The sequence below is a fragment of the Calonectris borealis genome, chromosome 29 (assembly GCF_964195595.1).
Source record: "Calonectris borealis chromosome 29, bCalBor7.hap1.2, whole genome shotgun sequence".
In the NCBI taxonomy this organism is placed as follows: Eukaryota; Metazoa; Chordata; class Aves; order Procellariiformes; family Procellariidae; genus Calonectris; species Calonectris borealis.
The window spans coordinates 1548267-1615121 of record NC_134340.1 but is presented as its reverse complement, the minus strand read 5'-3'; the positions used below and the strand labels follow the sequence as shown (position 1 = coordinate 1615121).

General features: G+C 62.2%; 4 protein-coding genes across 5 annotated transcripts; 2 read left to right on the top strand and 2 right to left on the bottom strand.

Annotated features, from left to right (window-relative positions):
• Positions 1 to 21160: 21160 nt before the first annotated feature.
• On the bottom strand, positions 21161 to 25853 carry RHBG (Rh family B glycoprotein). The gene is made up of 10 exons (XM_075176047.1): positions 25658 to 25853; positions 24108 to 24294; positions 23590 to 23740; positions 23306 to 23453; positions 22839 to 23005; positions 22489 to 22626; positions 22178 to 22311; positions 21853 to 21974; positions 21442 to 21515; positions 21161 to 21237 (listed from the first exon to the last, which is right to left on the bottom strand). Exons 1-10 carry the CDS (start codon positions 25836 to 25838, stop codon positions 21172 to 21174), a joined length of 1368 nt encoding a protein of 455 aa, XP_075032148.1. The 5' UTR covers positions 25839 to 25853; the 3' UTR covers positions 21161 to 21171.
• A 2104-nt stretch (positions 25854 to 27957) lies between these two features.
• HAPLN2 (hyaluronan and proteoglycan link protein 2) lies at positions 27958 to 30813 on the top strand. The gene is made up of 6 exons (XM_075176068.1): positions 27958 to 28289; positions 28530 to 28643; positions 28904 to 29254; positions 29474 to 29590; positions 29700 to 29885; positions 30026 to 30813. Exons 2-6 carry the CDS (start codon positions 28556 to 28558, stop codon positions 30307 to 30309), a joined length of 1026 nt encoding a protein of 341 aa, XP_075032169.1. The 5' UTR covers positions 27958 to 28289; positions 28530 to 28555; the 3' UTR covers positions 30310 to 30813.
• A 486-nt stretch (positions 30814 to 31299) lies between these two features.
• BCAN (brevican) lies at positions 31300 to 48944 on the bottom strand. 2 transcript variants are annotated; one of them, XM_075176067.1, is made up of 15 exons: positions 48727 to 48944; positions 42798 to 42890; positions 42279 to 42671; positions 41344 to 41518; positions 41120 to 41247; positions 39778 to 40071; positions 37987 to 38244; positions 37134 to 37241; positions 36420 to 36881; positions 34261 to 34368; positions 33904 to 34062; positions 32832 to 32914; positions 32327 to 32471; positions 31953 to 32135; positions 31300 to 31870 (listed from the first exon to the last, which is right to left on the bottom strand). In XM_075176067.1, the coding sequence occupies exons 2-15, from the start codon at positions 42880 to 42882 to the stop codon at positions 31845 to 31847; spliced, it is 2607 nt and encodes an 868-aa protein (XP_075032168.1). In that variant the 5' UTR covers positions 42883 to 42890; positions 48727 to 48944; the 3' UTR covers positions 31300 to 31844. The 2 variants fall into 2 exon arrangements, with proteins under 2 accessions (XP_075032168.1, XP_075032167.1); XM_075176066.1 differs by having other exon boundaries at positions 37053 to 37241; positions 48727 to 48934.
• A 4358-nt stretch (positions 48945 to 53302) lies between these two features.
• Positions 53303 to 60376, top strand: NES (nestin). Its single transcript, XM_075176139.1, has 4 exons — positions 53303 to 54115; positions 55045 to 55169; positions 55933 to 56006; positions 56628 to 60376. Exons 1-4 carry the CDS (start codon positions 53303 to 53305, stop codon positions 60374 to 60376), a joined length of 4761 nt encoding a protein of 1586 aa, XP_075032240.1.
• The last annotated feature ends 6479 nt before the right edge of the window (positions 60377 to 66855 follow it).

The window sequence follows — 66855 nt, the reverse complement described above, 5'->3', positions numbered from 1 at the left end:
AGCAAGGGTTGGGCACAAGGGCGGAGGGGGCAAAAACCTCTTGCAGGGCTCCTGGATAGCCGGGTCGCACCAGCTGGCAGTGCCGAGGGGTTGTTCCGTGGCAGCGATGCCCACGCGGCAGCGTGCCCGGCCAGCACGGGGGGTGCAAGGAGCAAGGTCTGTGCGAGGGCACCTCTTATCGCTTCTTGGAGTGGAGGTTTCTGGGGGCAAATCTTCTCTTTTTCGCTGTTTGCAAAAGAAGAGTGAGAACAGGAGGGTCCTGGTTCTTGCCTGTGGCTCCTGGGGAAGCAGCAGCAATAATAAACAGCAATTTATATATTTATGAAGATATTTTCCATCCTGGAACACCTTGATTTTTGGTTAAAACTCGGAAAGTGAAAAAGTTGTCCAAGCTTGGCAAACGGCATGAGTCTGGGACAAATACAAAATACTGTAACACCATCTGTGCATGCGTGTGAGTGTGCGTGAGCATATATGTACACATCCACGAGGCAAACACAACTGCATTACCTGCAACGATGGTTTTATGTCGTGGAGGAATAACTTTTCATCAAAATTAAAAATTATTTATATGACATAATATGTGCTCGTTTGTGCCCTGTTTACAATGAACGTAATCAAATAGTGACTGAATATTTCAGGAGGTAAAAAGGAGAAATCTAAAGTTTAAAAAAAAAAAATCTAGTTGCGGTGCTTTCTAACAGAACTGTGCTGTAAAGTAAAAAAATACAATATTTAATCTCTATGGCTATAAAAATAGGAGCTGTGTTTAGGTATGTAAAAAAAAAAAATCATTAAAACCAATGAAATTAATATTAGAGGATCAAGCGGAAAGCTTAAACAACACAAATCACCTATTTTGCAGGATTTCCAGTACTTTTGTACTGCTATAGCTTGACAAACTGATGGCGCATTCACAAGATGAATGCATTTTATTTTGACTCCAAGTTTTTCAGGGGGCTGCAAGTGTCAGGATATCTGGGGGCTGCGGTTTGGACTCAGCTTCCGTGGGTGTGGATGGACAGAGAGCAGAAAGGACCAAGCGCCGCGCTCGCTCCTGCGGGACCCCTCTGCATCGCGCAGGCTTTGCTGGCAGCAGAGTCCAGCCCTGGGGTCTCCCAGGTTTTAGGGCACTTTTTAAGCTGCTGTTGCTCCTGCACTGCGGGTCCCTTTTGCAGTCTTTTCTGTGGAGCTATGTAATCGGCTAAAATCAGTGGCTTTGTTTTTTTTATTAAAAAAAATTAGTCGTTTTTCATCTCCCAGCCATTCAAACCTCTCTTTTGTTCTGTGGTTTGGGGTTTTTTTTTGCTGTTTTTTCCCCCCCATCACTTCTGGCGAGAGAAGTGATGGGGAAGGCAGACTAGAAGGGGGGGAGCCCAGCTCGGGGCAGGGAAGGGGGGACCCGTGGGGCGAGCGAGCCCTTGGCAGAGGGGGCCCCGATGGGACCCTCCACGCAGGGATCTCGCCGCTCTTTGCAAAGAGGTGCCCCCAAAGCAGCCCCTTCCCCGGTAAAGCACAATGCAAACTGAACAAAAAAACCCCCCATGTTCGCTTTGGATATTTGCAATTTATTTACGATTAGCCCCAAATTTAACAAAGATGACAGATTGAAGGGGGGAAAGCAATTCAATTAATTTCTAATCTTACATTTCATTAGAAAATGCAAGAATAATGATCACATCCAGCAGGCTGGGGGGGGGGGGGAAGGGAAAAATCATAAACGGAGATTTCCCCCTCCCAAATCAGATTATAAAATAAGCTTTTTTTAATTAAATTAGTTGATGCGCAGTTGATCAGAGTAACCCCAGATTATGAGCGAAGTAAACAGAGCTAACAAACAAATAGAAATAACAAAGGACACGAAGTTAACTCCTCTCCCCTTTGTTTTTTTCGGTGCAGCCTCCGGGGCCGCCGGGGGGGGGTCCCGAAGGGGGGCAGGGGTGCGGGGGGGGGGCAAATAATTCGTTTGCAAACAGGGTTCTGCCGGCAGCTGAAAGGTCCGTGCTGAACTCGCAGGGGCTGAGTTGTTTTAACCCGGGTTAAAGCCCAAAATCTGCAGAAAAGGGTCATTTTGGGGGGGGGCAGGGCGCCGAAATGCCTCCCCCGGTTTTAGCACCCCGGGCTAAAAGCGCAGAGCCCGGGTCGCGCCGGCTCCTCCCGCTGTTCCTCGTTTTAAAATATTCATCGGCATTTCTTTTCTCTCCCTTTTTTTAGTGTGGTTTTTTTTTTCCCCACCCCGTTTCGTCCCGGGTGGGTTTTGCTCCCCTCACGGCTGGACAGGGGTGAGCGCTGCCGCTCCGCGGGTGGGGGCGTGGGAAAGTCCCAAATACCCCCGAATTCCCCCCATTCCTTCCCCGCCAAACTTCAGCTTCGTTTTTCTAGCATTTTTCCATCCCAGCAAATCGGCAAAAAAATCTCTTTAAATTGACTCAGTTGTTTTTTTTCTTTCCTCTAAAAATCGTTGAAGTCGAATTATCTCCTTCAAACCCAGGAGGGGGAAGTTTGGGGTAATATCGTGTGTTTCTGGGTCTGGTCTCGGCTCTGTGCGGGAGGAAGTGTGAAATCTCGCCTGCCACACGTTCAGACAAAGCCGTCTTGTTACCCGGGATTTGTCGGGTCAAGCAGGATCCCGTTTTAAGCCAGTTACTAAATGTAATTCTCCCACTTTGCCTCTCAATTTAGCAAACGAAAAAATACTTTTCTGCCGGGGGCATAAATCGTAGTGATCATTTGCCCCCGGAAAGTTTAAAAAAAAAAGGGTATTTTAGCTATGTTACTGCCATGTTACTAATGTTTGTTCATTTGTAGAATGAACAATATTTGAGAAATGTTTGGACACACTAAAACGTCAGCATTTGATTAGAAATTATTCTGATAAAATATTGTTTTTGTAATTACAATTTAAAATGTTCCCATTAAAAAAAAAAAAATCTTAACAAGGCTTTTACAGGGTCCTGAGCTGGTGGGAACCAATTTAGCTCCATTGTGTAGCATCATCCCAGGGTATTTCCTATTATTCTTAGGAATTTGGATTGATTCTTTATTGTGAACTAAACATTTTCTTAGTGCTCTCTTTTTTCTCTTGCAAAAAAACCCCTTTAAAAATATTAAAAACCCTAAAGGAAAATGTATCAAAAATAAGAGTGTGTGTTTTCAGGCTTATTCAATGCATACACAGAAATATGAAATCCCAGGTGTGTGGCTGAACAAGAGCTTTTAAACTTGGGGGTCAATCCTGCTCAAAACTAGTTTTGATTGAAAAACAATCCTTGAGACTACCCTGTACAAAAGCTTAACCAGTTACAAAGCTGGCTGAAATTTTCAGAATATGATTAAAGCAAAAGAATAACAAGTGTGATGAGTTTTCACTTTTTAAAGCTAAATAAGTGTCTTTTCACCCTCCCTGCTTGGAGGCATTCAGAGCCAGGGCGGCTTGTGCAGCAAAGCAATTGCTGCTCCAGGACTTCCCTGTCGCAGTGGAGCCGTTTAAATCGCAAACACTTTTGTTTCTCCTTAAGATGCGGGTGAGGAAAAAAAAAAAAAAGAAAAAAAAAAACCCAAACCAAATGTGTTTTGAGAAAGCTGCTTAGAAAAATGCAAGTATTCCTGGGGATTCAGCTGAGTCCTTGCTCCAGCCGGAATTAGCTGACTAGAACAAGAAAAATACATGGTTTTTATCACACACCCCAGCACCTTGGGGTGCCTTTCGAAGGGACGGGTGCCGGGCAGGGCAAGGTGATGGTTTTGGATGCTGCAGCCCCCTGCAGGGTTGAGCTCAGCTGCCCCCAGCTCTACAGGTATTTCAACCAAATTTCAGGCCACTCTCCCGGTGTTTCACAGCTTGTTGAGTTTTTACCATTGCGAAGGGTTGTAAAAGCTTCAGCGGGCTTTGCGCAAAGGATGGTGGCTTCCAGTTGTCTCACCTGGCACAGAGGGTCCCCGCGGCGGCTGCGGCCGTGGGACAGCAGCAAAACCGTTATTGCCAGCGCTGAGGATGGAGATGCTTGTTAAAAATCTCTCTGGCTAGGTGCAAACGCCTCCGCTTCGCACAAAAGCGAGGCTGAAGGATCGTTAATGTTTTGGTTTTTTTTTTTTAAAAAATGTGGAAGGCAGAGGTGTCCTTAAAAGCCACCCCGCTCCCCCCGCCTCCCTCGATTCCCCCACCCTTGCGCGTGGTACCGGCGACCAGCATTGTGCTCCGCTCTCCAGCCCCGCTTGGCCTTTTGTCAGCCCCCTTTTCTGTGTCAATCAGATGGCTTTTGTCAGGTCCCAGACATGTTGTGTCCACACGCACACAAATATCCCCGCACAGAGCGCGGGGAACGCGGCGCACATTCAGATCATGCGCTGCACCCTCCCGTGCACGAACACACGCACGCTAAACAGCCGCCATGTCCTCCCCGGGGCGCTGGGGATGGGGGTTTGGGGGTGGCTGGAGCGGGAAGCGGTGAGGGTGCCCGTTCTCCAGCGATGCGGTGGGTGTCCGTGCGTCCTCGGGGGCTGTCTGTCCCGCTGGATGGAGCTGGGGGGGGGCTGCTGGCACCTTTCTCCCTTGCCTTGAGTTTTTTCCCCTGTTGCTTTTCTCCATCAGGTGCCTTAAGCCGTTTTTCTTTGGTTTTTCCCCGTGTTTCTCAAGCATGGGGTGACGTTTGAGTCCTCAAGTTGTTGCTAGAAAATATCTATTTCACAGTGATGGTTTTGTGAATTCTTGTGTAATTAATGGTGCCAGGAGAAACCACCACTTAGGTTCAGGGTGGGGGGACACCCTGAACGCCCATCCCATGTCTCTTCCCCCCCCCCCAGGCTCCTCTCCGTCCTCAGCTGCCCAAGCCCTCAGCCTCGCGGTAGCCGGCGGGACCCCAGCTTGCTGCAGCTCAGAGGGCGACTTTGGGCTAAAACCCATCCCTTTGGGGACTCTGACAGCCTCTGCAGGGCAGGACTGGGGACCCACACAGAGGGGTGGCAGCTCTGTTCCTCGGCTGCTGAGATGGGGCCATTTTCCAGCTGGCCCCTCATAGCGTGGTCCCTGCTAGCTCCTCAGCTGAGAGGAGGCTTTTCCCCTGTCCCCATGGTGCTGCCATAACCCCAGGCTGGACTAGGCCTGGTACAGCCATAACCCCAGGCCAGACTAGGCCTGGCCAGGCTGCTCGGTCTCCTAGCAACCGCTCAGGCCTTCATGGCACCCGCAGGCCTTGGTAGCACCTGCAGGCCCTGATGGCCCCACAGGCCTGGCAGGGGGAGCGAGGGATGGCGAGGAGGCAGGAGGACGGCGCGGCTACAGGCTCTACGTGTGGAAGAGCCCGCCAGCAGCAGCCGCCCTCCCCGGCCATCAACAAAATGGCGGCAGGGGCTCCCAAATGGCGGCGCCCGTCCTTGCGGGGCCCAGCGGGGAAGGCGCCGGCGCGGTGCCAGGGCTGCTCCGGAGGGCACAATGACTGGCACATAACGGCCCCTCGCCGTGGCCGCCCCTCCGCCGCGGCGGTGCCAGCTGTAGCCCCCCTCCCTCCGCCTTGGCACGGGCAGGCGGCCCCGCCATGGCCGCCTCTGAGGAGGATTAAGGCCGCAGTTGTGTCTCCCTCTTTCATTCCCCCTCAGTGGCTGAGAACAGGAAACGTGAACCTATCTGAGACTAATTGACTTGCAAATTAATCGTTTGTCCCTGTGCCTGATAATTAGTGCTAACGATTTTTACACCCCCCCCTTTTGCTCTCTCCTCCTCCTCTTTATTTTAAAGGGGGCTGTTTTCCCTTTCTTTTGCTTCCCCCTCTCCTTTTTTTATCCACCCCCCGCCTCAGTTCTTCCCTAAGCCTCCCCAGCTGCCCCCCGCCATGGAGTGGGGATGGCACCGGGTTTGGGGGCGAAGGGGCCTGGCATGGCGGCTGCCCCGCTCCGGCACCCACAGCTGCTTGTTTGCTTCCCACGACTCGGTGCCAACCTCCTCGTCTGCCCGTGAAGGACAATAAACGGGGCTGGGAGAAGGGGGTCAGGAGTTTGGGGGGCTGCGGAGGGGCTGGGAGACGGGGAAGCTGGGCTGCCTGGGGACGTGGCATCACTTCGGAGGTGACCGCAGCCAAACCTGCGCTTCCGAACTTCCCAAATACCTGCGAAACGGGTTTAAAAAAAAAAAAAAAAAAAATTTAAAAAATCAGTTCAAAAGGAAGCAAATGTTGGGGGTTGTTTTCTCCAGCCTTCCCTCTTCCTCTGTCTTTATTTCAGGGATGCATCTCGTTTTTACAAGTCGGAAGAGAGGTTTCTCCTAAAGGGTGGATATTTGAGGCTGGTGATTGAAATCGCTAGCGTTGGCTGTTGTGGCTTTGTCCAAAACCTTCACCTGAAACCAGGGTGCTGCAGGGGATGGACGATGCTGCTGCTGGAGGTTAACGGGGGGAAAAGTGGGGTTTTGCGGTCATTTTTGTGGCCTGGGGCCTCTGGGCACAGCCCGATGGGGCTCGTTTGTGCCTGAGCCTGGGGGCAGCTCAAGGGCTGACGGGAGAGGAGGTGTTCGGTTCGTTGGCGATATGTCAGTGGGAAAATGCAGTTTTGTTGAAATCGACACATTTTACAGGAATATTTCCCTGTCAGCAGCAGAACAACCCTGCTAATAGATTATTCTGGTGCTTTTATTGAGGGGTGGTAACACAAAACACCATAAAGTGCCTTTACTTCGGGGGTTTCATTTCCTTAAACTTTTGCTGTGTATAGTATCTCTGGTGAGACTGTGCTATGTAAATAATTGAAAATTCTGCATGTAATTGTCATGTTTCGATGCAATTCAAACCCAAATGCTTTGATGCTCCTACACGGGAATTCTTGAGAAATTCCACACGGCAAATTTAATTTTTTTTCTTCTTCCCTGTTTGTTAGGAGGAAAAGATGTCATTTGGGGGATGCATTGGGGTGGAGGGGGACCCTTTGTGGTGTTGAGCTCCCCTTTTCCCCCTGGCTGGATCCAGTGCCAGGTGAGGCGGGAGGTAAAACAGCCCCTCTGTACCCACGCCCAGGACCCCGACCAGCCCTCGGCCCGTGGCAGAGCCAGGATTTGTCCACGTCCCAATTCCTGACCACGAGCCAGGCTGCGGGTGGGACCCCGCTCCCCTCCAGCCACGAGGTGCTTCTTCCTCTGGTGCCCAACCCTTGATAATTAAAGAGATCCTTTTCTTTGCAGCTCTCCTCCCCAAATGCTCCTGGTGCCTGACGCAATTTGTCGGCTGTACCCCTGCTGTAATCCTATTTTTGCCCCCCTCCTTGCCCTGCTCTGTGTCCAGGGCTCTCTTCGCTTCTCGTTTTGCGGCTCCTGCTGCTCAGGCGTTGCCGGTCCCCCTTCCCTCGGAGCTGGGAGTCTATAAACCCTGACGATGCTCTTAGACTCCACGCTCATGAACTCAGTCTGTTTGGTTTGACCAGAGTTAATTGCACACAAACTCCGGCCCGTCGGCACACAGGGGCTCTTTGTTCCCGCAAGAATCACTTGCCCTTCGGGGTCGCTGCGGCCGCGACCTGCCGTCCCCGAGGGTCTCCCCGCCGACATGCACTGTCAATTTGATCCCTGCGCCGTGGCGGAGGGTGGGACGGTGCAGGTTGCTGTGGGGAGAAAGCCGAAACGGGGAGCAGGACGGTCGGGGAGGAGGCATTGGTGGGGTCTTTTGGGTCAGGCTCATTGAAGTAACGTGATGATTAGCAATGATTGTTGAGCTTTACGGCTGGGGAGGGGGAGAGAGAGTGAAAGAGATGTTAGGGGTGGATTAACCCCCGTCAGACCTGTACAAGAGGTTTCCCAGATTAAATAAAGGTTCAGTGGTCTGTAAACGTTCCCCTTTCGCCGGGGTGCTTTGCCGGAGCAGCTCTGGAGTTAATGAAAGCCCTGCAGCTTGCATTCAAGGACCAGACTTTCACGGCACCTCAATTCCTGCTCGTGCTCGCCAGGCCCCCGTCCTTTCAAAGGGAGGTCAGGCTTAGCTCCCCTGAATTAACACCCCTGTGTCTTTAGAGAGCTGAGCCCCCAGGTGCCGGATTAACTTGGGCTCCTGTTAGCTTTCCAAGCTGCTCAGGAGCATCCAGGGAATTTTATTGGGCTCGTGGTCCCTCCAAAAGGCTTTGGGTGGTTGTCCCATCTGTAACGGCGCTGGCACCGGCTGCACCGAACATTGCGGTAATGTGCCTGGCGCTCCACGGCAGCAGAGGCTGCGGGTGAAATTTGGTGCTGCTCAGAGCCAAGTAAATCAGTCGGGGACAAGTCGCTTTGCTCTCCTGCCCGCTCAGCTTTGCCGAGGGGCAAGGGTGTCTGTGACGGTGGGTGCTGGCAGGTACCAGTGCAAGGAGCACTGATGCTGGTGGAGGGCTGGAGACAGCATTGAGGGCTCGGTGGCCCCTGGACCTGCGTCAAGACCCTTCCTGACCTGCTCCCCCACCCAGCCATATCCTTCTCTGCTGCTGTTGGGGAAGGCAATCCCTTTCCTCCTCAGCGTCTTTCAGGCTCCGTCTAAGTGAGACCAAGAGATGAGTTACAACGCGTTTCAGAGGGTGAAGGGGCTGAGAGCTGGCAGCAGCGGTGGGAACGATGCCCTTCAAAGCTCTCCCGGGTGGCAGAGGGCCCTGGGCGCTCGGCAGTGCTGGAGGGGATGTTCCCACCGACCATCTCATGCCCGGGTCCAGCCTGCGGCTCGGGCAGGTGGGAACCGTCCTGGAGGTGGCCGGCCCCGTGCAGACCCCTCTGTGCTGAGCAGGGTGGGCTGGCGAGATGCTGCCTCGAGGCGGTTTCCCAATCCTGCGCACCTGGTACTCTGTCAATGCAGCCACTTGGCTAAATGTGGGTCATTGTAGGAGGGTGCAGCCACTCAAGCAAACAAGCCTCAATTGCCCACTGATTGGGGTGGCTGAGAGCACCATCACTGAAATTTCTGAGGGAGGAGGCATTAATAATCCCCATTCTGTCTCTGCAGCCCTTGGCCCCTTGTTATTTCCCTCTTTGTGTCTTAATTTGGCCCATTATTATTATTTTATAAAAGGGCCTTTTCTCCACCCCCTCCCTCTTGAAGACACTCCTTAGACCGATGGGAAAATGGCAAGGAATAATTATGAAAAACATCAGTGGAGAGAGGGCCATCTGAGAGGGATTAAAGGATTACAATTAAAACTCATTTTAGGGAGGTGATGTGACATTAGCGTTTTCATTCTTCCCCCCCCCCTTACCCCCCTTCCCCAAACACCCTCCAGGCTATCTGGGTCTAAGTTGATTAAATGACAAACTCCAGCTCAGAGGGAAACAACAACAAATTAAAAATAGAGTAAAATGAAAAACAACAACCCAAAAATGATTTGCAAAATTGAGTGAAAATGAGGTCACTGAGAATTACTGGAAGTCTAGCAGCAGCTGGAAATGGGGTGGACAAAGCACCTGCTGCTAATAGCAGGTTTCTGATGGTGGGAGCATCTCCCCTCTGCCTGGCCCAGCAGGCAGGTGAAGATGTCCGAGGTCTCTCCTCCGGGATATGACTTGAGTTATAGTTGGACTGTGGAAATGTCTGCTTTTGGCAGATTGCGTTGCAGGCTTGGTGCTCACCATCGCATTTGTCAGCCCTCTGCTCCGCCGAAGCGACCGCAGGGCTTTGCTTTGGGAGCCCAGAGCAGACCCGGTGCTTGCTACGCTCTTCCTCCAACGCCCAAAAGCGGATTTGCAGCAGGAGAGCACAACCTCGGAGGTGCACCCATGCAAAACCGGTCCTGGAGCAGCAGCGCCGCGCTAGCCCTCGTTTCTGCCTCGGCGCATCCCTTTCTGGCGTGGCTCTGTGGCCCATTTTCTCAGCTCTTTGCTGCTTAGACTCACACTTTTCAGCTCCTACTAGTGGCTGGAGCCAACCAGACCCTGTCTTGCCGCTCGGACGGGCTTCGTGCTGGCTGCAGCACGATTCCCAGGGCTGGAGGTGTGCTCCGACTCTCCCTGAATAAAGCAAAGCAGAGGGTGATGCCTGTGGCATGGAGACCTTCCCTCTCTCCTCCTCCTCAGGACTCACAAAGGTTCTGCCAGTTCCTCCTCCGGCGCTGAGGATCGTGATGGGGCTCCCGAGGATGGGAGCTGCTTATCGCGGCGTTAAAATTCAGTGCCGTCGTAAATCAGGGGCGGTGGGAAAGGCAGTGTGCTCGGAGCGGGCTGCTGTGGGGAGCTGACATTTCCAAATGGAAATGCACACTGAGCTGGGACTTTATTTTGGGAAGGAAAACAAATTCTAGGATGATTGCTGGCCGTTTCAGCTAATGGTTATGAAGCCTGGGACGGGAGATTTCCCTTTATAAAACAAAAAATGTCTGTAAATCAAATGATTCTGATGATGTGGACACCTAAACCCATGCTGACAGCATCATTTGAAGGCGGGGGGTGAAAGGGTGGAGGCAGAGATGTGCGGCTCAGACTCTGCAATTCACGGTGCTTAGGAAGTTTTGGCTGCTGGTATCTGATCTATAGGGGCCCCAATAGCAGCAGTGGGACTGAGTCCACGTCCTGCCCTGAAAGCACAGATCTTACCGCATAAACTAAACCACAAAATCCTGCAAGTGCACGGCCTGGGAATGCTTTTCCCGCAATGCGTGCGTTTCGGCAGTGCACGCAGCTTTGGGCGTGCGGGTCAGGAGCAGAGAGGAGCTTCTTTCTTCTGCATCCTCCTATTTCTCCGGCCAAAGGGGTCGGGCTGCAAACCCAGCCTCTCCCCTTTCGCCTTCATCCCGCAGCCTGGCATAGCTGGGCATCTCATCACGTGGCGGCGCACGTGGGCGCGAGCGCTCGTCATGTGAGATGCCATATAGTGTCTCATATTGGGAGGCAGGGAGAGCTGCAAAAAGCTTAACGGAAGGGAAACTCCCCCTCCTCCCGCCCCCCCGCCCCAGATCCAGCCTATTTTCTTTCCTCTCCTTTTGTTTCTGATTTCCGGAACTATGCGGCAAAGCAAAGCGTGGGGAGAAGAAAGAGGCTGAAGAGAGCTGGCATCTGGCAGGGAAAAGAACAAAATAGCAGAGCAGGGCTTTGCTAGGCAGGAGCGGCGAAGACGGACGGTTCGCAGGGCCCTCTGCTTCGTCGGCAGCGACCTGGGCAAGCCCCAGGATAATTCAGGGTCTAAACACGGGGCAGGCTCCCTGGCAGGTTATAAACTGGCACAGAGCTTGCTGGTTAACTGCAGCGGGGGAGTCAGCCCAGCGGCTTGAATTTTAGCCCGCTCATGGGCACCTTCCTGGCTCCCCCCGTCCACTGTATCTATCCCTTGGTCTCCCTCCTGCCATAAGCTTCAGCCACCCGAGCATCCCCAGGCACGCCCGTCCCAGCCGTTAATTCCCCGAGGACACGCGCTGCAGCTCCGGCCCAGCATCGAGAGGCTGCTGTGCAGAAATACGGCCCCGTCCTGTGCTCCGTTTGCAAAAGAGAGGAGGTCGAGGCGGGGGCGATTCTCCTGCGGCCGCTTTCTCCCAGACTGAAATGATGGGAGCGGCGCAATTCCTTCTGTGACGTCCCTTTTACAGTCGGGGCTGGGAGATGCCTGAATATAGTTTATTCCTCTTTTTTTCCTCTGTCCCGGCCAGTACAGAAAGAGGTCTTTACATACAGACCCAATGAAGATAATGTTAATTAGGTAAATTAATTAGGACCAAGATGCAGTGTTTTCCCCCTAAGGAGGAAATACAGTAAACTCCATTTTTGTGAGCTGTTTATTCAGCCAGGGGGGTCGAAGGAGAATAGCGGTGTCAAAGAAGCTGCCATTTTCAAGGTCCTTGTGTCCCTTCTGCGCCGCCCTAGAAAAGGAACAAAACTCTGTTGACAGCAAAATCTCAGCAGGAGCCCCTGGGCTGAGGGGTACGGGGAAGCGAAGTGGAAAGGGTGCCAGGTTTCCGAGCGCCTGGAGGGAACAGGCTTTGGTCTCCGGAGTTTCAATGGGCCGGGGAAAGCAAATCAGCCCTTTCAAGGCCAATCATGCTGTTCCCGAAGGCACACACTGGAGACAATGCGCCGTTGGCAGCGGGGCAGGGGGAAAGGGACTGGGTGGCCCGTGGCAAGGGCGAGGGGAGGAGAGCTACCCCGGGCCAAGAGCCGGCGGCCGCGCTCCTGCTCCATCCATCCCACCTCCTCGGAGCGCTTTGAGAGGTGCTGGGACCTCCTTAACCTGATGCGTCAGGAATAGCCCAAGGAGGCTGTTGGGGTGGGGGAGATGGGGCACCCATGGGTGTTTATATTTTGTGTTGTCCTTTGAGACTCTTCCCTCTCCTCCAGCATGGTCGCAGCTTGCATGGTGCTAACGCACCGTGCTTCATGGTGCATGGTGCTAACGCACCGTGCTTGCACGCTGACCCTCTTCCTGCTCCGGCCTTCGGTTTCACAGTTTTTAATTCATTCCACTCTGAAAGCCTGTGACCAGGAGAGCCTGATCCCAGCGCTTGGTCCAGTGTCTTTCCCGGACACGGTGTGTTTTGGAGTGGGTCGATACCCTCCCTGAACGTGCTGTGGGGCGGGCGGGTTTGCAGCTGCTGTTGAGTATCGGTGGGTTGGGGTATTTTCATGCCGGGTGCTGCTGTATCTCCTCGAGAGGAGCAGGGCTGATTTTGCCGGCTCTTTCGCAGCCTCTCCCAGCCCAGCGTTCTGCCCACAGCACCATCTCCCGTCAGCATCGCTCCGGCTCGCAGGGGCATTGCATCCTGGGAATTTCCTTCCCCGGTGCCAGAATACCTTCACCCCAAGCCCGATCGTGCAGACGATCTTCCATCGTCATATTTAACCCCCCCTCCCCGTCACTGACCAAAGCCAGGATGAAAGCGGTGGGTTTTTTTTCCTCTTTCTTTCTTTTTTTAATGGCGTTTCATTAGCCTCCAAATCAGACAGGCTAAACAATGGTGTTCTGTCAGCGATGGGCTTTCGTGCTGATTTCATCTCCTCTCTCATCCGTATGCAAACCAGCCTCCAGCAGGCTTTGGTCATGCCATGGAAACCGAGGTGCAGGCCCGGAATGGGGGTTCTCGGAGTGAGAAATCTCCTGTTCGCTTTTTCCCATTTGCATAATGCAACTTTTCTTCCCCCAGACACTGAGGCGCTTTGTTTATAGAGAGCCGAGAGAAAGGGGGATGCCGGGGACAGAGGAGGACCGCGGGGAGGGGGGAAGCGCCCGGTGGGAGTGGGGAAGAGGAGGGCAGCTCTCGCAAAAGAAGAACGCGCAGAGAAAAGCGCGGGGCGACTGGAAGGGAATATATATGAGGATGGGGACTGGGAAATGGGGCTGGGCCAGCTCCCCGTGATCCTGGGACCCGCGCGCTCCTTTGGCCTCTCTGTGCCAGCCGAAGGGTGTCGGGGGGACTTGGCGTGGCTGAGGATCCAGCTGGGAGCCTGGATCCGCACTGAATTAAAGCCGGTTGTCATGATAATGCCCCCCAGAGGAAGCAGGAGCCTTTTCAAGCCCTGCATGAAATACCTCAAAGGGTTTTGTGCAAGAAGCCCCTAAGAACTTCAACTGGTGGAAACCGAAGGTTGTTTGGGGGAATAGTGACCCGCAGGGTACGCGGGAAGGTGGCTAAGTGACAGCCAGCAGAGCGTAAGGGGCCGCTTGTCCTGGGAGGTGGGGAGAGAAACCGGGGGGATGAAATCATCCCGGGTTTATTCACAAGGGCGTGCGGGGCTGGGAGGTAAGGAGGTTAAGCAACGCAAAATTGCAGTCCGTTTCTCTCCCTTGAAACGTGGCAAGGTTGCGCGGGGAGGCAGGAGGACGAAGGGATCGGATAGTCCAGTCCCCACCGTGCCCCCGGTTTATTGGAGTCATTGGAGGCAAGTTACCCCCCACCTTGTACCTCTCCTTCTGCAAACTGACCATCTGGTTCTCTTTTGCAAACCAGTTTGAGATCTCCTAATGGAGGGGTTGCTCTTACAAGTCTCGTCATCTCCGGTGGCTGCACCTCCTGAAAACAAACCCTGGTTATTGCTGGCTCCGTCCTAGTCGACAGGGTGTTTGATTTATGAATTGCATGGATGCACGTTTAAGAGTAATAATAACAATAATAGCAATGAAATGTATTAATCAGTGACGGATGACAGACATGAAACCCGCAGTTAAAAGTATTTTAGGATATGTAAAAATCCCTGTAAATGATTTGCAAATGAGGTACAGACAGTAAAGCAGGCAGCAATGGGGATATTTTTAGGTTTTGCCTCAAAGTGGGGCCACTCTGTTTTTAAGGTGCTTCAGTGCGAGTTGGATGTACGGACGTCTGCTACCGAGTGAAAGTCTCCTGTCGGTACTTTAAAAATGCGATTGATGCTCCAAAGTGTGGGACGCCTCACCAGACCTGGCAACGTCCTGCAGGGTGGGCTGCAAGGGCAGGGCCAGCAAAGCCACGGGCAGGAGCCTCAGCAATTCACGGGCTCTTGCCTGCACGTGGAAATCGCACGGGTTTGGACTGGAATTGGTTCAAGCCCCACTTGTGCCGTTTGCACTTTGGGGGTCTGGTTGCAGGTGGGACCAGACGTTACTCCATCCCCTTTAAAGAGCAGCTGGGATTCATCTTGGATGATCTACAGAAAGTAAAATATTAAATATCTACCTGTGGGCAGAAAAACTCTGCAGTCTAATCTCAGCATCTGATGATTACAGTATTCTGGGACGGGGGGAAAAGTGAAGGGAAAACATTAGTGCCTTGGAGGATTATGCTGTAACTCCGCAGAGTCCCTTTAGCCAACAGTAATACCCACCTTGACATCCATCTCAGGTGCAGTGGTACCTTCGTGTAGCAGAACTCTGCATCGCTGACGTACCGCTAATGCTCCGTAGAAGGGATGGGGATTTTGAGGCGGCTGATTTGGGGCTTTTTCCTTTTTGTTTTTAGTCTGGTTTCTGCAGAAAACGAGATTTCTGCGATCACAAGGGTGCATCTGTCATTTCTCACCTCTCTCCCAGGAACTTCTGAAATGGGACAACTTCAGCTCCATTTGGCTCAATGTCAGTTTTTGATCCCCAGTCTGTGGGAACTGCTTTGGGGCTTTAGTTATATTTGTTTTTCAGAAGCTCGTTTCTACTATTGACTCCAAAAAGCAGTTTTTACTTAAAGACAAAAGACTGGTGAAGGGCTGTGACCCTTCCCTTTGGACAGGGAGAGGAGAGGGGGCTGCGTGGTGGGGGTTTGCCAGGGTATGCAAACTGTAAACACCTCTGCTCCGGGGCTAACGAGCTCTGTGGTTAAGGAAGCATCAGAGCATCTCAGTCGAAGGAGACTCCAGCCCAAACGGGCTTTTCTGAAGGAGCCTCGCACATCTACAGGCAGCGCCTGCCTGCTCCTGCCCGCATTGAGCCAGAGCTACTTGCGGAGCCGGACAGTTGCCTGTCCAAAGCCCATCATGGCAGCCTTTGGGCTGTGATGCGGGAGGAGAGGAAGGAGCAGGCTGTGATTAAAACCCTTGTCTCGGGTGTAAACCACTTTGCAGGTGGCCGGTGCCAGGGTGGGAAGGGGCAGCCCGCCCATGGCGGGCAGCAGGTCGGTCTCTGCCGGAGCAGGGAGAGGGCTTCCCGGCATCATTTCCACGCTCGCCCTCCCACCCTCTGGCCCGCTGGTCATGCCAATTTGTCACCAAGCTGGGATTTCAATTAAACCCCAAAAGGAGGGGTCAGGGGTTATGCAAACACGGTGGTAAAGGCCACTCGCCTGGAGGGCTTTCCCGGGGCCACTGGTGCCGGCCCCTCGCTTTACACAGTCCCGATTGACCCGGGCTGAGGGCCGGCATTGTTCCCCGTGCTCCATTCAAGAGGCAGTTTGTCAATAAAATTGACCTCTCGGCTCCCGGGGATGCTGCCGCCTCCTCTTCCTCCCTCTCCCGCCGGTTCAGCCGGAGCGGAGCTAACGGTCCCTCTGTGGTCTTCGTGGCCCTGGACGTGCCGAGGGCGAGAGCAGGGACAGGAGCAGAAAGGCCATGCGCTGCAGGGCACGGCAGCGATCGTGGCAGCTGCTTCTCCCCGTGCTGTTGGGTTTTTTTTTTTTATTACTAGTTTCTGCCCTTCGGTCTTTTCCATCTGAGGGCAGTTTCCAGCCGTAGCGCTCGGAAACATCACGGCCAGCAGCAGGTTCATTCGTCCTCTGCGGGTCTCGTTCTCCTTTCACGGCCATTCGCTGTCACTCTCGCAGCCGCTCCCGTGAGCATCCCGTGGTGGTTTGCTGCTCATCACCGCTCGGGCAGGCTTGGTGCAGGGACCTGGAGGTCTTCTCCAGTAGAACCGAGCCCTGTTGTCCCTCCCCCGTTACACGACCGACACCGAAGCCCCGCACAAGGCAGCATCTCTCCCTACCAAGCCTCGTGCCCGCCGGCACATCCACCCACTCCGGGCACGATCCCGCTTTTTGGGGAGGCGTGAGGCTTCCCGGTGGGTTTGGGCGATGGGACTGCATCGGCCGCGGCTCCTGCGCGCTAATTGTGCCGGGCAGCGTTGCAAACAAGCAGTGCTTGAACCTGCAAGGCTGAGGAGGCCATTTCAGCCGCAAGATAAATGGATATCGCGGAGCAAGTGGCAATTAGCGTGGGTAAAGAGCCCCTTAGTGACTGTCCCTTACATAACACCTTTGTTCCAGGCCCTTCACTTCATATTCAGTTTGTAAATAAACTTGACTCCCAGTTTTACTGGGGCCTTTATTCCCTCTTTATTTTATTTGGTTATTCTTTTAACCCGGTGAAGAACGAGCCGATTGTTCGCCCGCGGGGAGACGCGGCGCTTTGAGGCGCTGCCCGGCCTGGCGTTGCCCGCTCGCCCCGAAACGGGCACCGGCACCAACGAACAACAGAGCCACCCACGCGGCCGCCATGCCAGTGATTTTAATTGCTTTGCCCCCGCTGACGGTGCCCGGAGGCTCATTACGCTGCCGGTGATGAATGGGGGCCTGAAAACGGAGCTTCGTAATTGCAGTGGGTCAAAGGTGGTGGGGGCTTTCATTGGGGGGTGGCTTTGGCAGAGGGGCTGAGCTTTGCCCCCCAAGTTTGGGGTCTGGGGGAGGGAGTCTGGGGGACTCTGGATCAGCCCCAATGCGGGGACCCGTCTCTAGTTCGCGTTGCGTCCTCCCCATCACCGTATAACCCGGGAGGCTTTGTCTGCACCCGCGGGTGGCCTCTGCCAGGCTGGCGGCGAGAGGATGCTCCCAAAGCACGGTGGCATTTGGGGCGCCCGGCTTCGGGCACGCTGCGGGGAGCAGGGCTCGATGGCTCTCCTGCCTTTAACCTGCACGCTCAAGCTGTGGTTTGCTTTTGCCAGGTCCTTTTCCAAAGGGCAGGAGCTGCTTGGGGAGTTCTTGAGATGTTTAGTACCACGAGCAGTGGCTTTTCCTCCACCGCCGGCGCTGCCTGGGCTCTTCCCTTGCCGTGGCACAGCGCTGCCGCTCTTTCAAATCTTTTGCTGGTGATGCTGTGCCGCGATGGGAAGCCGTCGGGGGCTGCTCTTTGTTCGGCGCGGGGATGGTTGGGCCCCTGCTCCTCTCCTGAGCCTTCCCTCTCCCATATGGTGCCCATTATTAGACGTGTGCACCAGCCTCGTCTGACAAGGAGCTTTACAGGTGTCGCTCGGATAACGATTCACACTCTAACGAAGGTGGGAAAGATGATTAGCTGGCTTTCTATCAAACAGCACACAGCATCAGCTGTTCCTGGGGGTGGGGAGGTGGTGGGGGCTGCGGATGTGTAAGGACACGTACGCCGGGAGCTCCGGGAGCCCGGGCTTTGTCCTCCCTCTAATTCCAATGGACTCTTGAGCACTTCTTTGTGTGCCTTAGTTTCCCCAGCTGTAACAGATAGATGTTGTTATTGCTTTTCCTTGTAAAACACCCTTTGAGCAGCTTGATTGAGCTCCTGCATTAGCAAGAGGTGATTTAAGCGGGTCTCTTGGCAGCTGGGCTGCCGCGGGAGAGGGCAAGGGAGCTGTTGGAGTCGGGGCTCTCAGGGGACAAGGCTGGCGCGGGGCGGGGGGAAACGTGAATTAAATGAACCCCCTGGAAGCAGGGATGCGGTGTGGTGCGTCTGGAGCGTGCCCTGCAGGCTGCGAGACCCCCGCGGCGTGGGGAAGGGGTCCCTGGTGCCAGCGTGGCGTGGACAGGGCTTGCTCCACGCAGACGTATCTGTGCCCTCCCCTGTCTGCATCGTGTTCATGGGGCCTTGGGCTTTTCCTGCTGATGTGTTTTAAATAAAGAGTAGTTTAGCGGGCAGGTCCCAGCATCCCTGAGCCTGACACCGTGCACCCAAGCCCTGCGAGCTGGCAGAATTTCTTCTCCAGCTCTTTCTGCATCTTGAATATTGTTGGAGAGAGAGGCAAAACAGGAAAATGAGAATAAAATGAGCTTTTCTCAGCTGTCCTTTGCTCCTGTGCAGGGAAAGCGGTGCTGTCTCGCGGTACAGCTCCCCGCGTCAGGCTGCGATCTGAGGGTGAGCCCTGCTTTGAAAAGTGACGGAGCAGAGACCTCTCCCCGCAGGGCTGGGGAAACTGAGGCACGAGCGGCGTCTGGCACCCAAACCACCCTCAAAGCAGAAGAGGTGTGAAGGTGGGGTGTTCGCCCAAGCTTCTCATGCCCTGCCGGGGTGCGATCATCACCCAACCACCGCCGTGACCCGCCTGTCCCGGGACGGGCCCCCGGCACTGCGGGCAGAGCCGGCGCTGCCTCTCCCCGAGCTAGCAGGGCCGGCGGGATTATCTGCTTAGCTGCACCATCTGTTCACCAAACTGCCATCATTATGTTCAACTTGGGAAGAAAACGGCCCCTACAGAGAAGCAATTTGTTCGCTGACTAAACCTTTCAGGCTCTCGCCGTCCGAACCTACCCTCGCCGCTGCACGGGCGAGCTCTCCGCTCGCGCCTGACTCGCTTAAACAATCTGCGGGGAGAGTGGCGGTGCGCAAGCTGGTCGCACTGGTAAATGGGAGCGGGGAGGGCGCAGGGCTCCCCTAATCCGATTACAAAACATAACAGCCTTTCAGAGGGGCCGGGGGGGCCGGGCGAGGGGAGGAGGAGGGAGGTCCATTTCACACCCGACCCCTACGTCTGGGGGTCTCGCAATGATCTCACTGGAGGGGCTTTTCTTCCCATCGCAGTGGGTTGCTTTTGAAACGTGCTGCGAGGAGATCAAAAAGGGGAAAAGGGGCTGCCTGGGAAAGAGGAGGAGAGGGCTGGGAAGGAGGTGAGGTGGGAGGGGGTGGCGCGGGGCTGGGGGTGAGCCCTGCACCCCAGGCTGGGGGTGATGACTGGAGCCTGGCATCCCCTTGCTGGGGCACCAGCCCTCGTGTCGCGTCTCCCTCTTGCATCCCTCCTCTGCGACCCGGCACCGGGGAGCCGTGCGTGCCACGGCGACGTGGGCACGTGGGACGTGTCCTCCGCTGTGACCTGAGCGTGGAGTGGGGCTGGGGTCTCTGCAGAGAGTGGGGACAGCAGAAACCCTCCCCAGCGCCCGCGGTGGCAGCAGGAACGGAGCGGCGTGGCCCACTTCCCTGTGTTTTCTCGTGGAAATTCAGTGGCACTGAAGCGTTTAGCAAATGTGTCGACTTCACCAGGTTTTCTGTAACGAACAACTGAAACTGGAAAAGTTAAAGTGATGGTTTGACTTATATCAAAGTCAAACCTTATACCAAAGCTTTGAACTTCTGCTGTGGAGCGATGCTTCAGACTCCAAATTTTCTCTAATTTGATTTAATTCCTTTGTGAAAGGATAGAGAGCCCTCTTTAAAAGTGATGTTTTATGGTCAGCCTGCAACCAAATGATTTTTTTTTTTTTTTTATCTTTGCAATCATTTTAAAAAAATCTGTGTTTCAACAGCAGCAGATATTAAAACAAGATGGTCTCGAATGTGGCCACTTTGGTTGGGTAGCAAGCTGCTTACCCCAAGCCTCGCTGCCCTGGCCCTGAACCCCCTCTCTCCTCTGCATGGGATGGGGCTGTGGCCCCCTCCCCGGGGCACGGTGCTGGCAGCTGGGGACACCTGCGCCCGGGGGAACCCCACATGGCGAGCGCCGGAGTCTGGCAATGGAGGTGTGAGAGCATCTGGCAGCCGCCCCTGGGCTCGCAGGAGGTGGGTCCCCCCGGCCTCCTCCCACCGGGGACCCCCAGCACACCACCATCACCCCTCCGGGAGCCCTTCGGGGCTGTGCCCTTGCTCCGGGTGCTGCAGGACCCCCCTTGGCTTCGCTCGAGCGGCCACATTGCCAGGGTGCTCGAACCTGCGCCCGGGCAGGAGGTTTGGGGGCTGCTGCCCACCCCTGGGGCAGGCAGGGTGAGAGCCTCTCTGCATGTGGAGATGGGGTGCTGGGTGCTGCAGGGGGTCCTGGGGGCTGCAACGGCCAGGGGAGCATCCCTGTCCCAACAGGGCTGAGTGCTGGGTGGCACTTTGCTGTTTTGAGGAGGGGGGGCCTTTTCTCGGCCCCAGTCCCCAGTGCAAGGCGATGAGTGGTAAGGGGAAGGCAGGGGTCACCCCTGTGCTGGGGCCCCGGGTGTCACCCTGGTCTTGCTCTGGGCTGTCACACCCTCTGGTGGCCAAGGCTGCAGGAGGGTACCCCCCCCAGGGAGGGGGGACCACGACAGGGATGGAGCAACCCATGAAACCCACCCCATGGGCATCAGTTTTTAGGGTGAAGGGAGGTCCTGGGGGCTTCGCTTTCCTCGCTGGAAAGAAACCCGAAGGAAACTCAGCCAGCAAAGCTGGGCAGGTGCTGTGTGAGTTCACTGGCAAATCCTAAAGCTACAAAAGATCTACGTGTTTTAATTGTTGTGTGCAAAAGCGTCCGTAGAAAGTCTTTGCTGCTGTCTGTGGAGCCTGGCACGCCCCTTCCCCAACACAGCCCCCCTCATTGCCTTCCTCTCTTCAGAAAGCAGTAGATGAGGAAACTGAGGCACAGAGCAGAGACGGGAAGTGGCTGAGCCACGTTTGGACACCCTGAGGTGTCCCTGGAGCAAGCCAGGTCACTCCCACAGCAAGCACCCGTATCACTGCAGCATCTCTTCACCCTGCAAAGGCCCGTGGGCACCTAACGGCTCCCCAAAACCTTTGGGACCAGGAGCTGGCTCCCACAGGGGGACAAGCCTGGCTGTCTCCAGAGCAGGCTGCTGGGAAATTCAGGCTGCCAGAAGCTGCCGGGCACTGGCGATGCCGGCAGAGGGTTGAACCTGGTGGTGCAGGACCTCACCGGGGGGTCGGGGTCATTAGACCAAGGTGCTGGTGCCCGGTTCCTTTCTGCTCGCCCTGCGGTTGCGTCTTTCCTCTGCCACCTGCGCCAAAGCAGAGACACGGAGAGGGGCAGGAGTGGGCCCTCAGGACTGGATGGGGGGGACCTGGGGGGCTTTAATGAAGCTGTCTCCCACCCCAACCGCTGCTGCCGGAGGAGGCAGGGTATCGGCAGCCGACGAAGCAGCATCCAACCCCTGCTAAAGGCCTGTAAACCCCTTTTTTTACCAGCAAACCCTCAGCTTTACCTCCCAGAGGACGGTGTTTTCCAGGTACCGCGTGTCCGGGGGAGACCTCAGCCCTTTCATTTTCAGGATGGCTCCTGAGGATGCCGAAAGCCGGACGAGGGCGTCTCAGAGCCGGGGCGGCCGGTCCAGCCCGGCTCCTCTCGTCGGGCTTCCCCTGACATCTAGCGGCAGCGCTGGGCTGGGCTGCACCGAGCCCCGGCCCCGGGGGCAGCCCTGGCACCGGAGGCAGCCCCAGTCCCGGTCCCAGCCCCAGGGGCAGCTCCGGCCCCGGCCCCGGGGGGTTTGCGCAGCGCCGAGCACTGCGGGGCTCTCCACCCCGGCTGTTGGGGTTCCTCCTGGCTTTTCCCTAAAATCCATCATTTTCCCTGCTCCTCTCACCCTCCGTCCCATCCCACCGGAGGCAAAACTCACCCGTGAGGCTGCCGCCGAGCGTGGCGAGCAGCAGGGTGACGGGCAGGGCGCAGAGCTGGCTGAGCGCCTGGTCGGTGGCCGTCCGGCTGCCCCGGGCCACCAGCGGGAACACGAGCTCCAGCCTGCAAGCCGGAGCGGGGATGGGTTTTTGGGGAGCTTGTTCTCCCAGGCAGGGAAACGGGGGGCTCAGCTCGTGGCTCTGGGTGATGGGCTATAAGGGGGTGCTGTAACAGAGGGTGTGCGGAGCATCCCCGACTTCAGGCGTCGTGGTGGCCCCAGCTTGGTGCATGGAGTCGATGGCACCCCTGATTCTGGCTCTTCTCACCTGCCACCGTAAGCATCTGCGGTGGCCAGTGCCGTCAGCAGCGTCCCCAGCAAGGCACCCAGGATCCCCGGCAGCCCGTGGACATTGTGAACCCCGCACGTGTCCTGGGTTTTCAGCCTGGAGCACAGGACGGGCTGGGGAGAGCATTAAGGAAAAGCTGGGTTTGGATGGGGGATGCTTGCCCAGGGAGGCTGCGCTGCGGCTCGGTGTTTGCAGGTTTGGGAGCTGCAGGGTGGCAATGCAGCCTCCCCCAAAGCGGGGTGCTCCCCTGACCTGGGACTGGTGTCCTCGGCTGTCCCGAGGTGACTCACCGTGAGGAATCTGAAGCCAAGTGGGGGGATCAGGCCGGCCAGAAACCCCGCGATGAGAGCCCCGAAGGGGGTGACCAGCATCTCCCCAGCCATGCCCATCACAGCTGCGCCGGCCAAGGTGGCATCCTGGATCTGAACCTGATGGAGCGGGACATGGTCGAGGGAATTGACACCATCAGCATGGGGCTGGGGGGATTTGGGCTTCCTTGGGGATCAACACGGGTCTTAATGAACCTAAGAAAACCTAATGGGCATCCCCTGTTGCCCCGGGTGCATTCACGCTTGCTGTCCCTGTAGGACGGGACATGGGCGGTGCATGAGGCTTGGGTTTGTCCCAGGAGAGGACCTACCATCCGCAGTGTGCCCTCCTCCTGGAGGACAGGCAAGAGGACAAAGGTGGCCAAGGTGCTTGCTGCCAGAGAGAAGTAGGTGTTGAGCACTGCCCAGGGCTCGGCATTGTCACGGACTGTGGTGGCTGAGGTGAAGCTGGGCCAGAAGATCCACAGGTAGATGGTTCCTGCGGGGAAGGGGAACAGGCAGGTTTTGATGTTGGGGTTGATCCCTTGTGGGAAAGAAACTTCTTGCTAGTGCCAAGAGATGCAAGTGGACACAGCTTGCAGGGTGGGAGGTTCAGGTTGGACACAAGAAGAGGGTGGTGCAGCTCCAGGACAGGTCCCCAGGGAGGTGGAAGATCTCTGTCCTTGATGGTTTGCAAGAGACTGCTGGTCAGAGACACAGCCACACTGTCCTAATGTTGGTGATGGTCCTTCCACCACCATGTCTATGACTCCGGTGTTGTAGGATTCGAGCTCCGTACCAACCACAGCAAAGAAATCTGGCTGGTGCCCTGTGTCCTGCTGCTCTTTCCTCTTGTCCATATGGGGCTGGTGCAAGATCCGTGAAACCATCAAGCCGAAATAAGCACCGAAGGTGTGGACGGTCAAGGAGCCCCCGCTGTCGCTTACCTGGTGAGTACAGAAAAACACCGTGCAGGAAGGAGGGATCTGGGATTTGTCTCTACAGACAAGGCAGGTCTTGATGTGAGGAGCCTAAACCCATGGTCACCCCCTTTCTGGTGGGCCCCCCCAATCGGTGACTCACCCCCATGAGACTGAGCAGGATGTATTCGTTGAGAGTGAAGAGGGTGACTCCCAGCAGGGTCAACAGCAGCATCTGGACAGGGTTTACCCTGCCCAAAACAGCTCCAGTGGAGATCAGAATGGCTGCGGTGCAGAAGTCGGCACTGACCACGCTGGGAAGGAGAGGGAAGGCGTGGGGCTGGAGAGAGCAGGGTCGGGGGAGACGGGACCTGAGCCTGCAGCCCGGATCCTGCGACTCTGCGTCCCTGAACCGGCAGCCCGAGCCTTGCGAGGTTGGTGACAAAGGGACAGCTGGGCTTGAGGCAGGCAGGGGCCAGCGTGCCCCCCTAAACGCCTGGCTCTAACGTTGGCAGTACTTACGTGGCCCTCACTAGTGTGGTACTCAAATAACCCAGCAGCCTGGTCCTCATAAGCCTCCTCCAAAGCAGAGCTGTGAGTTTTACAGAGGAGGGAGCCAGTGTGCCAGGGCTGGACCCGGGAGGGTCGCGGCTGGGCAGCAGCAGCTCCCTCCTGCCTTACCTCTGAGCTCCCACGTAAATTTTGCCGTTCAGGAAGAAGTATAAAAAACCCTGGATCAGTACGGCCCACTGGATGGCAAAGGCCAAGATGAGGATGCTGATGGCCACGCTGCCTGGTCCGTAGCGGCCGAGGAAGGCCACCAGGAGCCCGAAGCCAAGGAGAGCTTGGAGGTGGACATCCCGGTAACCTGGCAGAGGAGAGGCAGAAGGATGGGTCCGGAGGCATCGAGGGTGGGCAGCCACCTCCTGCCTGCTGGTCCCCCCGAGGGGGCTCAGACACCTCCTGCTCTAACAGGTTTTGGGGACCTGAAGGCTTCAGCTGATATAAATCAGCTCCGCGTCTCTGGAACGGTGGTGGATCTGGCCTTGGATCTCCCTTGGAGATCTCCAGCAGAGAGCACGAGTGGTTGCTGCTTGTGCAGGTAAAGCCGCCCCCGTCACCCTTTGCAGCGGCTCCTGGCCACCCCGTTCGCAACCGAGATACCTCGGTTCTTGCACGTGCTTCACCCTGCAGCCCAGAAACCTCTTGGGGTGGCCGAGAGCCGTCTGCACCCGTTACACCAGCGCGAAGGTGGGTCGGAGGTGTCAGCCACCGCCCCGGCCCCTGAAAACATCACGTCCCGCTTCACGGGACAAGAGGACCAGAAAGGTTGAACAGAAAAATGGGACCAGTCTGGTACCGTTTGGTGACAAACCAGAGGAGGGTGGACCTGATTCTCGCTTGGGCTAAATGCCCTTTGCACCCCTCGGCCGCGCTGAGAGCTGTGTCCCGTCCTTCCCGGTGCGCCGTGAGTCACTGCCTGCGCTGGGTGGGGTTACGTGGGCAGGCAAAACCGGGAGAACCTGCCTGCTCCCTGCCAGGCTGCTCGGCTGGGCTCAGCTCCCCTCCCTCGGCCAGGGCGCTCGGGAGGCTCTTTTCCAATCTCCTGCCTTGCCCTTGCCTCGGAAAAGCCGGGGTCAGCCCCTCAGCCCCCAGCCCAGGATGAGTTTCGCAGCGATGCCCGGCGTGCAGGAGGATGCTCCCGGCGGGGCGGACCCCCAGCCCCGTGTTGGACGCTGCGGCAGCACCGAGGGAGCCGAATCGCTCGGTGCAAATCTCTCGGCGTTGCAAAACCCAGCAGGTGGGTGGGAAGTTCTGCAGACCCCAAAGTGCCAGGAGCAGCTGCTGTGCTCCCGCCCCGGGGATGGGAGGACAATCCCAGGTTTATCACTGCACCGAGTGATCCCCTCTCCCCTCCCGCTGCCGAAACGCATGTTCTAGACCCAAATATCCCTGGTTTGGGCCTGGCTTTGCCCAAGCACGTGGGAAATCCTTGCAGCACATCTGCTTTCCACCCACCGACCCCTCCTCGGTGGGACGCACCGGTACCCCAACCCTGCGGCTTGATGTTCCCCCTCCTCTGTTTTACTCCGGAGTCCGATCCAGAGCTGGATGGTGTGACAGGTCTGCAGCCCTGACCGAGCACGGTGACATCCCGTGCCACCCCCTCAGCAGCGCCTGGGGACCAGGTAGAGCCGCTCCCTGCACCCACCCGGGGCGGGGGTACTCACGGGGGTGCTGAAAACCCGAGTCCTTGTTTCTTGAGCTGCAGTTCAGCTGCTGGGAGCAGAGGCTGGGGCTGCTCTCTGGGCTGTACCGGGCAAAGACGGCGAAGAGGATGATGATGAGGATTTGGAGGAGGAAGCACAACCCGGAGAGCTGGAGCCTCGAGGCAGCGGTGTGCTCAGGCATGTTGCGGGGTGATGGGGGCTGGCAAATCCCCCGAAACTGGGGAGGCAGGAGGAGAGACGTGCTGGGGCTGCAAACTCCGCCTGCCAGGGTGGCTGCCAGGCCCTGCCCTCGCCTCGGTGCTTCCCAAGGGCGGAGGAGCCGGTCGGGAGCGGGATGGTGCTGCCAACGCGGAAACCCCAGGCTGGGCTCCCTGGCACCGCATCGGGCGGCTCCGGCCACCGTGCCGGGGAAGCACGCGGGGCTTTTGGTGTCAGCGTCGGTCTTGGCTGGGTGCCGGAGGGTTGGGGTGGGATTTGGGGGGGGGGGACACCCCGAGGTTTCAGCCTTTCTGGAGGTTTGGCACGGGAGAAACGTGATGGTTTTGGGGGGTCGGGGTCAGGCAGAGGAGGTGCAGGGTGGTGCGGCCAGCGCGGGGGGACTGACCCGCTGCAGAGGTGCTGGGCTCTGGCAAGCTCAGCAAAGCCGGGTTTAAACTCCCTGGTCAGTAGGAAAAATGCTGGTTCAGGGGGGTTTTGGTGAAGAGGTGACCTGTGGGGCGGCGTGGGGAGGAGGAGAAGCTAAGCCTTGAAAAACAAGGGCGTCAGAGGCTGCTGTTAGCAACCCATGCCAGGAGAGGTGGGGGGGAGCTGGAACGCGAGGGTTTCCTTTGCTTTTCTTTGGCTGCTTCTGCTTTTGCAGAGAGGTGTTTGCAATGCACCCAGAGCGGGTACAAATCCCAAAAAGGGAGAGGAAAAGAAAAGGAGCCGAGAAGTAAAACACAGCGTGTGTTTGGGAAGTGACTCGGGCAACTCCTTTCCACAGCGTCGGGCCAAATTATGATCTCAGATAAGCAGCATCGGGTTGGGGTCATGCCCTGACGCCAACGGGATCGGGAAGGGGAATGAGTCACTTTTGGAGGCCCCGGCGTGTGTCCTGCTTCGGGCTGTGGTTTTGTGAGAGCCGAGGGGTGCAGCTCTTGCCTTCGCTTGGGAAAAATGCAAGAAATGGCTCGTTCGTGGTACCACGGAGCTGGGAAAGAGCATCCTCCGGCCAAGGAGCTCTGAGCCGCTGCCCGGGACCAGGATCTGCTTTTGCAGCCGTGGGCACGGGAAGGAGCAGGGATTGTGATGGAGGGAGATCACGGGCGCTCTCTGACCAGCCACGGACCCACAAAATAACCGTGGGGAGATGTGGGAGTGGAATGTGCGCTTGCTGCTGTGGTTTAGCCTTTTCCTGCATGGGGGGAGCAAAGCTCTGGCTGCCTTTTGGTCATTAAAATGAGCCAAAACGCTGACCATTTTGAGCTGGGGGAGCCTCGGGGGCTTCCAGTCCAGCCTGCTGGCATCAAAATCAGGGCAGGTTATTGCATTAACCCCTCCGTACAAGCAGCCAAATTTGAAGAGGGGCTGGGGGCGAGGGGCCGGGGAGCCAGCGCGTGCCCTGGTGCCGCTTCCCCCCGGGGAGGTTTGTTTTCTCTGCCGTGCGTGCCACGGCGAAGCCGGGATCGCTGTGTCCTTTGGTGCCGGGGACAGACGCTGCTTGTCTTGTGTTTCCTTTGAGAAGAGCTTCCTCCACCCCTGGAGATGGACCCTGGGGGAGGGAGAAGATAAGGGAGCCCGGAACACAGCCCCATTGTGTGGCCTTGTTTTTGCTCCCGGCAGCATCCCGGCCCCACGGTGATGATGGCGAAGCCTCTCCCATGCCTTTTCGCAGGGCAGGATAAGGCCGGTGGGATGCAAGAGTGGCGAAACCCCCCCCTTGCACAACATGCAGGAGCCCCAAAGGATGGGAGCAGCATCTCCCCATCGGAGACTTGATGGGGGGGGAGCATAAAATTAACCATCGCCCTGACGTCTGCGGGAGCAGAGAGCACCGTCCCGGCGCTGGGGGCCGATGGCGAGGGGAGGCTTTGCCGGCCTGAGGGGCTGCCGGAGCCCTGTGCGGTGCTGGCATTTTCCCCGAATTTCCCGATACTGTGGCCCGCAAATAAAGGGATGTTTGTTAGCCGGGCGCGTTGTGTTTTGCCGAGCAGAACAATAAAGAGAAAGATGCTCACAATGGGAAATTGTGCTTCCTCCTCTCCGTGCGTTCCTCGGGGAGGTGTTGGGAGGGGAAAAAAAAAAAAAAAAAAAAAAAAAAAGAGAAGAAAGCGGGAAGAGACGGCGACAGGGCAGGGGGCGAGGGCACGGCCATGGGAACAGGCACCAAGCGACCGCGGGGCCGCAGGGCTGCCGGGACGCTGCCCGCGGCGGGACGGTGACAGGGCAAGGGGCTGGCTGGGAGCACCCCCTCGCCGCCACCCACGTCCCCTTCTCCCGGCAGCACCGCCACGCAGGTTCGACCTTTCCAGAGCCCTCGGCCCCTCCATGGGGCGGCTGTGACGGAGACGGGACGCGGCGGGTGCCGGGGCAGGACGCGCGCTGGAGGCGTTGGATGGGAACGGTGGCTCCCCAAAGGACGCGGCTGGGGACGGTAAGAGGTGTGGGGTGCCGGGGAGGAGGGTTGGCTCGTTCTCTTGGCTCGGTGTCCTGCGAGGGGACGTCCCCTTTGCACTGTAAACATTGGTGAGTCCCCAACAGAGCAGGACCATCCGTCAGCCCCGCAGCACCCCTGGCAGCAAGCGCTGCAGATGTCCCCTGCCACGTCCTCCGGTCCCCACCAAAGCCGGGGTACGTCCCGCCGCACGTCCCTGACCCCTGCGCTCCCCCCCAGGCACCGTCCTGCCCCCGGCTCTGAGGATGCACCGGCTTCTCCTGCTCAGCTCCCTCTGGCTCTTGGCGGCACCGCCGGCGTCGAGCATCTTCCAGCGGCCGACGGGGAGCCCGGGTAGGGAGCAGGGCCCGGGGGGAGGACGGGGTGCTGCTGGTTGGGGTCGGTGCTGGAGGAGGGAGGTGGTGCTGGGGGGGTCCAACCAGGGCATCCCAGGGGTTGCAGGAGAGGGGAAAAGGAGTTGGGGTGGGTGATGGAAACCAGGCTGGAGGTGCCGATGAGGGTCGGGGGGTATCGGGGGAGGCGTTGAAGGGGCGGTGGGCCCGCAGCAACGCTCCGTGGCGAGCCGATGGTGAGGCAGCCCGGGTGTGCCGCAGCCCCCCCACGCCTGCAGTACCTGCTGGAGCCCCTCCACGCCGCGGTGCACACGCAGCGGGGTGCCACGGCCACCCTGCCCTGCGTCCTGCGCGCCCTGCCCCGCAACTACCGGGTAAAATGGAGCAAAGTGGAGCCGGCCAACTACCGGGAGAGCATCATCATCATCACCAACGGGTTGTACCACAAGAACTACGGGCCGCTGAGCCCCCGGGTGCGCTTGCGGCACAGTCACCGCTACGATGCCTCGCTCACCATCACCGACGTGGCTCTGGAGGACGAGGGACGCTACCGCTGCCAGCTCGTCAACGGGCTGGAGGACGAGAGCGTCTCGCTCACGTTGCACCTCGAAGGTGAGGCTGGGCTCCCTCCTGCCCCGTTGCCCGGGGATGTGGGTGAGAGCGGAGAAGGGACCCTGGGCTGGGCTGGGGGTCTATGGCTGGGTGCCTCCAACCCTCGTGTCCCCTGTTGCGATGCCCTAGCCTTATCTTCAAGACCAAATCCCTGGGGATGATAAACCAAAGCCTCCTCAGGGAGAGCATCTCCTTCATTCTCCACCCCTGTCCCCCCAGGTGTTGTCTTCCCCTACCAGCCCAGCAACGGGCGCTACAAATTCAACTACCACGAAGCCAAGCGAGCCTGCGAGCAGCAGGACTCCCGCCTCGCCACCTACCAGCAGCTCTACAAAGGTGAAGCATCCAAAAAAAAAAAAAAACCCTCGTCCACCCCAAAACGCGCCTCGCTGGGCGCGGGAGCGAGGAGGGAAGTGCCGGTGCTGAGCCGCCTCTTGCCCCGCAGCCTGGACGGAGGGTCTGGACTGGTGCAACGCCGGCTGGATCCTCGACGGGACTGTCCACTACCCCATCATCAACTCACGGGAGCCGTGCGGCGGCCGCCTCCTCCTGCCGGGTGTCCGGACCTACGGGGCCAGGGACAAGCAGAAGGACCGATTCGATGCTTTCTGCTTCACCTCTGCTCTTCAAGGTAGTAACGGGGGTCCCCTGTCCCTCCCACAGTGGCACCGAACCCCGATGCCCACTGGGATTTGCATCAGGGCTGGGGTTGTACCCAGGAGGGAACGTCCGTGGTGGCCGCTGACCCGTCACGTCCCCATCCATCCCCAGGCCAGGTCTACTTCATCCGGGGCCACCTGAACTTCAAGGAGGCTGGGCAAGCGTGCCGCAACCACGGGGCTGCCATCGCCAAAGTGGGGCAGCTCTACTCCGCCTGGAAGTTTTCCCAGCTGGATCGCTGCGACGGGGGGTGGCTGGCGGACGGCAGCGTGCGGTACCCCATCACCACCCCCCGCGAGCGCTGCGGGGGGCTGCCGGACCCCGGCGTCCGCAGCTTCGGCTTTCCCAGCAAGGAGCTGCGGACCTACGGTACCTACTGCTTTGTGGGGAAGTAGGAACGCTGGAAGGAGAGGTGGGCTGAGCGGAGGGGATGGTGGTGGGACGCCGGCCCTCGTCACTCAGGCGGAGAGTTTGAGGCAGGGGATGAGGGGGGGTCTCCCGATGATTTTGGGTGGTTCGTGCATCCTCCAGTGAAGCGATAGAGCTGGGTTTGGGTGCTCGGTGCATCCTCTGATGGAGCTGCTCCCCACGCCCCAGCCTGCTTTTGGGGCTTGTTGGGCGTTCGGGGCTTGCTGGAGAAGCCAGACCCATTGCTGGGTCAGGAAGGGGGTCTAATCCAGCCCCCCCAGCAGGCAGCACAGGCTCCCCATCCCCCAACCCCATCCTCGCTCCCCGCAGCCACGAGGACTTTGGCTGGTGCAAGCGCGCTGGAGGGCTGGGCATTAACGAGCGTGACTAATGGAGTTTCGCCTTCTCAATTAATAAAGCGACGGTAAAGCTGCACGGCAAAGCCATGCTCTCGCCTGGCCTCTGCCCCCCCGGGACCCTCTGGCCTCTCGACGAGGGGAATTTGCCAAGGACTTTCTGTCTCAAGCAGGGGGGCAGCCAGCGCGGGGCCCCCCCACCCGCCTTGTCCCGGGGGTTATCGGTGTCCCTGGCACCGCACGCTGGGGGTTTCTGAGTTTGGCTGTTCAACACGGCCAGGAAAAGTTATAAAAAGCAGCGGAGCTGGCATGGAGCGGGGGAAAAACAGCATGGGGAGATGCCAGCGTCCCCCGGCACCTGCCACGTGCCCCCCAAGTCCCATGTGTTTACTGGGAGCAGCATCCCAGCCCAGTCCCCGATGCCGCCGGGATGTGGGGGCACTTTGGGCTGTGCCTCCCTGCGTCTGTGGTCGCTGGGGACGTCGCTGTGCCCAAGCTGTGCCAGGGGCTCTCGGGCTCCACGGCGCTGGTGGGTGCTGCCACGTTCCCCATTCTGGGGCTGCGCAGCCCTGCCTTTCCCACCCCTGTGCCGGGGCTGCCCCAAATGACCAGGCCACCGCTCCGCACCATCCATTTACTGGTTTTAATACCCACAGAAGCACAGAGCGGGGTGTTGGGGTGACGTGTACCCACCCCAAGCCTGCAGCAGCGGCTTCTGCTTTTCCCGGGAAGTGCGAAAGCCCCCCTGCACCCCGGGATGGGTGCTGAGCTGCAGCACAGCGTGGATGTCCCCGTGTCACCCCCCCACCAGGGTGTCACAGGACGAGGACCCTTGGGCCAGAGGTGGGAGAAAGCGGCTGGAGGTGACGCTGGCACGTCAACGCCATCACCTGCCCACGGTCCCCCCCCCTGCCCTTGATTTTCGACTGTTGTGACTCCAGGAACAAAACACCCCTTGTGCTACATTTTGGGTCGCTGTCGGTTCCTTTCGAGGGGATCTTTAGTTATGAGGGTTTCTTTGTACAGGTATCAAACAAACAAGGAGGCAGACGCCCAACAGCGAGGTTTCGTGCCACGCCAGGGTCCGCGCTGGCATCCCGGTGCCGTCCCCATCCACGCCGGCTCCAGGGCCCGGGGAGGTGCTGGCTTCTGCCCTGGGGACTCGTTCAGTCATCGGGGGGCTGAGCCAGGCCTGGGCGGGGGGGACACAAGAAGCCCCAGGTGAAGGGACAGCCCCAAAGGCTGGGGGGAGCTGGGGGGAGCCCCGCGCTCACCGGGGCGGCAGACCAGCTGAGGCGGCTCCCACGTCCCGTCCTCCCGGCACCGGATGATGGGTGAGCGGCGCTGGATGAAGCCGCGGCAGCACTGGTACCGCGCGATGGAGCCGATCTCGTAGCGCTGCTTTGGTCTGCCGAAGGCGCGGGCGTTGCTGATGGCGGGGGGTGGCCCGCACTGCACTGCGGGGGGGGGGGGGGCAAGGGGTCATTGCACCCAGCCATGGATGGGCACCCCCAAACGGGAGCAAAACGCCTCCCGATAAACCCCAAACAAGCCAAGGGGATGGTGAAGAACCCCCACTTTGGGATCGCAGAGGGGTGCAGCCCCCCAGCGCGGGGCGGGGATGCAGAGAGGGGGGGTCATGGCTTACCCAGCCCCATTTTGCAGGTGTAGGAGAGGTGGTAGTTGCAGGGCACGTCGCTCCACTGGCCCCCGTCGTGCCACACGATGACCACGCAGTTCTCCCCGGAGAGGAAGTAGCTGTCGGGCTGCCCCGGGTGCCAGTTCTCGTAGAGCTGGGGGGACAGGCGGGACGGGGTGCACCGGGCACCCCAACGCACCCTTTAAAGGGGGGGGCCGCACCAGCGTGCACCCATCTGCAGCCTCCCGGCCGTGACACCCCCATTGGGAATGAGGTCCCATCTCCATGCACTTTGGGACCCCAAATCCTGGGGTCTGGCTCACCCATGGCACCCCCGAGGATGCTCAGCCCAGCCGAGGCAAGCGGCTCTTGGGTTGGGGGGGTTCAAAGCCTGGTCCCAGGGTCGGACCCATCCCACGGCCACGTTCCCAAGCGATGGAGAAGGATGACGAGGTGCCTGGGGACGTTCTTCTCATGGGGGGGGGGGCACACAAGGGCTGGCAGCCCGACTTACCAAGGGGCTCCCGTCGGACCACTGGAAATCCCCCTCGATGGTCCGGTCGTTCAAACCGATCCACTGGTACTCCCTGTACTGGTCTGGGGGGGCAGGGGGGTGTTAGGGAGAGGGGGAGCACAGCCAAGCCCCCCCCCCCCGTCAGGAGGGGGTCAAGGGAGCTGGAGGCTGAATTTGGGGAGATTTGGGGTCTGGGGGTGAGTGCGGGGAGGTGGGGGTGTCCCCAGCCCTGCAGCGGGGTGGGTGAGTGGGGGTGCTGGGAGGTTTGGGGACAAGGGGAGCCCCGAAGGGACTGGCCGGGAGAGGGCGGCAGAGCCCCGTGTCCCCAGGGTCCTGCCTGTTCTTGCCTGTCTCTGCCTGTCCCTGCCTGTTCTTGCCACTCCCTGCCTGTCCCCGCCTGTTCTTGCCAGTCCCTGCCTGGCCCTGCAGGTCCCTGCCTGCCCTTTTCTGGTCCGGCCGGTCCCTGCCTGTCCCTGCCTGTCCTTGCCTGTCCCTGCAGCTCCCTGCCAGGTCTCTCCCTGCCCTTTCCTCCTTCACCCTCGCGTCCCTCCAGGCCTCTTCGTTCTCTGCCCCGTCCCCGCCGCTGTTGTCCCCTCCCGCTGCCTTCCCTCCCTCTCCCTCCACGTCTGCTTTCCGGCAGGTTATTGCTTTGCCTTCCAATTTATTTGCACGTGTCCGACCCTCTGCCCCTCTGTCCACCCCTCACGCCTTTACCCGGCTGCTCGCATGTCTTTCCGTGTATCTGTCCGTCTTCTCTCATGTCAACCTATCCACCCGTCCGTCCGTCCACCCTCCATCAGCCCAGCGATCCTGCTGTCTCTCGCGCTTCCCCTACCTCTCGCTAGCCAAGAGGCCGGTGAACATCTAACGGCGCTGGCCAATCCATCGTGTCGGCTATTCCCTTTCCTCTTCATTTTCTTTGACTTCCCTAGACTGCCTCTGCCTCCCCCTTGCCTGCTTTTTGGCTTAAGGTTTAAAACTTGAAGCCCAGCGCTGAGGGATGCTGAGGGTCCCATGGGCAGAGGTCCGGCGGGCGGGGGGATGCAGTGGGGTCCGGGGCGGCACCACGTACCGTTGATGAAGTCCTGCTCTTCGGGGGTCAGGATGGTGGCCAGGTGCCCCCCGTAATGCCTACACTGGGTCTCCGCATCCTCCCAGCTCCTCCGGGTAGAGAAGTGCTTGTAGCAGGCGCCCTGGAAGCTGTCCCAGCCGGGGCTGCACTTCTCCAGCGCTGAGCCGTGGCGGGGGGGCAAGGAGGGAGAGAGGAGAGGGTCAGGGTGATAAAGCCCAGCTCACCAGCAAGCAAAAAAAAACCCCCAAAAACCCGATTTCCCCACATTTATGTCTCCTGGGCCACTGGTTCAGCAGCGGGCAGCGGGTGCTCGGCGGGGGCCAGCCGGCGGGGCCGCGGGGGTCCCGGGGGACTCACGTCTTTCACAGCTGCTGCCTCCGTAGCCGGGCAGGCACAGGCAGGCGAGGCGGGCGCCGTCCTCCGTGCAGGTCCCTCCGTTCAGGCAGGGGTTGGGGACGCAGCCACCTGCAAGGCACACGCAGCCTTCCTCACCGGGGGAGCTCAGAGGTGGAGAGGACCTCGTTAATGCCCAGCATCGTTAAAACCTCATCTCTGCAGTGAGCATCCTACAGCAATCAGATGCCTGAGCTGGCCACTGCGGGCACCAAGTCTGGGGCAGGGGAAGGACTCGGGCACACGGTGACGTGCCCAGAGCCATCCCGTCTGCCCACGCTGCCCTCGGTTCATGGGAAGCTCCCAGCTGAGCCGTCCCAGCCGAGAACTGGCCGGGCTTGGGGCTTTGGCCTCCCCCCAGGGCGCGGGGACGTGAGCTGGACGCTCTCATCCTCCGCATCAGTGGGCTCGCTGCCGTGCCAGCCCCTGGCCCGCTCCCGCCGCCCGGGGACGGCTCCTGCTGCGCTTTGGGATGGGACGCGCAAAGGATGAAACCTTCGGCAAGTCCCAACCACACGTCCTCAGCCTGGCGGCAAGGTGAGCCTCACGCCTGTCCCCCTGTTGTCACCTTCAGCCTGGCTGGGGCTGATAACTCAGCCGGCGCTGTCCCCGACCCGCATGTCCCCACCAGCCCGTTACGGTCATTAAGGCGCCTGGAGCACATCGTGTGCTCCCAGCCCCGGCGCAAGAACATGATTAAGGGCTGCCGCCAGCGCCGGCGGAGCGGAGACTGAAAGTCCTTGACACCCTCCAGCCTAACGATGCCCATTTAATGGTCCTTGGCTCGGTGCAGCCGTGCCGAGGACGATGCCGTCCCCAGGCACCATCACCTCCCCGCAAGGTGCCGGCGGCTCGCTCGGGACATCCAGCTGATCCCCAGCAGACCGAGGCACGGAGCAGGATGAGCTATTTAGGGCTCTAACGCCTCACGGCCGGCTCTTTCTGAGCATCTCTCCTTGCCACGAGGTCTGGCCACCCGCCGCGGAGCATCCTCCGTGCCACGGAACCGGGCTGGGCGCTGCCGGACCAGGGGAGCGGGGACCCCGCATGGTCCCCTCCGCTGCAGCCGCCCTTGCAGGGAGCCAGGAGGGCAGACGGGGCAGGGACTTGGCTGCTGTAAGCGGCATCGGAGCCGGGAGCATCCCGGTGTGGGGGCCGGAGGGTGGGTCTGGGTGGGTGACACCCACCCGCAGCAGTTCACGCACCCACTGCTTGCCCGTCTCAGCTCCCATGTGGGGGAAGCAAGGCTGGGGGGGGTGCTGTGCTCCCTGGGGGGACTGCAGCAATTTCAGGGTGCTTTGCCATTGAGGTGGGGTGCTCTCAGCGGGGCCCTGCACCCCACGACCCATTGGGGTCCCCTGTGGCTCCAGGGCTCGCGCCATGCAGCTTCCAGCCCTCGTCCCTCCACCCGGGGGGGGGGCCGCAGGGAGGGTGCGAAGCAGCCGTACCCCACTCCCCCACCTCGCAGGGGGTCCCGTTCACCCCCTTCCCCGGGGACTCGCGGGTGCGGGGGGCCGGGGGATTAGTTCGTCAGTGGGAGAGGCGCGCGGGCGGTGAGCGAGGCAGCAGGCGCGAGGACGAAGGGAAGAGCTCGCCGAGATGCTTGTTCTAGAAAGCTTTTAATTCCCTTTATTAGTATCAGTGTTAGTCAGAGTAGGGTTTGGGGCCTTCTTTTGATATATTTTTTTTTTCTTTTTTTCATGGAAACAGTCATTAAAACACTTCACAGAAGTAGAAGAGATTTAAGTGCATGCAGAGCTCAGACCAATTTGTTTGACAAATATGTGCTTCTCCGGACCTGTAACCTTCCCTTACCCAGCTGAGGAGGCGAGAGAGAGAGGAGAGACAGACGGACGGACGGACAGAGGGAAGCACAGCGTGAAGGAAAGGTGTTGGCTTTCTCTAGTGCCAGAGAGCAGCCAGGAGGGCTGCCCCGAGGGCGAGGGTGGCGCGGCGGGGACCCCCGGCCGAGCGGGCGCCCGCCCCGACGCTGGCCCGCTCGGTGGGGAGGGCGGGCAGGGGGGCAGCCGTGCTGGGGGCCGGGTCCCCCAATGGGGTCCCCACCGGGGCCACCCCGGAGCTGCCGGTACGGGGAGAGGTGAGGCCATCCCTGAGGGTCCCACCTGGTTCTCCGGGAACGGCTGCAAGGAAACCCTCCACAGTTGCAACGGAGGGAGCGGGTTGCTCTTCCTCCTCCTCCTCCTCCTCCTCCTCTTCCTCCTCTTCCGAAGGTGCAGCAGGTATCCCGCGGTCAGTGCCCGGGGGTCGCGGCACAGCCTCCTCGCCTTCTGTGGCCGGCGCGCTGCTGCTGCCGGGCACCTCCGTGTGCCACGGCGTGACCGCCGTCGCCTCCGCCGCGGGGACGGTGCTCCCGTCCCCCGGGGCCACGGGCGAGGGGAGCCACAGGGCCCCCGACTGCTCCTCTCCCTCCTCCTGCGGCTGCGAGGGCGCGGGGGGCAGCGGGGACACCCCGGGGCTTTCGACCACATCTCCCGAGAGCTCGGCGTCTTCAGCGGCAGGGACGGGGGTCCTCGCCCCGCCGGACTCGTGGCCGCCTGGGGGGGTCCCACCAGGCTCTCGGCTATCTGTCGAGGTGGCAGAAGCGGCACTGGTCGGCGATGTCACCCGGTGCCCAGGTGCCCCAGGGCTGGCAGTGTGGGCTGGCCGCCCCACGGCATCCCGCGGGCGGTCGGGGCGGCGTGTGGGGGCGGCGGGGCTGGGTGGCCGGGGAAACCCCTCGGGAGGCTCCGTGTCACCTGCCGCAGCCCCCGCCGGGGACGGGGCGCCGGTGGGTCCCTCTGCGCCCGCCCGCGGGGCCATGGAGAGCGTCTGCGCACCAGCGGCTCCATCCGGCTCCATGGGCTGGCTGGGGTCTCGCCCTCCGCCCGGGCTCTCCGCCGATGTCCTGCCAGGGTCCCTGCCCGGCGCCGCTCCCTGCTCCTCCTCTGCAAAGGGCAAGGCAGAAAGGCGGTGAGACGCCGGCACCGGGGAGCCAGCCAGACCGCGGGGCCGCGGGCAACCGGCATCGCCCCGCCGATGCTGCAGATCCTGCCCGCGGCAGGCAGAGCTGAAGGGGCGACGCCGGCACGAAGATGCACAGGGAGACGGAAACGGCCCCGAGCCCGTGTGACGTTGTCCCCTCTGAACCGGCACGGCAGACTGAGCTCTGGCTCGGCCACTGCCAGGCTTCCCTGTAGCAGGGGCCACGCTCAGCCCCTCACCGCTGCGCCTGGCCTCCTCTCCCTCCGGCCGCCAGCACCCTTCTCCGGTTCTTTGCGCTGCTAAACCGCGGGCCAGCACCGACCCTGCACGCTGGACCCGAGGCAGGGACAGACGGATGTCCCCGCGCCGGTGCACAACCCTACCCCAAGACACCGGTGCCCTGGCCATGGGTGCTCCCTCCGCGGGAGGGATGGGGACGGCTGGGGTGACCCAGGCACCCACGGGTGCCTCCGACCTCTCCTTGCAATCCCGGTGCCTCCTGCGGTTCCTTTCTACACCCCAGCGCTGGTGTAGACCTACCCGTACGGGACGGCTCGCGCCCGGCCGCTGTGCACTGCCCCACTGTCCCTGTCACCCCATCCTCCTCCTCGAGGGACGGGCTCCCCGGTTTTCCACCACAGCTACGCGGGACGCCTGCCTCGGGGACGGCCGGGGCCGTGGGGAAAGGGGTGGCAGAGGTCGGGTGACCTGAGGACACGGAGGTATCTAGCGGGGGGTGCCGGGTCCCTGGCCCCGGTGCGTCTTCGGGGGACGGGCTCGGCTTTTCCAGCTCAGCGTCCTTAAAGAAAGGGACGGCGTATATAGCCCCTCGCGACTCAATCTCCACTTGCGCTTTGGGCAGCTGCAGCTCCTCCAGCTTTTCTGCCACTGTAACAATCTCCTGGAGGCCCTCGGGCTCTCTGGCTCGGTATTTTCCTGCCGCCTCAGGGAAAGAGTTTGTCCCTTCTGTGGGCAGAAAGAAAGTGGGATATTACTGCCCCATCCAGAGATGCCCTCGCCCCGGCGCGGGGCTGGAGCCCTGGGGACAGCCTGGCACCCCGATGGGGACCCAGCTCTCCTCGACCTCCCCTTTCCCCTCTGCACAGGGTCAGCGTGGGGCAGGATCAGGCCCTCCCCAGGCGCTGCCGGAGCCGGCAGAACCCACAGCCCCGGCGGGAGCGGTGAGGTTTGGCAGCGTACGGTGGGGCCGGATCCCGAGCCCTGTTTCCTCGAGGCGATGCTGATTTACACCACCTGCGCTGGCCCCGGAGCCGTGCTCCAGCCCGGCTCCCCCCGCAGCCGCCCCGCCAAGGCTCGTGGCTTCGGCAGGCGTCCAGGCAGCGCCGAATTTTACACTCGCAGCATTTTCTGCTCGTCCCTGCCCTTCCCGACAGCGGCTCTCCCCCTTTCTCCTCCTCCCCCTCCAGCGAACCCTAAACCTCAATGCACGCCGGCACCCCCACCCAGGGGGGGGGTCCTTGCCCCCATCCCCACCCCGGGGAGCGCAGACATGGGGAGTTAGTGGGTTACGGGGGTCGCGGATTCATGGAACGGGTCCATCCTGCCTAACCCACGGGTTTCCCTGCTGAGAGATGGGGAAACTGAGGCACAGAGATGCACGGCATCCGGTTGATCCGGGGCAGACCGTCCCCGTCCCGCGAGCCCCCGTGGCCCCGAGGGGATGCACAGAGATGTGGGACCGGGAAGGAGGAGAGAGGGGCTGCTCTTCCTCCCTCCGTGCCTGTTATCCCTGCCAGCCTCCGTCCTTGCTCACCCCCTCCTGGCTTTTCGCCCACGTCCGCCGGCGCAGGCCCCCCCCGGCAGCGCAGGCAGCTCCGCACCGCTGCCCGCGGGTCTCGTTTCCTATTCACCGCTGCGAGATATTGCCCAAATCCAGCCTTGCAGGCAGCGCCCAGCAGCCCGCAGGGACCCGCCAGTGCCCCCCCGGCCAGCAGCCGCTGGGGGAGGAACCATCCCAGAGCCGTGCCCACGCAGCTCACGCAGACCGATGGTGCCACGCAGGACATCCCTGTTCTGTCGCGATATAGTGGCGTGCAGTACTGAGGACGCGCAGGGCATCCCTACTCTGTCGCGATAGATCAGCATGCACTATTGAGACCATGCAGAGCACCCCTCCTCTATCATGATGTATCGGCATGCACTATCAGGACCATGCAGGTTGCCCCTCCCCTATCACGATATATTGGCATGCAATACGGAGACCATGCAAGGCATCCCTGTCCTACCACGGTAGTTTGACGCGCAACGCTTGAGATCGTACAAAACACCCCTGCTCTATCGCGATATCACGGCACGCGGCACGCAGGGAACCCCGCAGGACATCCCAGCTCCGCTGCACCCAGCGCTCGGTGCATGGGTGAGCTGGAGCTGACACCCAGCACCCATCGGGCACCCGCACCCGTGCCCGGAGGCTTCCCAAAACCTCACGCTGGTCCCTACCCGGGAGCACCCGCGGGCCGAGGGGGTGCCCCTCTTTACCTCGAAAACAGTACGCATCGTATCTGCTCTGGGCATCGGGGAATCCCGTCTGGTTGCGGAAGAGGAAGATGGTTTTGACGCCCGGCAGAGCCCCGCCGCAGCGTTCCCGGGGGGTGACGATGGGGTAGCGGACGCTGCCGTCAGCCAGCCAGCCGGGGCTGCAGGCGTCCAGCCCCGTGCTCCAAGCCGCGTAGAGCTGCCCCGTGCTCGCCAGCTCCGCGCCCAGCGCCCGGCAGCGCGCCGCAGCCTCCTCCAGCGTGAATTTGTCTGGGGCCGTCTCCAAAAAGATCTCCCCTGCGAAGAGAGGAAGGAGACGGGTGTCAGAGCCGGGGAGGGGGGCATGGGCTCCGGGAGCCCCCTCGCCTCCTCCGCTCTCTGCACGACCCCAGGAGCTGGCTTGGAGATGGGGACCTCCAGCGTGGTCCTCGCGAGGAGGAGCAGCGGGGGCTGGAGGGCCCTGCCTGCTTCCCTGCCTGCTTCCCTGCCTGCTTCCCTGCCTGCCTCTGGTCTTCCTGCACATGCACATGACAACACGGCTGGAGCTCTTGCGCCACGCGGGATACCCGCCCTCGCAAACGGAGCGAAGACTTTAAAACGTCCGTGAAAGGGATTGCAGAGGAGCAAGTCTGCGCCCTGCACAGCACGATCCACGTACGGGACGTTTCTAAGGGGACCTGCAAGCCCAGCAGCCGCTGTGGTGGGGCTTCACGCTGAGAAGGGCTGGAGACCGCTGCCCTAAGGCACGCCGCGTGCCAGCCCCCACGACCGCACCGGTCTCCCCGTCCCAGCGCATCGTGCCCCCGCACACCAGCGACCTGCACCGCATCCCTGCCACCTGCCTGGCATCACCCCAACCAACCCCACAGCAGCCGCAGCCGCCGGCGGGGAGCCCCATCGGGGCCCAAAGGAGGGACCGGCCACCCCCCACGCACACCCAGCCGGGCGGGATATGTCCAAGCCGCAGGACAAGCAGCACCCCAGCGCATGCAAAGCACGGCATGAGCTTGCCCAAACCCCAAAAGATCACGCAGCGCTGTACCCACGGCATGCTGCCAACCCGGGGCAGATCACCCTCGGCATCCTCCAGCCCTGAGGCCAAGGAGACGGGCACCGGCCGCTGCGAGAGAGCCCCCGCACCCCGCAAAACCAAACCAGAACCGCTTCGGGAAGCAGCACAGCAAGTCCCCGCGCTTGCGTGCATCCAAGTGCCCAAAGCTTTGCAGAGCTCGGAGGTCTTGGAGCCAGCGCCTGCCGTTCAGGGCTTACAACGGGTTATGGGGGCGAGTTAGCGCGGCCGCAAAAGCGAGGGAGGGCAGGACGGGGCTGGCGGCACCGCAGGCACCTGGGAGGTCCTCGGCGTAGCAGTACACGTCGTACATGTCCTCCGGGTCCACCACCCCGTAGTTCCTCACCCCGGGGAAGCCGTTCATGTCTCCGTAACAAGCCTCGCGGGGCGTGTGGATGGGGTACCTGGGGCGGGAGAGCACAAGGGAGGGCTGGCGACTCGCAAGGGGGGGGTGAAGGGAGAGGCGACGGGCACGATAGCCGGGCGACGGTGGTGCCCACCTGACGGTCTGGTCGGCGATCCAGCCGGCATCGCACTGCTCGTAGCCGCCGAGGTAGGCAGCGTACAGCTGCTCGGGGGTGGCGATGTGGGCACCGATCCTGGCGCAAGCTTCCCGCGCCTCGGCGAAGGTGTAGGCGTAGCGCATGGAGCCCTCCCGGTAGTGAAACACCACCCCTGCGGGGGGGACACGGGCATGGGCAAGGGGCTTCACTGCAGTCCCCACATGCATTGGTGCATCTGCACCCAGGTACACCTTTGCAGCAGCCCCCCCACCCATATGGGTGCATCTGCACCCAGGTGCCCTTTTGCAGCAGCCCCCCACCCACACGGGTGCATCTGCACCCGGGTGCCCCTTTGCAGCAGCCCCCCACCCATATGGGTGTATTTGCACCCGGGTGCCCTTTTGCAGCAGCCCCCCCACCCATACGAGTGCATCTGCACCTGGGTGCCCCTTTGCAGCAGCCCCCCACCCATACAGGTGCATCTGCACCCGGGTGCCCCTTTGCAGCAGCCCCCCACCCATATGGGTGTATCTGCACCCAGGTGCCCTTTTGCAGCAGCCCCCCACCCACACGGGTGCATCTGCACCCGGGTGCCCCTTTGCAGCAGCCCCCCACCCACACGGGTGCATCTGCACCTGGGTGCCCCTTTGCAGCAGCCCCCCACCCATATGGGTGCATTTGCACCTGGGTGCCCCTTTGCAGCAGCCCCCCACCCATACGGGTGCATCTGCACCCGGGTGCCCCTTTGCAGCAGCCCCCCACCCATATGGGTGCATTTGCACCTGGGTGCCCCTTTGCAGCAGCCCCCCACCCATACGGGTGCATCTGCACCCAGGTGCAGGAGGGGTTTGCTGAGCCAGGAGAAGACACCCGGGCAGGGTGGACCTCTGCCCCCGCTACCCCGAATCCCACCGCTCCCCACCTTGAGGTACCTTTGACTTTGATATCGAGGATGTCGTGGCCGTCCTCGATGCCGTGCTGCACGTCGCAGCGGTAGATCCCCGAGTCGTTGGGCCGCAGCTCGGTGAGCAGCAGGGAGGCGTTGGTGTAGCGCTGGTGGAAGATGGGCAGGGAGGCGCGGAGGCGATAGTCCTCACTCACCTTCACCCTGTCCCCCCGGGCTACCAAGATCTCCACCTCCCTGCCCTCAGAGATGAAGGTCCACTTGACCCGGGGGGTTCCCAGGACTGCCCGGCGGCCGGCCACGCCGGCGGTGGGCTGGGGGCCGAGGTAGGTGATGAGGCAGGGGATGGTGATGTCGCCCGCCAGCACGGCGTCCAGGGCTGGGTGACGTGGGATGGAGACCTGCAGAGCCTTGAGGTCCTCTGGGTGCGAGAAGAGAGGAGCCATGAGCGGGACCGGCATGGGGTGACCCCCCCCCCGCAGACCCCCGCTGCAGGGCACCGACGGGGCAGCGAGCGGCGCAGATGCGGCCGATGATGCCGAGTTACCTGCGCCATCTCCGGGTCCAAACACCTCCGGGACCACCGTGGGGGCGAACACCCAGAGCAGCAGCAGCGGGAGGGCTGAGGCCATCCTCTGCCCTGCAAGGGGGGAGGAAAAAACCACCAGCTGTGCTTAAAATGCAAAGAAGCATCAAAAATGCACGAGGGCGAGAGGTCGGGGAGAGACCCCCCAGCCCGCGTGTGTGGAGATGGGGGGATGCATGCGGCGTCGGGGCGGAGAGGGAGAGGCCAGCACCGGCACGGCCACGGGGGTAACCTGGACCCTCGGATGGTGGAGAGGAGAGGGAAGAGAAGGAAATATTCCCTGGTGAACAGGAGGGAGCATAAGCAACTGGGACCATTGGCTGGGCGCCACTGGGTCCCATCCAGCCCCACCAGCCTTCCCAGGGAGCCGGGTCCTCTGGGGACAGCAAAACCCAGCCTGGCCCCGACGGCGTGGAAAGTCTGAGCCCAAATCCTGGCCCCGGCGGGCAGGGAGGCGATGCCAGAGCTGGGGCTGCAGGCGCCGCAGTGAAAAACCTCAGAAGGGTATTTTAAAAACTGGCGTTCAGCAGGAAAAAGGCAGCGAGCCCCGGCTGGGGAGGCGAGCGCGCAAGCGGGGCGTGCAGGCGTGCGCTTGTGCTCCTTGCACGCGTGTCACAGCGTGCACACCTGCGGGGTGCGCACACGCGTGTGCGTGCGCTCGTGCACGCGTGCGCTGCTGGGGGGGGGGTTGGGGGGGGGGGGGTGCGTTGTGCGGAGGGGGTTGAGGTCAGCGAGCTGCCGGGGACGGCCGAGGGCACACAAAGCGTGGGGCGGAGGGGGAGGGAAGGAGCAGGAGGGCTTCTCTTTGCCATTCAGCTCACGCCGGAGGTTCCCCGCGCGCAGGCTGGGAAAACCGGGGCCGACCAAAGCGGCCATTATGTCCCAGGCCTCTCTCAAGGCTGCCTGGCACAAAGGGCTCTCCCCGGCGGGCTGGGGACCGGCGCTGAAAGGAGAGCCCAGTGGCTAGCACTGCCATCGCTGGCCCCCGGCTCTCCCCGGGGAGCAGCACGGGGGACCGCTGGGGACGCCGGGCACGTCGCAGAGGGGCTCCGGCTGCCCACGGCTTCTTGCAGCCATCCGGAGAGGAGGTTGGGGATGCAGGGAGATGTCCCTGCGCGGTGCCGGGGAGCACAGCCCCGATACCCCCTCACCCCTCTGCAGAGGCTCCTCGGGGGGCTGGGGGGTCTCCCCAGCCCCCCGTACCGGGGGGATGCACCGCGTCTTCCCTGGGTCGGGAGCACAGTGACCCTGAGACTCAGAGCAGCTTTGTAGTTTATGAGCTCTTTGTGCTGCATTGATGTCGGCAGTCGCAGAAGCAGGTTTGGCACCTCCGTGGCACTGGCTGGGCCAGGTCTCTGCCTGCCAGGGCCAGCCTGACGGGCGGCTGTCCCTGCGAACAGCGCTCCCTGAGTTACCTGTGGGACCAATGGACCAAGGAGAGGGTGTGGATACAGCCCCCAGCACCTCACGCCACACACGCACAGCCCCTGGCACCACGCGCCATGAAGGTACAGTCCGAAGCACCACATACCATGGACATACAGCCCCTGGCACCACATACCATGGACGTACAGCCCCTGGCACCACATGCCATGGACGTACAGCCCCTGGCACCACATGCCATGGATGTACAGCCCCTGGCACCACATACCATGGACGTACAGCCCCTGGCACCACATACCATGGACGTACAGCCCCTGGCACCACACACAATGGATGTGTGGCACCGCACACCATGCTCCATGGGCATACAGCCCATAGCACCATGCATGTACAGCCCCTGGCACCATGCACCATGCATGTACAGCCCTTAGCACCATGCACCATGCACGTACAGCCCCTAGCACCATGCACCATGCATGTACAGCCCTTAGCACCATGCACCATGCATGTACAGCCCCTAGCACCATGCACCATGCATGTACAGCCCTTAGCACCATGCACCATGCATGTACAGCCCTTAGCACCATGCACCATGCATGTACAGCCCCTAGCACCATGCACCATGCATGTACAGCCCTTAGCACCATGCACCATGCATGTACAGCCACTAGCACCAAGCACCATGGACGTACAGCCCATAGCACCATGCACCATGCATATACAGCCCCTAGCACCATGCACCATGCATGTACAGCCCCTAGCACCATGCACCATGGGCATACAGCCCATAGCACCATGCACCATGCGTGTACAGCCCCTGGCACCATGCACCATGGACGTACAGCCCCTAGCACCATGCACCATGGGCATACAGCCCATAGCACCATGCACCATGCGTGTACAGCCCCTGGCACCATGCACCATGGGCATACAGCCCCTAGCAGCAAGCACCATGCATGTACAGCCCCTGGCACCAAGCACCATGGACGTACAGCCCCTAGCACCATGCACCATGGGCATAGAGCCCATAGCACCGTGCACCATGCGTGTACAGCCCCTGGCACCATGCACCATGGGCATACAGCCCCTAGCAGCAAGCACCATGCGTGTACAGCCCCTGGCACCATGCACCATGGACGTACAGCCCCTGGCACCAAGCACCATGGACGTTGACCATCATGTGCAGATCACGAACCAGTGGGGGCTCGGCATGGGCAGCGAAGCCCGATCACCCAGGACCTGGCCTGTGGTGCCAGCGCCAAGCCGGGGGTTTTCTCTGCCCCGGCTGGATCATTTGAATTCAGCCCCACAGCTCTGGAGCGAGAGACAAAACCCTCCTGCTCGGCGGCCGTGGCCGGGCTCCAGCGCGGGGGCTGGCTGCCGTCCCCCCCGGGCGGCCAAGCGAGGAAGGCTTTTGTCGTGAGCACCTTTTCTTCCCGTTCCCAAGGCGCCGCGGTGGCGTGAGCGGCGGCCGGCAGCAGCCATGAAGCCCCGGGGAGGACATTCAAGTGATGATAAAACTCTGCAGGAACGGGGCAAGCTGGGGTGAGCGGGTGTCTGCTCCCCTCCCGTGCCCGTCCCTGGCTGGGACCAGGGTGCCGGCACCGGGAATGGGATGCGGAGAGGGTTAAAGCTAGCTTCACCCTGCCCATGGGTGATGCCCTGAGATCCTGGAGTCCCGTGATGGCAAAAGACTCTCGGATGTCAGTTTGGGGTTTGGGGTTGGATTTTTGGGGTTTGGTTTTTTTTTTCCTATTTGCCACAAATGGAAAATTTTTCAGCCCACACGTCGGGAGGGAAAAGCTGGGAACAGGATTAGGGAAAGGCGGCCAAAAAGCTCGGAGAGGAGGGGATGGCGGTGCCTCGTGGGGCTCGATCGTCTCCGAGACCTCGGAGCTCAGGAGCTGCCAGGGACGGACCGAGACGCAGGCACGCACACAGGCAGCGGAGCCGGCTAACCTCCATTTCCGTGGGAAACCAGGTGGAAAATGGAGCTGAAGTCTATTTTGGGACGGGAGCAATCTTTCTTTCTTTCTCCCTTGAGCTCGGCCCCGCTTTCAGAGGGCGGCTCCTTGAACACGGGGTCGGAGCGATTTGGGGCTGAACCACCTGGTCCAGGGTGAAAGGCAGGAGATGCTGCGAGGGGACGGCCGAGGGCCAGATCCCTTCCCTGATCTCCAAAGAGGGGCTTTCTCCTCCACGGCCCCCTTGTCCCCTCCACGTGACGGTTACTCATCCCGGCTCACAAGGTGCCCTGCCAGCCCGCAGCGAGCCGGGGGGAGGGCAGGCAGCGGAGCAGTGGCTTTCCAGGGATGCTCAGCTGCAGAATGAGTCAGCAGCCACCGGCAGACTCTGGCCCCGCTCCAGGCACAAGCGGGCAGCCCCATCCCCGCCGGCTTCGGACACCCCGTTGCCAGCCGGACGCACCGACGTCCCCATCCACCCATCCCGGTCACGCACGTGGCTGCCTCCGTATCGGTTCCCCCCCACCCTTGCTGCAAACTGGCTCTGCGTCCAGGATCCATCCCCATCCCTGGATGTGCATGGGAGTGCAACCATGCTCGGGGGGGGGTCAGTGTCGGGGGACATGCCGGCTCCCCTGGGAGGGGGCTGGGGCGGGAGGGTCGCATTCTGCACGGGGGGATGCAGCGGGAAGCGCCCGGCAGCCTCTTGGCAGCAGCCGCTGGCAGAGCTTAAAAGGCCGGAAGCAGGTGGGGAGAACGGGGGGTCCCTCCGGCTGCCAGAGCCCCCCGGCCCCCCCTAACCCAGCAGGGAGAAAGGGGCTCCTTGTTGCAGGGCTGGGGTGTGGGGATGTGCCCCCCCCCCCCGCAGCAGGGGGTCTGGGGGAGCCCAGGGAGGGTCCCTGGGGAGATACAGCCCCGCACGGAGGGGTGGGGGTGGGAGCAGACCCCGTAGGAACCCCCACGCTTGGGTGGGGGTGTCACACACACACGTGAAGGTTTGCACACCCAGCCCCTCCTTTCCCGGCTGTGGGGCTCCGGTGGGGAAACTGAGGCACGAGATGGGGCAGCAGAAGTGTGGGATGGAGGATGGGGGGGGGGTGTCCTAGATTTCGGCACTAAGCCGGGGCTCCCCGGCCCCTCTGCACGCTCACCAGCGGACTCGCAGCTCCTTGCTCCCAGCATAAGATCACGGCTCCCCGAGGAAGGACCCGGGCTCCCAGTTTCCCCAGTCTAAACCCATCCCTTGACAAGCAGCCCTAAAGCATCCCCGCCACCCTCACACTGCCATGCACCCACCCTGCAGCTGGAAAAGGCTCCGGGCTGGGGCAGAGGGATTTTTTTCCCATCCCTCCAGCAGCCGAAAGGAAGAGCAACAGGTTCTGGGTTGGATTGAGACGGGAGAAGTCAGCGTGATGGGAAAAAAAGGCGATTTCGGCCAAAAGCGATCCCGGAGGGGATGCTCAAGGGCAGCCCCTTCATCCCGGGGACGAAATGCTCCGGCTGCAGGAGGGGAAGGGGTTTGCAGCAAATTACCCCAGCCCAGGGCACCCCACGGGGGTGCTCGGCCAGGGAAAAACCATGAAAATCCCGCAAAATGTTTCTGTTTTCCCCCAGTTCCTCCTGTTCCCCCGCACTGGGACATGGGCAGAGCCAGGGGACGGAGCTGAGAGAGCCGGAGGAGGACGGGGAGTCCGGCGGTGCCCAAAACCCCCTCTGGGATGGGGCAGCTTTGCCCCTGAAAACCTCCCCATGGAGAGCAGCCGGGCAGGAGAGGGGGGAGCCGGACCCCTGGGTCTCTCTGCAAGCCCCTGCCCAGCTCTGTGCCTCAGTTTCCCTTTCCACTGCTACCCTGACTGCAACCTCCTTGGGACAAGGGCCCATCCAGAGGCTCTGCAGGACAGACGGGGAGGGGTCCCCCGTGCTGGGACACCCCAGACCCATGCTGGAGCCCCGGCCCCTCCAACAGCTCTCCCAAAACGAGGGTCCTGTGGGAGCAGCTGCTGAAACAGCCCCAAAAAACCCCCGTATCCCCAACACCTTCGAGCCCGAGGGCCGGCCGGGCAGCGGGACGGGCTGGGCTCCGGGCTGTGGCAGCCGGGCAGCACCAAAGTCCTTTTTCCATCCAACTTAGCAAGAACTCCCCCCCTTCAGAGGTTGCTGCAGAGCCAGCGCCGGTACGAGCTGAGCCATTAAAAAAACAAAAAAAAACAAAAAAAACTTGCAGCGCGACGCTGTCCTCCCGGGGGGGTCGGTGACAAGGACAAACCTCCCCAAAGCGGGACCGTGGGGACCACCAGCTTCGAGCATCCTCCGCTGTAGGGCAGGAGGGTGCCCTGTCCCCCCCGTGCCTGCATCCCGGGGGGAAAAGCACGGGGAAAGCTCTCGGCATCCCCACGCCGGATCAGCTCTCCTCTTACTTTCCGCCGGCGCGGAGGTGAAATGAGATATTGAAATTAATAGCGCAGTACGGCAGCGGGCGGCTGCCCGGCCGGACCACGCATCGCCCCGTGTCGGCCGAGCCCAACGCGTTCCCCACATCCCACCTTGCTCGATGCGCGGCGGCAGCCCCGCGACGGCCCTTCTTCACGACGGGGGGAACGGCAGCGCTGGGGGGGGGTCCCCTTCCCCAGGGCCGCGGTGCGGGGCTGAGCTGCGGCTTCTCCGGGGCAGCGCAGGCAGCGATCGGCAGCAGGTTGGCAGGACGGCTGGGAATGAGCTCCACCAGGCATAAGTGCAGGCACCGAGAAAAGAGGAGTCCTCTGTGTGTGTCCGTGTCCTCGGCTCTTTTTTTTTTTTTTTTTTTTTGCCTTCCCCTTTCCCTCCTCCTTTTATATTTATTCCTTCCCCTAATTAAGAAGAAAAAAAAAAAAAAAAATTATTACCGTGTTGGCAGGCGCTTCGTCCCTCCCCTTCCCTCCCTCCTGGCAGCTGGCAAACCCAGCACGAGATGCCGAGCGTGGGGAGAGGAGGATGCTCGACCCGGGCACGTTATTTAACCCGATGCAGCAGAAGTGGAGGAGCAGCCGGCGCTGGCTCCCCCAGACCCAGCCGGAGAAGGGGGTCCCCCCGCCACAGCCCCCCACCACAGCACGGGAATGCCCTTTGGACGGTTATTTCTAATATTTGACAGCTTCTGTTGGACGGGGAGGGGGCTACGGGTGGGGGTCCCGGTAGCCAGCGGAGGCTTTGTCATGCAAAACTCCCTTTGCAGTGGATCCCCACGGGGGAGGAGGCACCGTTGGGGGGCTGGAGGGACCCAGGGGCTTCACCAGCCCCAAAAGGGTGGTGGGAGCAACCAGACCCGACCTCCCGGCACAGCACTCACAGCCGAGCTTGGTCCCACAGAGAGCACGTGCCGTGCCTCAGTTTACCCACCTGCATCCGTGTCACGGGGACCCAGGATAATTAAGGCATCTTTAGGTTTGATGGCTTGCAGATTGCTCCTGGAGGGATGTGTTGGGACCTGAGTGCCCTGGGCACCCAGGGGGGGTCCGGGGTGCAGCTGGGGACCCTCATTTGCAGACCCAAGCCCCTCGGGAGAAGGGCAGCACCTACAAGCCGGCATCGGGGCTTTTTTTAACCAGATCTCGCTCAAACTTTCCCTGGCGTGGAGCATCCTCTGCCTGGGGGGGGCCGGCGCGGAGCCTGCCAGATAATTGCTCGGGTGAGTTTGCAGAAAGCCGCAGCTCCTGAGCAGAATTAATCATTCGTCGCCCTGGGAAATAATTACGGGCAGCAGAGACGGTCTCGTTAGCGGTGCAGTCCGGCGGGTGATGCACGCCGCAACGCTCTGCCCTCCAGGCAGCCCCATCGCGGTGCGGGGCCGGGATGGACGCTGGGGAAGACACTGGGATGGACGCCGGGATGGGCAGGGGTGAAACCCCCCGGGCTGCCCCAGCCTCTGCCCCCACCCCCATACCGCACCCGTGAGGTCACATCCTGCACCCAGCACTTCTGCGGCAAAAGGCTCGGGGCTGGGGGAAGCGCAGAGTGCCTGCTCAGCAAGGAGCGTCCCCCATCCTAATTGGGAACAAATGTTCCCAGCCTGCCTGGGGTTTCCTCCGTTGGCTCAGAGCAAATCTTCCCGGGCTGCCGCTCTGCCTGCCCCTTCCCAGGGCAGCTCCTGGTCCCTCATGGCCGGTGGCATCGGTGGGACAAAGCCCTTGGGACATCCAGCTCCTGGAAGGGGCAGGGGAGGAGGGAGGGGAGCAAGGCAGCAGCAGGGCACAACCCTTATTAGACATCAGCGAATCCCCACCCCTGCCTGCAGCCCCAGAGGTGTTGGGGGTCTCCCTGCCCTTCCCATTGCCCCAGGCCCGGCCCCAGCAGCTGAGGGCATGGGAAGGGCTCTGGCCCCACGGGGACCCCGGCCAACAACCGCAGCCCCCAGCCGCAGGAGGTCCCCAGCTGCGGGGAGGCTGAAAGGGCCCCGATGCCCAGCTGTGCTTCCTCCTCCTCCTCCTCCTCCTCCTCCTCCTCCTCCTCCTCCTCCTCCCCCTCCAGCCCTGCTCGAAGCCACGTAGCAACATCTGCCGCGCACCCCGTGCCAAGCTCGCCGGCACCCTGCCGGGCCCCCCCCCTCCCCGGGGGGTGCGGGGCTGCGGCACCCTCAAACCTGCCGCCCCCACAAACCTCCGCTGCCACCAAACGGTCACCCCTGAGCACCCCGCGGGGACGGGGGAGCACAGGACATCCCCACCCCAGATCCTGACCCCCAGGGACATGGACATCCCCACTCTGGGGGGTGGAGGGGGTCTCAACCCTAAGCATCCCCCAGGGACATGGATGTCCCCACCCCGGGTGGATCCTGACCCCGAGCATCCCCCAGGGACACCGACGTCCCCATCCCAAGTGACTCCCAACCCTGAGCACCCCGCAGAAGGAAGGGATTGCGCAGACATCCCCACCCCGGGGTGCCCCCCCCAGCCTCCCCCCAGACAGGGGGGACCCCTCTGCATCCCTGGGGATCCCGAGTCCTCCCTGGGCTGCAGCATTTGGGGTGTCCCACCGAGCCCCAGTGCCGGCCGGGGGAGAGGGGACCGGGCACAACAGGGAGAGCCAAAGCAAAGGCATGAGGAGGAAGAGGGGAGCGAGGCCAGGGAGGAAGGAAAGGCTCCATCCCCGGACACTTCCCGGCGTAGCCATGGGCACCGAGGGCCGCCTTGCGGCAGACACCAATATTGGGGGCCGGCTGCCCTCTGGGGGCACCCAGTCACCCCACGGGGACTCAACAGGAGGAAGAAACTGGGAAAGCCGAGCAGCCAGGCAGCGGGACAGCCGGCTCCGGAGCGGACGTGCTATGGAAACAAGGAGGAGGAGGAGGATGAAGACGCACAGCAAGGCTCCGTCGCCCCGCTGCCCGGAGCTCCGGGGACTTGGAGATGAATTATTCGACCTCGGTGCTCCCTGCGCTGCTTAATGGCATTTCAATCCTGGCTGCGAGAGGCAAACCAGAGCCAAACCAGAGCCGCGGCCGGCGAGCCAGACAGGATGTCTGGCCGGAGATGAGCCGGGAAGCCGATGCCTTCGGGGACCCCCAAGCTGGGGCATCCCCCCCCCCACCGGCCAGGCAGCGAGACGAAACGCAGCAGCACCTCGTGGAAAACCCCCTCCCTGCCATGCCAAGGTGGGGGGGGTCGGGACCCCTGTTATCACTGCTCACAGATGTGGGGGACGTGGGGGCTCCCACCAGCTCCCGGATGGTGCAAGGCTGGAAGGAGCTCGGGGACGGTTCTGGGTGGCTCTGGGTGGCCTTTGCCAGCAGAGGGGACTGTTGCTTGTCTCTCCGGAGGAGCTCGCCTGGAGCCTGCCCCATGGGACAGCTCGGGAGGGGACATTTAAACTTTTCCTCCTTACCCCGGCGAGGACAGAGCAGGGACCCTCCCGTGGGAAAACCACCGTCTCTCCGGGAGAGGGAGGGCCGGGAGAAAAAGCTGGCAACAAGTCTTTCCCCAAATGATGTTTTCCTGCCTCTTTTGTTCACAGAAACCTCCCAAGTTTGAATTTTTAAACCTCCTCCCCTTGCCAGCCTGCTGCCCTCCCCCCAAATAAATCAGCTGGGGGGGAAAAAAAAAAAAAAAAGAGAAAATAAAAAATACTAATCCCCAAATGCTCCCCGCGAAGCGATTCATAACCCCACCGTGACGGCTCGGCCGTGCGGGTGAAAGCTGTGAACGAAACCAAATGTTGAGCCGGCACTTGCCAAGTTTCGGAGGCTGCCGGCGAAACCGGCGGCCAGCCGCAGCCGCGAGATCCCGTTGGGCTCCCGGCTCCGCTCGGCGCCTCCCGCCGCTCACATCTGGAAAGAGAGAAGATTGCAGCTGGACACAGCTGGATGCAGCACCCCAAGGGGGGGGTTGGCCGGGATGATGCCCTGTGCCCCCCGCCGTCCCCCCGAGGTGCTTCCCCCTGTGCAAAGGGATGCCCGTATGGCCGGATCCAGGGCACCGGCTCAGCCGTGGCTTGTGCTGAGCCCAAAACTGCCCCAGCCACCAAGATGCACTGGTGTCCCCGGTGCAGCCGTCACCTCCCCGGGACTGTGAGACCCTCGACGGGCCCCGTCTGGGCTCCCTTCGCCCCAGGTTTCGGAGTGGCACGGGGCCAGTAAGCCGCCGCGGAGGGATGCCCGCAGCCAAGCCCTCGAGGACGGGCATCTGCCAACCCACCCTTGGACATCTCCCAACCTCCACGGCAGCCCTCCAGCACCCCGGCTCTCAGGTTTTGGTAGGGGGGGGGGTGGGATTTTCCCAGCCGAGTCATGCTGCGGGCAGATCCAACCCCTCAAACCACCCTCCCAAAGTGCAAAGAAACACCTTGCCCTTCCCCAGGGCTGGGAAATCACGGCGGCGTTTGCCGGAGCAGGGCTCAGCCCTCCCGCAGCCGGCGTCGAGCCCACGTGGGCTGGAGCCAGCCCGGCTGCGGAAGAGTTAAGCCCCGCTGCTCGCCCGGGTCTCAGGGGCCTCCCACTCGCCCAGCGTGGAGTATGAATAGCTGCGCTCCCCTCCGCTCCCAGCCACTCGCTTCCCTCCCTGCCTTCCCTCTCCTCCAGAGCCCCGGCATCCTCCCCGGTATCCTCCGGCAGCGCCGGCACCAGAGCCCCGGCATCCTCCAGCAGCGCCGATGCTGAGCACGGAAAGTTTCGCAGGGGCGAGAGCCCTGGGCGAGGAATCGCTGCAGATGTGGGACCTCAACAAGCGGCTGGAGGCGTACCTGGCCCGCGTGAAGTTCCTGGAGGAGGAAAACGAGGTGCTACGAGCCGAAATCCAGAGCGCCAAGAGCAGCCCCACCGGGGACTCGTGGCGGGCGAAGTACGAGGAGGAGCTGCGAGCCCTGCGGGATGCGCTGGATCGTGCCTTCAGGGAGAAGTGCACGGCCGAGCTGGCCAGGGACAACCTCTACGAGGAGGTCCAGCAGGTGAAAAGCAGGTGCCAGAAGGAGCAGGCAGCCCGAGAAGAAGCCAAGAAGCAGCTCTCCTTGAGCAGGAAAGAGCTGGAGGAGGAGAGGAGAGCGCAGATCTGGCTAAAGGAGAGAGCCGTGCAGCTGGAGAAGGAGGTGGAAACCTTGCTGGAGGTGCACGAGGAGGAGAAAGCGGGGCTGGACCAGGAGATCGCGAGCTTCTCGCAGAGCCTGGAGAGCTTCCGCTGCGCGCCGGTGGCTTTCCAGCCGGTGGAGGTGGAGGACTACTCCAAGAGGCTCTCGGAGATCTGGAAAGGGGCGGTGGAAACCTATAAGACGGAGGTGTCGCAGCTGGAAGGTTCCCTCTGCCAGGCCAAGGAGAACCTCTGGAAGGCGGTGGAGGACAACCAGCAGAGCCAGCTGCAGCTGCAGCACCTGGAGAAGGACCTGGCGGGGCTCAAAGCACGGAAGGAGATGCTGGAGGAGAACCTGGCCCGGCAGTGGCAGGAGCAGCGTGGGGAGGCAGAGAAGTTCCAGGTGGGTGAAGGTGGTGGGGAGGTGCTGATTCCCTGGGGAGGGGGAGATTGGGGTGCTGGGGGTGCCTGGGGGGTGCTCAGGGCACCCACCCCTTGCAAAGGGACTGGTTGGGAGGAGGGAAGACGGAGGCAGAAAACCCCCGGGCAGGGCTGGATGGTGGCCCTGAATGAGCTGCAGATGGAGAGGAAGCTGGGGAGGGCGGGAGGAAGAGCAGAGCAGCTCGGGGACATTCTTGTCCCCATCACGACAGGGACCCGGGACCACCCCGCTGCAGAGGAGCAGCACCCAGACACCGGGTCCTCCCCCACCACCCTGCCTGGGGCCGCTGCTCCATGTCCCTCTGGGCTCCAGAGCCAGGATCCCAGGGGGAACGGCAGCCCCTGGGTGCAGGCAGAGAAGTGCAGGCAGCGGGGTGCAGGCAGCGGGGGGGTTGACGGGAGGATAAACTCCGACCGACTTCGCTGCAGCTGCAACCCAACAGCTGCAAAAGTCATTCAGCAGAGAGAGGTGGGGGGGGGAAGGGGCTGGAAATGCCGGGGCCGGCGCAGACGCTGCCCGGGGAAGGGTCCCTCTTTGTTCCAGGTCCAGGGGTGCTGTGGAGCAGAGGGTGCCGCGGTCTCGGCCGCTCGCCCAAAAGATGCTTCTTTCCCACGCCGGTGTCCTGCAGTCCCGAATCCCCCCGGCCTTTCCTCCTTCCTCCGGCAGCCGCCTCCCCCTCGTTTTTCAGCCCTGCTCCTCTCCTCGCCCCCCTCTCCTCATCCTCACCCCCCCCTGTGCCCCAGGGGGGTGTCCCTGGGTGCCCCAGGACCCCTCTCCCGAGGGGTGCTGCACGGAAGCGAAAGCCACCGGCGCGGTCCCACGTCTGGCAGGGACAGGCAGGGCTGAGGCACCCCTGACCCCCCCACCCCCCCACCCCGTGCTGCCCGCAGCTGGCGATGGAGGCCCTGGAGCAGGAGAAGCAGACGCTGCGGGTGCAGATCGCCCAGGTCCTGGAGGACAGGCAGCAGCTCATGCACCTCAAGATGTCCCTCAGCCTGGAAGTGGCGACCTACAGGTGAGGTCCCCGACGGGGACGGGGTTGGGGAGCAGGGGGCTGGGGCCGAACCCTGCACCCGCGGTGGGCACAGGGGGGGTCTTGGGCACAAGGAGGGGTCTTGGGCACAAGGGGGGGTCTTGGGCACAAAGAGGGGTCTTGGGCACAAGGGGGGGTCTTGGGCACAAGGAGGGGTCTTGGGCACAAGGGGGGTCTTGGGCACAAGGGGGGGTCTTGGGCACAAGGAGGGGTCTTGGGCACAAGGGGGGGTCTTGGGCACAAGGAGGGGTCTTGGGCACAAGGGGGGGTCTTGGGCACAAGGAGGGGTCTTGCGTAGGGGCAGCCCCGCAACCCTCTTCCAGCCCTTCCAGATGGCCCCAGACAAAGGCAGGCTGCCAGGGGACTGGGGGGACAATTAGCATGAGAATAGGGGCTGTCCCCGGCCGAGCCGAGGGGCCTCCCCGGCAGAGCATGATGTCACCCGGCGCGGACACTAATCCTGGGGACGGGGGGATGGGAGGCAGGAGCAAGGGGGGCTGCTCCGGTCCCCTCGGTCCCCCCGTCAAGCCAGGACAGGGCAGCAAAACCATCTGTAGCCCCTTCGTGCCTCAGTTTACCTGCAAAGCACCCGCCGTGGCCCAGTGGAGTGTGCTGGGACGCACAGGGAGCAGCTCGGCTCTCACCGTGGTGCAGACGCCCACCCACCCACCCCGTAGCACCCACCCCGTAGCACCCACCCCATAGCACCCACCCCATAGCACCCACCCCGCTCCTCTCCTTGCAGGACGCTGCTGGAAGCAGAGAGCACCCGCTTGCAAATGCCAGCCGGGGAATACAAGCTGGCAAACGGCTTGCGAGGTAAGGGAGCACTGGCACCAGCCCCGGCACCAGCCCCGGCACCGCCGCCGCGTCACCCCGGGGGGGCTTGGGGGGATAAGGCTGAATATAGACGCGAGCATTTTCCTGGCAGCGGTTGCTCGGCCGCGATAGGAAGGTGCGAACAGCGGCCGGGGGGCTCCTGGCACGGGGCTCGCAGCCACCGCGGTGCAGATAAGGGCTTATCGGCTTCTTTGCCTCTTTTTTTTTAATTCCTCCCCTGCACGGGGAGGGCAGGAGCAGATCCGTGTGCCCAGCGCGATCATGGGCTGTTCTAACAAGCTGAGTATTACTTTTTTCCTCCAAAAAAATACCCGAGAAGGAAAGCCTGTCACCTGCACACTTCCCCCAGCAGCAAGACCTGACCGCGGCTGCGGCCAGGCAGAGCATCGTCCCCCCGCGGTGCCGAATCCCCCGGGAGCATCGGCATCGGCTGCACTCGAGGGAGGAATTTCCCACTTTCCGTGAAGGGGCTGTTTAAAAATAGGAATGGGCAGCGAAAGGCACCCCGGGCGGCAGGGGAGGGATGGGGGAGCCGCACGAGCGGATTTTCGGCAGGCTCACCGCGCCCCCCCCCCCCCCCCCCCCCCTCGCTCTTTGCAGATCTGAAGCTGGAGGTGAGCAGCGGCAGCAAGCTGGCACCGGCGAGCGCCGAGGCCAGGCGGCTGCTGCCCCGGGAGCACCGCGCCAGCCCCTCCGTCTTCCCCAGGGCGGAGGGGAGGGGGCAGCCAGCAAAAGCCCAAAGCGATGCCGTGACACCCAAAAGCCAGAGCCCCGGTGCCAGGGAGCTCCAGAAAATCAGCTCGGTCCTCCATGCCACGGCTCCACAGGCTGCCGGCACGGCCAGGGAGCCGGTTGCCCCCGGCCACCCCACACCGAACCCCTCGCAGCCCGACAAATCTACCCCTCCTCTCTCCCCAGAACCCCCCAGCCCCGTGCCACCGGAGCCAGGGAGCCCGGGGGGAGAGGGTCCTGCCTGGCCGGGGGGAGCCGGGAGCCAAGGGAAGGAGCATCCTCCGCCCGCAGCCGCGGCGGAGACCCACGACGCCAGCGCCGAGCCCACCCGCAGCCTGCGGTACCCAGCCCAGCTGGTCAGCGAGGCGCTGGAGGATGCTCTCAAGGAAATGAAAGACGATGCTCAACCCAAAGAAGAGCCCACCCTCAGCGCTGCCTGGGCCCCCCGGGACGCCTGTACCCCCAGCCCCGTTCCCCCCATAGAGGCTCACAGAGGGGCTGGGGAAGGGCAAGACCCCTCTGAGGGTGCCGGGGATGGCGAAGCCCCCGAAGCAGAGGAAGCCGTGCTCCAGGGGCTGGGTGCGGAGAGCAGAGCTCTGCGGGACGAAGCCACGTCCCCGCCGGGACTGCATCCCTGCGGAACGCCTGCTTCCCGAAGCGCCACGGCGAGCCGGGAAGAGATGGGAGCGTGGGAGGAGGAGATGCCCATCGTGCTGAGCTCAAGGGAACCAGAAGTGGTGGCCCAGGAAGAGGACACGAGTGGCCCTGGCCAGACGGGGACCATCCGGGAAGAGCCAGAGCAAGTGGAGGACGAGGCAGAGGCCCCAAGCATGGGGGCATCACATCCCTCGGAGGATGAGGAGGAGAGGGGACCCCCGCAGCCCCCTGGCGATTTCCAGGGCGAAGGGATGGATGCGCGAGAAGGGGAGTCCCCGCAAAGGGAAATCGAAGCTACTCATGCTGTCCCCATGGCAAGCCACCCGGTTTCGCCCACGGAAAGTCACCTGGAAAAGGATCTTGTGGATGGAGAGCAGGAAAAGGCTGAGCATGGGGAAATGCCCGTGTGCGAGATGGAGCTGGCTGCAGAGGAGGAAAGGGAGCAGGAGACGTGCCCAGGGCAGGACACGTGCCTGGAGCAGGAGCCCTCGAGCATCCACGAGGCCATCCCAGCAGAAGAGGCTTCATCGGGGGCTGAAGAAGATGCCGTGGAAGGGGAGGACCCAAGCAGAGCAAAAGGTGGTGAGGGAGAAAGGGGAGAGGCTGGCGGGGAGGCACTGGGAGGAGAAGACGCCCAGGCAGGAGAGGCTGCGGGACCTGAAGCCCCAGGGCAGGAGAGCGGAGCCCGGGAGGAGCCCGGGGACCTGCAGGAAAATGGTTTTGCGGGAGAGGTGCTGGAGAAGGAGGAGTTGGAGCCGGAGCTGGGAGAGGAGCCCTGGGGTGGGAGAGATGATGGCCACAGTCAAAAGCCCCATCCAGAGGACTGGGAGGTGACAGCAGAGGACACAGAGGGGGCTCTGGGGCCAGCCTGGGCAGATGACACCCCAGGAGGGCTGGAAAGCGAGGAGAGAGATGGCATGTCGCCAGCAGAACTGGAGGAAACCCGGGAAGATGATGAAGATGCCGAGAGCCAGGGGATGAGCCAGCAGCAGCCCCCGCCGGAGGCTGAGCCGGCCCCGGGGCTGGCGAGGGATGAGCAGGAGGGCACCGCCGGGCAGCCAGCCCAGGCACCCGCAGATGCCCCCGGGCAAGGGGACAGCCAGGAACCAGCCGAGGCTCCGGAGGAGCCGTGGGAGATGCAGGATGAAGATGCCGATGATGAGCTCGGCTCGGATCCGGGACAGCCGGAGAGCAGCAGCACCGGCCCTGCGGCACTTCAGCAGGCGCCGGGTGACGGCGCGGAGGGCGATGAGTCGGCGGAGGAGGATGCTGGGCGATCGGGAGAGGTGGAGCAGGCACCGGGGACGGGCAGGAGGGTGGAGCTGGAGGACACGCTGCCAGACAGCACACCCTTGCACCTCTACGAAGGGGAGATGCTGGCCGTGGTCGCACCCAACCAAAACTCACCGGAGATTGAGGAGACCATGGAGACAGCCCCCGCATCCGAAATAGCTCCGGAGGATGAAGGATGGCTGGAAGGGAGGGACCAGCCACCAACTCCCACCGCGCCAGAGAGCCGCGAAGAGGAGGCAGGGACGGAGGTAGCCCCTGCGGCAGAGGGTGCCGAGGAGGAGGAAGGCTACTTCATGGTCTCTGCTCCCAACCAAGAGGTATCCAGCTCGGAGGAAGCCGAGATCTCCGAGGACTTTGAAGAAATTAAAGTTGAAGCAACCGAAGCCAGCAAAGATGATCTGGAAGCTCCTGGAGAAGCATCTCCAGCGCCAGAGGACGAAGGGCACTTTGAGGCGTTCGTTGGTGAGGCAGATGAAGACATGAAGATGCCCTCAGAAGAACTTGAGATGCCAAAGGATGAGGATGAGAATGAGGATGATGCTGGGGGTTTTACTGCTGAGCTGGAGGAAGGTCCAGCTGTGCCCGAGGCAGATCCCGGCTCCCCCGGGGCCGCGGGGCCATTAGCGGGAGGCGCTGACGAGCCAGCCCAGGGTGCCGAAGGCTCCGGTGCGTGCGAGGGACCAGAGTGCTCGGAGGGCTCGGCCGCCAAATCGGTTGAGGAGCTCGGCAGCGTGGCGGAGCTGGAGAGCGATGCCGGCAGAACCGAAACGTTCCCAGGCTGCAACCTGGGGCTGGTGGGGCAGGAGGAGGAGGAGGAGGAGGAAGAGGAGGAGGAGGAGGAGGACGAGCCCATCCCTCCGGCAGGGCTCCAGGCCCAGGTGATGCCGGTTTCTTCGCTGCCTGACCAAGTGGAGCAGACATCGGACGAGCAGCCACCTGCGGAGGAGGAAGCACCGGACGGTGACAGCCCTCCCTTGGCCGGGGACGAGGAGCCCCCCGAGGCCGACCCACCTCGGCCGGGCTCCGTACCGGAGCAGGGAGGTTTTCCAGAGGTGATTAAAGAAAGCCCAGAGGCAGCTGAGCTCTCTGCAAAGGTGGCGGCGGACGTCATGAAAGACTCGGATATTTTGGAAATAGTGGAGCAAGCCCTGGAGTTCAACCAGGAGCTGGTGATGGGGGCGAGGGCGGCTGAGGGCGGGCAGCGGGATCCCGGCGGGACCGAGCTACCCCGGGACGCCGAGGAAGACTCCTCGCCTGCCTCATCCAGCGAGGAGGAGCCGACGGTGCAGGAGGCACCAGCGGATGCGGCACCGGGGACGGAGGCTCCGGTGCGGGCTGAGAACGGGCTGCACCGGGAGGCCAGCCTGGAGGACCTGGCTGAATTCATCGAGGAGGTATCGAACGGCATCGCCGGCATGCCGCCGGCGCAGGAGTTCCCCACGGAGACCGCAGACCCCACCGCGGTGACGCCGCTGCAGCCCCCTGCTCCCGGAGATGCCACCGCTGCCAAGCTGGCCGATGCCACCCCGCGGGGCAAGCACGGCGGGGCCGACACCGTCCCCGTGCCGTCCCCTTTGGGGGACGATGTCTTGTGCCTCGCGCCCGACCAGCCGCCAGCGTGCCGGCTGAGAGCCGAGCAGGAGCCCTGGTCCTGCGGGGACGAGTGACGGCGGCGGCGGGGGGACCCCTTCCGGTAGCCCCCTTCCTGCCAAAACCCAGCACCCTCACTTTGCCCACCCCCTCACCTAACGCTTCTCCATCTCCTTACGATTTTTAACACATTTGTGTGGATTTTTTGCACCCCTTTTCAGAGTGAAGAACCACCAAGCTCGGTTCCCCCCACCCCAGCCCCCCAAAATTCGCATGCTTGCCCTGGGACCCCAGCCTCATTTTGTGCCCCCTCTGGGGGGGTTGCCGTGGCTGTATTTAATTTAAACCCCATGTTTCCCCCTTCCCTGTGATCTCCCCCCTTCAGCCCCCCCCCCCCCACCGCATCCGCCCCAGAAAGCCCGGCTGGAGGCTGGGGACCCCCACACGCTGCACCCTGGGACCCAGCGCCTCGGGGCGAGGGCACCCCGGGGTCCCCAGCCCTGACCCGCCAACGCCGGCGGGGCTGACCCACGCCGGATGCATTCGCTGCCTTGACGTTAATTTAATAAAGCCTCGTCCTCCTGCTTGGACCCGCTGCAGCCCGGCTCTCCTCATTCCCGCGGCTGGGTGGCTCTGGGGGGACGGGATGGGGACAGGGTCCCCAGGATGATGCTCGCCCATCCCCAGGGTGATGTACCCGCCTCGGGTGATGCTCACCCACCCCTGGGGCGATGTACCCCCCTGGGGCGATGCTCGCCCATCCCTGGGGTGATGCACCCCCCTGGGGCGATGCTCACCCACCCCTGGGGTGATGTAACCCCATGGGGTGATGCACCCCCCTGGGGCGATGCTCCCCCATCCCCGGGGTGATGCACCCCCTCGGGCAATGCTCGCCCATCCCCAGGGTGATGCACTCCCATGGGGCGATGCTCGCCCATCCCTGGGGTGATGCACCCCCCTGGGGTGATGCTCCCCCATCCCCGGGGTGATGCACCCCCCTGGGGCGATGTTCGTCCACCCCTGGGGTGATGCACCCCCCTGGGGCGATGCTCGCCCATCCCTGGGGTGATGCACCCCCCTGGGGCGATGCTCGCCCATCCCCGGGGTGATGCACCCCCCTGGGGCGATGCTCGCCCACCCCTGGGGTGATGCACCCCCCTGGGGCGATGCTCCCCCATGCCCGGGGTCCCGCGGATGCAGCTCAGGGCTCGCTGCTCGGCCGCTTCCCCGACCGCCGCCCGGGCTGGCCGGCGGGAGCGGGTCGGGATGCCAGCCCACCCCATCCCCGTGCCAGCGCCGCCAGCGATGACCCAGCAAAACCAGCCGCTATCCCTGCCCGGACTGGGCCGGCTGCCCGCGGGGCAGCATGCGGCCGCCCAGCCCCGGGAGCTGCCGGGTACCCCGAGCGTCGCGGCGGGGACCCCGTCACCCCGGCAGAAGCGGTTTTGCCCCTTCTCCCAAAGGGTGCTGGGCTGCAGGGGGGGCTGCAAGGAGCCGAGGGGGCTCAATCGCCCCGTTGTGCGGCCGGGCGTGGGGACGGCGCGGGAAGAGTCGCATAAATCAGCCTCCGGCCAGAGAATGGGCTCCTTTATGCCGGGCAAAGGGCTGAGTCACTGCGGGCAAGGGGACGAGGGGACCCGGGCAGCCACGGCATCCCTGGGGACCGACAGCCTCGCACCCACGGGTGCGCTCAGCATCGCTCCTTGGGTGCTCGGGGACGGGCCGCCCTCCTGGCTGGCCCCGCCGCTCGCCCACGCGCCGGATTTAGCCCGGCCGACCCCGTGCCAGCGCCCGGGGATGCTCGGAGCCAGGGACCGATAAGGACCCGACATTTATCTGCCTTCCTCCATGCGAAGCCCCCGGCCCCCTCCCCTGCCCGAAGGCGACGGTTTCCTTTTAAGGCCAAACTCCAACGGCTCCAAACACCGTAATAAAAAAAAAAACAAAACAAAAAAAAATAACCCCTCCGATTAGTTTAATCAGGCGCTGAGCCTGCGTTCAATCAGCCCTTGGCCCGAACGCACCCCTCCGGCGAGGCCTGGGCAGCGTCAGCCCGTCAGCGGCCGATGGCAGCTCCGGTAACACCACCCCCCCCCAGCCCGAGACCCCCCCCTGTGGCCCCCCGAGTGGTCCCCCTCAAAAGCGGGGCTGCCCGGACGCCGGGGTCCCCGGGTGAGGGGGGGGCGGGATGCTGCGGAGGAGATGGCGGTGGGCGAGGAGCTTCGAGCTTCGCCAGGCGGGGGGTGACATTCCTCCCGAAATTAATCCACATTCCAGCCGGTGCTGACAAAGCGATGAGGGGGGACAGATGGCGGGGGGGGGGGGGGGAGGGGGAGCCCCTTCCTCACCCCGAGGAGGAGGAGGAGGATGGGACGAGGCTGCCGAGGGCTGGGGGTCACCCGGTGGGGTGGGGACGGCTGCCGGGTGCTTTGCAGACCCCAGGGGCTGCAGCCCGGAGAGCAAAACCCCCGCGACGCTGGTCTGCGGGCTGCGAGAAACGCACGAGCGAGCGGCTGTCGACGGGACCGAGCGTGACCCCCGCGGGACCGAGTGTGACCCCCGCGGGACCGAGTGTGACCCCCGTGGGACCGAGTGTGACCCCAACGGGACCGAGCGTGACCCCCGCGGGACCGAGCGTGACCCCAGCGGGACCGAGCGTGACCCCCGCGGGACCGAGTGTGACCCCAGCGGGACCAAGCGTCACCCCCGCGGGACCGAGTGTGTCCCCAATGGGACCGAGCGTGCCCCTATAGCACCGAGTGTGTCCCTGATGGGACTGAGTGTGTCCCCAGTAGGATTGAGTGTGTCCCCGATTCGACCAAGTGTGACCCCAGTGGGACCGAGCATGATCCCGATGGGACCGAGTGTGTCCCTGATGGGACCCAGTGTGACTCCGATGGGACCGAGTGTGTCCCCAATGGGACCAAGTGTGTCCCCGATGGGACCGAGTGTGTCCCTGATGGGACCCAGTGTGACTCCGATGGGACCGAGTGTGTCCCCGACGGGACCGAGCGTGCCCCTATAGCACCGAGTGTGTCCCTGATGGGACCGAGTGTGACCCCAGTAGGACCGAGTGTGCCCCGATGGGACCGAGTGTGACCCCAGTGGGACTGAGTGTGACCCCAGTGGGACCGAGTGTGCCCCGATGGGACCGAGCGTGCCCCTATAGCACCGAGTGTGTCCCCAGTGGGACTGAGTGTGACCCCAGTGGGACCGAGTGTGACCCCAGTAGGACCAAGTGTGCCCCGATGGGACCGAGCGTGCCCGGGTGCCCCCGTGCCTGACCTCGGATGCCCACCGGGCAAATCCCCCCCCCGCAGACCAAAAGCCACCAGACCAAACCGGAGGCTGCGGGGCCCCGCGGGCAGCACCCGCCCGGTCCCACCCCGCCAGCCGAGCGCACCAAATCTGATTTTGGGGTCCGGAAAGAGAAGCGGAGGTGCCAACCCCCCCACCCGAAACCTGCTCGCACGCCCGGAGGGAAGCCCCGGGCTGGTGCACACGCGCGTGCAAAAGGGCAAGCGGGGTGCGGGGGGGTCCCGGGGGGCTGCGGCCGTGGTGGGGGGCTGCGTGGGGCTGGCCAGGCTGGTGCTTTAAGAGCCCCCTGGACCCCCCGCCCCCCGCAGCCTGGCCCCCCGCCAGCCGGGGCAGGGTTTTGTTTCCTTTAAGGCTGGGCGAGAGGGGGATTTCAATGGAGCCCACACAAAAACTCCCTGTGGGGTGAGCCCGCGCTGGGACGGGGAGGGGGGGACGAGGCGGGATGACCTCAGCGATGACTTCATTCCGCTCTCAGCTCCCAAAAATCATGGGAACCTTATAAGGAAAGGACTAAAAATACAGCCGGAGGGGCGCGGGCAGCCCCCCGCTCCCCCTCCCCAAAATGAGCCCTTGGGGATGCTAAATGCGGGCAAGCAGGAGCCACGCTGGGGCCACCGGTGCCCCGGGGCTGTCCCCGAGGGGGATGTATGGTGGGGACAACTGATGGGGACCCAAAAACCCCCACGGGAGAGGAGGGCTGGACCCCCACGTGAGACCGGGGCAGGGATGTGGGCAGCGGGTGTCGCATCGCCATCCCCAGCCAGCACCGTCCCTTCCCGCGACACCCCCGGGGGGGGTCGCTTGGCCACCCCCTCGCCCGCCCTTCACCCAGGTCAGACACCCCCCCGGGAATAGCTCCCGCCGGCTATAATAAGCTCTGGCCCAGTTTTGGGGGCTCGCCCAGCTGCCGGGTCGTGACCCCCCCGGCAGCGCCGTGCCCCAGCGCCGCGACAGCTGCTGCCAAATCGGGGCGGCGCGGATGCCTGCGGCCGAGCCCCGCGGCGGGAGCCCCGCCGGGAATGCGCGCCTGGGGCCGTCCGTCAGCAGCGGGGAGGATGATGGGGTCCCTGGGGCGATGCACCCCCCTGGGGTGATGCTCGCCCATCCCTGGGGCGATGCACCCCCATTCCTGGGGCAATGGACCCCCCCTGAGTCCATGTTCCCCCATCCCCGGGGCGATGCACCCCCCTGGGGTGACAGTCACCCATTCCCAGGGCGATGCACCCCCCTGGGGTGACTGTCACCCATCCCTGGGGTGATGCACCCCCATTCCTGGGGCGATGCACCCCCATTCCTGGGGCAATGAACCCCTCCCGAGGCCATGTTCCCTCATCCCTGGGATGATGCACCCCCCTGGGATGATGCACCCCCATTCCTGGGGTGACGCACCCCCCTGGGATGATGCACCCCCATTCCTGGGGCGATGCCCCCCGCCACATCCCACACTCCCAGCCCACCCGCAGAGCGTCCGCCCCCCCACCCCCACCCCGTTACCTCCCCAAAACCTCCCTTTGCACCAAAAGACTTGAGCGAAGATGCCCACCCACCCACCCACTGCCAACCAGCACCCCAAGAGCCCCTTCCTCCTCCCCAGCCCCGGTAAACGCAGCACCGCGGGCGGCCCCAGCACCCCTAAACACGGCGCAGGATGCGGCACGCAGCCCACGGTCGCCCGCCCGTCATTAAGCGAGGGTGTGGGGTACGGGAAAAGGGCTGTGGCGTGGGAAGCAGCCCGGCCGGCTCCCGACACGTGCGTGCCAGCACCGTGCCTCAGTTTCCCTTCTCATCCAGCCTGCCACGGGCCAGCCGCAAGAGGAAAGGGGGCTGAGCCAGAGATGGGGAGAGGGGAAGCCCCCCCCGCCGCCCAGGGCACCCCACCACCACCCGGCTGCGCCCACCCCGTGCGAGCCGTGGGGTATCCGGGACGGGGAGCAGCGGGCGCAGGAGGTGACTCACCCCCGGAGGAAACGCCGACAAAGCAGCTCCTTCCTCGCCGGTCCCCGCAGGTGGCACCGGGGGGGGGGGACAAACAGGGCTGTCGTGTCCCCTCCCCGGGGATCCGACCCCCGGGGCCAAACCTGCCAGGGACAAACAGGGCTGAGCCCCCCCCCCCCCCCGCCCCCGCCGTGGATCCAGACCTGGTGCCCACTGGAGGTTTGGGGCACGGTGCCAGGCACGGGTCACGCCGTTGGGGACAGGATGTGACCATGGCCAGTCCTGAGTCACCGGGAGCAGCTGATGCCGGATCCGGCCCCGGGAAGGGGCAGGAAGGTCCCTTGGCTCCAGCGCTCTTTGCCCCAAAGTGTGCCCCAGGGACCCTCTGCCCAGTTTGGGGACCACGTGCCCAGTTTGGACACCCCCTACCTAGTTTGGGGACTACGTGCCCAGTTTGGGGACTCCATTACCAGTTTGGGCACCACGTGGCCAGTTTGGACACCCCCTACCTAGTTTGGGGACTACGTGCCCAGTTTGGGGACTCCATTACCAGTTTGGGCACCACGTGCCCAGTTTGAAGACCCCTTACCCAGTCTGGGGACCACGTGCCCAGTTTGAAGATCCCCTACCCAGTTTGGGGACCTTATTACCAGTTTGGGGACCCCCTACCCAGTTTGGGGACTGCGTGCCCAGATTGGGGACCGCGTGCCCAGTTTGGGGACCCCCTACCCAGTTTGGGGACCACGTGCCCAGTTTGGGGACCACATGCCCAGTTTGGGGACTGTGTGCCCAGTCTGGGGACCTCATTGTCAGTTTGGGAACCACATGCCCAGTTTGGAGATCCCCTACCCAGTTTGGGGACCGTGTGCCCAGTTTGGAGACCCCCTACCCAGTCTGGGGACCACGTGCCCAGTTTGGAGACCACATGCCCAGTTTGGGGACCTCATTCCCAGTTTGGGGACACCCTACCCAGTTTGGAGACCATGTGCCCAGTTTGGGGACCCCCTACCCAGTTTGGGGACCTCATTCCCAGTTTGGGGACCCCCTAACCAGTTTGGAGACCACGTGTCCAGTTTGGGGACCTCATTCCCAGTTTGGGGACCCCCTGCTGGACCCCGCTCCCAGTCCCTCCCCGTCGATCACCCACCAGCAGCAGCTTCCCGCAGGAATTCGGACCAAATCCCCCCCCGGGCAGGTGGGACGGGGGTCGCTGAAACCCCAGCGGGGCGACAACTGCCCGGCGGGGTTGGGTTTCGGGGGGCGGGGGGGGAGATTTATCACCTCCAGGCTCATGGGACCCCCC

Excerpts from the sequence above, each read along its gene's own strand:
- RHBG (XM_075176047.1), bottom strand. The coding sequence starts at position 25,838 with ATGCCTGAGCACACCGCTGCCTCGAGGCTCCAGCTCTCCGGGTTGTGC. Across the intron at positions 21,516-21,852 it reads GCTCGGCGGCAGCCTCACGG|GAGCCATCCTGAAAATGAAA; the intron begins GTGAGTTTTGCC and ends CGGCATCCTCAG. Across the intron at positions 21,238-21,441 it reads AAAACACCGTCCTCTGGGAG|GTGGCAGAGGAAAGACGCAA; the intron begins GTAAAGCTGAGG and ends GCTTTGGCGCAG.
- HAPLN2 (XM_075176068.1), top strand. The coding sequence starts at position 28,556 with ATGCACCGGCTTCTCCTGCTCAGCTCCCTCTGGCTCTTGGCGGCACCG. Across the intron at positions 28,644-28,903 it reads GCGGCCGACGGGGAGCCCGG|CCCCCCCACGCCTGCAGTAC; the intron begins GTAGGGAGCAGG and ends GGTGTGCCGCAG. Across the intron at positions 29,886-30,025 it reads CTTCACCTCTGCTCTTCAAG|GCCAGGTCTACTTCATCCGG; the intron begins GTAGTAACGGGG and ends ATCCATCCCCAG.
- BCAN (XM_075176066.1), bottom strand. The coding sequence starts at position 42,882 with ATGGCCTCAGCCCTCCCGCTGCTGCTGCTCTGGGTGTTCGCCCCCACG. Across the intron at positions 34,369-36,419 it reads AGCCGTTCCCGGAGAACCAG|GTGGCTGCGTCCCCAACCCC; the intron begins GTGGGACCCTCA and ends TGTGCCTTGCAG. Across the intron at positions 32,472-32,831 it reads GGTCCGACGGGAGCCCCTTG|CTCTACGAGAACTGGCACCC; the intron begins GTAAGTCGGGCT and ends CTGTCCCCCCAG.
- NES (XM_075176139.1), top strand. The coding sequence starts at position 53,303 with ATGCTGAGCACGGAAAGTTTCGCAGGGGCGAGAGCCCTGGGCGAGGAA. Across the intron at positions 54,116-55,044 it reads GGGAGGCAGAGAAGTTCCAG|CTGGCGATGGAGGCCCTGGA; the intron begins GTGGGTGAAGGT and ends TGCTGCCCGCAG. Across the intron at positions 55,170-55,932 it reads CTGGAAGTGGCGACCTACAG|GACGCTGCTGGAAGCAGAGA; the intron begins GTGAGGTCCCCG and ends CTCTCCTTGCAG.